The sequence below is a fragment of the Chenopodium quinoa genome, unplaced genomic scaffold (genome assembly GCF_001683475.1).
Source record: "Chenopodium quinoa cultivar QQ74 unplaced genomic scaffold, ASM168347v1, whole genome shotgun sequence".
Classification (NCBI taxonomy): Eukaryota; Viridiplantae; Streptophyta; class Magnoliopsida; order Caryophyllales; family Amaranthaceae; genus Chenopodium; species Chenopodium quinoa.
In genome coordinates, this window is record NW_018743197.1 from 4314481 (window position 1) to 4386569 (window position 72089).

Sequence of the window (72089 nt, forward strand, 5' to 3'; positions counted from 1 at the left end):
AAAACTACATCCAACTCATGAATTTCTCAATCAAAAAGTAGTTGCATGAACAACCTAATGTGAAATCAACATATTCAAGCAAATACATTGAAACCAAATAAAATCAAGGTATACATGCATAATCATCATAAAGCAAGTTCTACTATCAACAACCAATCAATTGCAACAAAGAAATCCCAAGAACCACAAACATCAAACAAGCCATTACTAACAATCTCAATATTACCACAATTCATACTTTAACATGTAAAACATGGTAAGCTAGAAAAACCATACCACTATTGATTGGAAGCAAGTAGAAACTTAAAAGTAGCAATTCACTCAAACCCTAGAAATTGGGAAAATTTTGAAAAGGTGGAGTTTTGTGAGGAATTTTGGGTGTAGATTATAGAAATTGAGTAAAGGATGAAAATTAAGTGAGAAATAGAGAAGATTAGAGTGATTTTGATGGAGATTTGAGGTTGAAATGGGGTGTGACAATGGAGTTTTAGAGTGAGAAGGAGAAGAGAAGAGAGAGAGAGTTGAATGAGGGTGAATGGAGATGAAGAGTTGTGCGGCTTTTCTTTGCCTTTAAAAAAAATTTGCCCGACAAAGGTTTAATCGAACCTTGGGTAGGTTCGACCGAACTCTGAACTTTACCAAGAGTTCGGTCGAACTACCTCAATGTTCTATCAAACCTACTCTCAAACTTTAAAATCAAAAATTGGGAAGAAAGTTTTCAGATTTTAGTTCCAAAATAGGAGCGGCCGAACTACAGATAGTTCGGTCACACCAAGGTTCAGTTGAACCACCCCTGGGTTCGGTCAAACCTACTCTGAATCTTTAATTTCTGCAATTCTGGCAGAGAGCTTTCAGATTACTCTTCTAGAGTAGGAGCGGCCGAACTCAAGAAAGTTCGGTCAAACTTTTTACAAGGTTCGACCGAACCTTCAGGGAGTTCGGTCGAACCACCTAATTTTTCAAAAATTCTCATTTTGCAGCAGTTTCACTTCTAGATTGAGAGTATTCGAACCGCAATAGAGCTCGCTTGGACTTCTATCAAAAAGAAAAGCTTCAAAATTTGCACAAAAACTTCTTTTCAAAACACACTAAAACACCATACAATCATGCTAAAGGCAAGGCATACCAACGATTACAACACATCCAAAACCTAAAACACATAAATCCATCAATCCAAAATTGTAGATAGAAAAATTAAAGCATGAAGGAAAAAAGAAGAGTAAAAAAGGGTTAGAAACTCGGGTTGCCTCCCGAGAAGCGCTTCTTTATGAGGTCACTAGCTTGACCATGAGAAAATATCATCAAGGGGGAGGCTTAGGATCCAAAGTATCAAGCATTAGACATTCAATTAGACCAACTTCTTCCTTGTTAAAGTAATGCTTCCAACGATGACCATTGACCATAAACTTGTTACAATTCGCATCTAACTCAAAAGAACCATAAGGAGTAGTCTTTGATACCACAAAAGGATCCGACCACTTGGACTTTAGTTTACCCAGAAACAAACAAAGCCTTGAGTTGAAAAGCAAAGCCTTATCTCCAACTTTAAAGATCTTGTTTCGTATATGTTGGTCATGCCACTTTTTGGTCTTCTCCTTATACAATCTTGAGCTCTCATAAGCATCATTTCTAAGCTCTTCAAGTTCATTGAGCTTAAGCAACTTCCTCACCGGCCAATGATAAATCCATATTGAGTTCCTTGATGGCCCACCAAGCCTTGTATTCTAACTCAACCGGCAAGCTACAAGCCTTTCCGTAGACCAACCTATCGGGGGTCATGCCGATTGGAGTCTTGTACGCCGTCCTAAGAGCCCATAGTGTGTTATTGAGCTTGAGAGACCAATATTTCCTTGATTTTTTCACCATCCTTTCAAGTAGATTCTTGATGTCACGATTCGAGACCTCTACTTGTCCTTGAGTTTGAGGGTGGTAAGGTAGTCCATCCTTGTGATGAACGCCATATTTTTTAAGAAGAGCTTCAAATTGCTTTTTGGCGAAATAGGAGCCTCCATCACTAATTAACACCCTTGGAACCCCAAATATAGGAAAAATGATCTTCTTTAGAAGCTTAAGCACAACCTTGTGATCATTGGTAGGAGAGGGTATGGCTTCAATCCATTTTGTCACATAGTAAACTGCTACCAAGATATATAGATTTCCACAAGAAGAAATGAAAGGCCCCATAAAGTCCACCCCCCAAACATCAAAGGGCTCAGCTTCTAAGACACTTTGTTGAGGCATTTCATCCCCTTTGGTTATGCCACCACTTCTTTGACACCTATCACATTGTGAAACAAACTTTTGGGCATCCTTATGCACCGTTGGTCACCACAATAAAGATTGAGAAAGTTTTTCCACCGTCTGATCAACACCCCCATGTCCTCCACATGGTAGTGAATGGCAATGCTCAAGAACTCCTTTGATTTCATGATCCGAAACACATTTTCGAAAAAGGCCATCTCCATATTGTTTGAACAAATATGGGTCATTCCAAAAGTACCTCCTCACTTCCTTGAAAAACCTCTTCTTTTGTTGAGAAGAAAACTCCCGGGGAATGACTCCACAAGCAAGATAGTTGGCGATGTCCGCATACCAAGGGCTAGATGTTGAAGCCATAGCCATGAGAGTTTCAAATCCTATCTCATCATTTATTGGTACATCACTTTTGCTCTCTAAAGGTAGCCTAGACAAATGATCCGCAACATAATTCTCCGCTCCCTTTTTGTCCCTTATTTCCATGTGAAAATCTTGAAGAGAGATAACCCAACGAATAAGGCAAGGCTTTTCTTCCTTCTTAGTCAGAGATATCGCACCACAATATGATCCGTATACACAATCACCTTAGAGAAAATAAGATAGGACCTAAACTTATCAAAGGCGAACACAACTGCTAGCATTTCCTTCTCTGTTGTTGTATAGTTCTTTTGAGCTTCATCAAGAGTCCTACTTGCATAGTAGATGACACATGATTTTCCTTCTTTCTTTTTCCCAAGCACGACACCCACTGCAAAATCACTCGCATCGCACATTAGCTCAAAAGGAAAGATCCAATCCGAAGCTTGCACAACGGGAGAGGAGATGAGAGCTTCCTTGAGCTTATGAAATGCCTCAAGGCAAGCCTCATTGAAGTTAAAAGCAACATCCTTTTTGAGTAATTCGGTCAAAGGTTTGGCGATTGACGAAAAATCTTTGATAAATCTCTAGTAGAAACTGGCATGCCCAAGAAAAGCTCGTACTCCCGTGATTGAATAGGAGGGGGGTAACTTCTCAATCACCGAAATTTTGGCCGGATCAACTTCAATGCCATTTTTTGAAACTTTATGGCCGGGGATAATACCCTCCTCGACCATGAAGTGGCACTTTTCCCAATTTATAACCAAACTCGTCTCTTGACACCTTTTCAAAACTTTTTCGAGGTTATAAAGACAAGTGTCAAAAGACAAGCCACCAACACTAAAATCATCCATGTAAACTTCAATTTCTTTTTCAAGCATCTCGGAGAAAATGGAGGTCATGCATCTTTGAAAGGTAGAAGGAGCATTGCATAAGTCGAATGGCATTCTTTGATATACAAATGTCCCATATGGACATGTGAAAGTAGTTTTCTCTTGATCGCTTGGATGGATAGGGATTTGGAAGAACCCGGAGTACCCATCCAAGAAATAAAAGAAAGCATAGTGAGAGAGTCTCTCAAGCATTTGGTCCATGAATGGGAGAGGCAAATGATCTTTCTTGGTATTTTTATTCAACCTCCTATAATCAATACACATTCTCCACCCGGTCACCTTCCGGGTGGAGATTTCCTCTCCTCCTTCACCCTTGATTATGGTCATCCCACCTTTTTTTGGAACCACATGAACCGGGCTAAACCACTTGCTATCGGAGATAGCATAGATGATGCCCGCCTCACATAGTTTCAAAATTTCTTTCTTGACAACCTCTTGGAGGTTGGGGTTCAACCTCCTTTGAGGTTCAATGGAGGTGGAATGATCATCTTCAAGATGAATACGATGCATGCATAAAGAAGGGCTAATACCTTTGTTATCATCAATGCTATACCCTATCACATCCTTGTATTTTCTCAAAACATCAAGTAGTTTTTCCAAATTAAGACCATCTAGGGTAGCATTGACTATAATAGGGTATTTTCCCTTTTTATCAAGATAAGCATATTTCAAAGAAGGGGGAAGGGACTTGAGCTCTACCTTGGGACTCTCCTCCAATTTCTCCTCCTTGGACTCAAGCTTGATCTCAACTTGTTATTCAACCTCCTCCTTTAAGATTCCTCTATTGCCATGACAAACTCTTTTGCCTCTTGAGGCTTCATCATGACCCTCCCCAAGCGATCTAACTTATCACTCACAACATCAACTCTATAGCATTTTTCAACCATGAGGGTCTTGAGCAACTTAGAAAACTCAAAGACAATCTTCTCATCGGCCACCTCACATGTGATGGTGTTGTTCTTGCAATTGATGACCGCCCCCAAAGTTTTAAGATCTTCACTTGACAAAACCAAAGGAGTGTTAACATCTTCCTCCATATCCATCACTACAAAGTTACAAGGCACGTAGATGTGTCCCACTTAAATTGGAACATCCTCAAGCTCTCCACAAGGTAATTTCACCGACCAATCGGCCAATTAAATTGTCTTCCTTGTAAAGATAATCTCTATATTGAGTTTTTGAGCAATGGATAGAGGGATTAAACTAACACTTGCTCCAAGATCGACTAAGGCGCCCCTAGCTTCCATGTTTCCGATTTTCAACGGCAAAGTGAAGCTTCCCGGGTCTTTTTCCTTCTTAGGAATCTTATGTTGGATAAGAGCACTCACTTGATGTGGAAGGGTGATAAGCTCATCATTGAGCTTCCTCTTGTTGGTGAGAATATCTTTGAGGAACTTGGAGTAAGATGGCATTTGTGTCACAACTTCAATGAAAGGGAGGTTGATGTGCAAATTCTTCGTCACACTAAGGAATTTTGCAAACTTGTCATTCAACTTCCTCTTTGCAAGTCGACCAGGAAAAGTAACCGGTCCATCAAGATTCCTAACCTCACTAGGAATTGAAGTTTTCTTCTCATTGTCAAGCTTCTTCTTCTCCGAACCTCCTTCTATCTCATCAACTTTTTCTTTCTCACCTCTGTTAACCTCATTCACACTCTCTTCTCCTCCCTTCCTTTCCTCATTACCCCCCTCATTTGGCCCTTCATAGGAAGTTCCCGACCTCAATGTAATTGCCTTGCATGTATCGGGTATTGAGTTATGAGAAGGGTTAGGTTGTGGTTGTCCGGGTAGAGTAGATGGTGAATTGAAAGGAGTTCTCTCGGCCAATTGAGCTAGTTGTGAGTCAACCATATTGTTTTGAGCTCTTATTTCTTGCATTTGTTGCCCAAAAGTTTGCATTTGTGCATGCATGGCTTGAAGGATTTGAGTTTGTGTTAGCTCCGCTTGAGGTGCTTGTTCTTGATTTCTTTGAGGTGCTTGGGTTTGCTTGTTGTATTGGTTGTTCCTTGGGTAGCTTCCTCTTGGGTTTTGGTGTTGAGATGGAGGTGGATTATGATATTGAGGGTTGGAATTGTAGGAAGGTTGAGCTTGTTGGTTCCATTGTTGAGGTTGAGATGCAAACCCGGGTGGTGGTTGTCTCCAAGCTACTCCACCGCCGCTTCCTCTAAATCCTTCTTGCCTTGTGTTGTATGCCGCAATAAGATGTATCATGGTTCGTTCCTCCACAATTTTGACAAGAGAAAGAGTTAACTTGAGAGGAGCTTGCTCCACCTCTTGCACTTGCACTCACACTCGTGTTCAACTTGGAAAGCCCTTTTGTTAGTTGATCAATTTGATATTGAAATTGATCAACTTTCTCCAATTCGTAAATCCCACCTCTTTGGAGCATTCCTTCTTCGCCCCCCCCCAAATAGTAGTTCTTTGCTACCTCTTTTATTGTTACTTCAACTTGATTTTGGGGGATTTTGATTAATTGACCACCCGCCCCTGCATCCAAGTTGGCTCTTAACATGGGCTCCAATCCGTCGTAGAAAAACCGCATGAGCAACCCTTGATTATACTCATGGTGAGGACACGCTTGCACCAACTCTTTGAATCTCTCCCAAGCTTCACCAAGACTTTCATCGGCTTCTTTCTCAAATGATACGATTTTCCTTCTCATTTCGGCGGTCTTCTCCTCGAAGATTAATCGCTTCAAGAACTCCTTTACCACCTCCCTCCATGTTGTGAGAGAGTTAGGCTTTATTTGCTTTAGCCATTTCTTTGCTTTTCCGATGAAAGATTACCGGAAGAGATGCATACGAATGTAGTCTTAGCTCACTTCATTGGTTTGCATCATCGCGCACAACTCAGGGAATCGGTCTAAATGTTCAATGAGGTCCTCACTTGCACTTCTGGAAAATTGCTCCGATTGGACCATTCTAGTATATTGGGGATGGATTAAGAAGTTGGTTTCCGTGACGGTTACCAAAATCCCTCCCGTGAGCTCATATTCTTCTAGATTTCAAAACTCACGAAACAAAACATCATCTTCTTGTCCCGCCATTGATCTGCTTTGCGAACTTGAAGAGTAGGAATCACTCTCACTATCAACTATGGCACCAAGACCTCTTCCCTCTTCTTGATAAAGCCTACGGACTTGTCTCAAAGTTCGGTCAATCTCGTGGTCAATTTAATGTGTGGGTGGTCCTTGAGATCTCCTAAGCATTCACCAAAGCTAAGCAAACAATTAGCAATGACAAGGATGATAAAACAAACAAAACAAAAATAAAAGCAAGTAAAATGACTCTAACAAAAGCAAAAGTAGATGCTAAACAAGCCGCTTCCCCAGCAACGGCGCCAAAATTTGATCGAGGGTTAGATATGTCGTTAATCTACTACCCTAATCAAATTAATCATTTATATTCCTAAACTACCCTAATTACAAGTATAGGGGCATGTAAAGGGTCGAACCACTAAGGAATCTCACTTATTCAACATCAATTTTAACTAATGCAAGAGTAAAAAGGGGAATGTTTTTGTGGATTTTTGAATAAAGAGCACTAAAACTATAAATAAGCAAAAAAAATAATGATTAAAATCAAGAGAGAACGACTCTAGGAATACGGGGGTGTCAAACATGATTAGAAAGAGGGGAGAAATAATGGTTATCATGAAGAACATGCCAAAGAACACAAGATTCTACCTAAACAATTCATTCTCATGCAATAGTATGTCTAGGCAAATTAATGAAAAAGGTCTATACTAATAAGGATTATTCTCATGCATCCTATTAGTTACAATCAAATCAAGAGAATAAAGAAGCACAATTCATAAAACTCCACCCTTTAATAACTCATTCTCATGCAATCATTAAAATAGAGATGATCTTAATCTAGTTCAAATCACTTTCATGCATTTAAACTAGAAAACATCAAATAAAGTGCCACAATAATCTCAAGTTGTCAAAAATCATGTCTTTCATCAATTTATGGCATGAGTTCAATCCAACCATTATCATTCATCCAATATCAAAACATATTTTCCACCCCCTTCCCCTAGCTAAGAAATTAGCCTAGAGAAGGGAGATTAAACATAATATCAAAACTATAAATAAACTCAAGAAACACAAAACAAAATATGATTCAGAATAGTGAAATCAATAATAACTAGATGAACTAATAAGATTAATGAAAATAAGCAACAATAAAGCAAATAAATAAAGCTAAAAGAAAGGATTAGAGATAACTAAAGAGAGGATTAATGAAATATGAAAAATTGAAGTGTTGCTTGATTGAAGATTAAACTTGACCAAAGTTGAATATAATAAAGGAAACTTGAGTAATAATCCACTTTTTCTCCTTAGATTAAGCTAAAATTCAGAAATTAGAACTAAGTTAATCTTCTTGCCTCAAAACGTTCTAAAACGGGACTTATATAGTCCGTACACAGCTGGCTAAAGTCGGGAAAAGGTTCGACCGAACATAGGGTAGGTTCGGTCGAACATTAGGGTGAGTTCGGCCGAACCATGGGTAGGTTCGGTCGAACCTCCCTGCTCCTGGCTCGGTCGAACTTCAGGGGTTCAACCGCTTCTACAAAATGCTGAAATCTGAAAAGTTCCTGCTTCCAAAGTTCGGTCGAACCTTGTGCAGGTTCGGTCACACCCAAGGTTTTGGGTGTGACCGAGCCTTTCAAAGAGTTCGACCACACCTCCTCTAGAACTTGCTTTCTTCAGCTCCAATTTGACTTAAGCCTTCTCCTCTTTGAAGACCCCGGTTCCTACAAAACACAAGCATGGGAATTAAAGTAAAGAGTAGGCAAAATCTAGGAAAAAGGAAGATAAAAGAGAAGGGAACTAAGTGCAAGGAAAATGATGCAAACAAGCCGCAATGTAAGAAAATAGCCATTAAAATGAACCTTAATCATGGCATAAATGCCACTCATCAGTAGCTAGGGCCGAGCATATGGGAGGCATGTAGGGTGAGGGACATGTGGCACAAGGAGAGTATGGAGTGGGGAGCAAGTATGGTCCCCTACTCTCCAAGTGGTCCTCACTTCCCTTTACATGTATAATGACACTTGTAGATTTATTATTATTTTGATATTTTATTTTAACTTTAAAATAAATTGTGGAATTTCATGATCCCACATTAATGGGATAGAAATTCCCACTTTCACTCTTCCCTATAAATACCCACCTTGGGTTTTTGGGAAGAGTGCTTGAGTAGGAGTTCAATAGAGCATTACATTTTGCAAAAACTCTTAAACTCATATAATACTCGGGTTTTGGTCGGACCTCGCTAACCTCGAGGTAACGGACCTAAAAGTCGGTAGTTGTTTTTGCGGTGGATCTCCATCGGAGGCTCTCGTGTTTTCGGTGCTAAGCTTTCAAGTAAGAGCCCAATTTGTCGGGCGAAGCACGCGACAAAGGTATATTTCCTTTTTGCCCTTTTGTGTTTATTTTATGCATTAGTGATATTATTTATTGCGAGTGTGATCCTTGGCTCCGGTTTTTTCCGCAGTGAGTGGGACTCACCAAACCCTAACAGATCAAGGTTATTATTATTATTATTATTATTTAAGTTGGCTAACGATATTATTGTTAAATTGCTTCCAATACTAATGTTAATCTTATTATATTTATATGATCACCATATTGCATGTTTAAAGGGAATATGTGGTTGAAAATCACGCCTAATAAGATAATTTGGACAATCGGTTTAGGATCCTTTTTAATCTTGTTATTCAATCAAAGTGATCACAGTATCTTAAAATAATATGTTTCATTAATATTTAACCAATTTAGCATAATTATTAATTTGGAGCAAATTGAATCTTTGTTTGCATGCCATTGAGATCACAGGAAATATTTTCCGCTATAAGAATCGAGTAGAGACTAATGTGACTCACTTCGTACCATCATCCCTGATCCTCCTTTCGTGAATCTAAACCATATAGAGTTAGTAATCTCATGGATTATGATGTATGGGGTGTAACCTTCATAGGTCAATCGTTGTTTCCTACCGTTGTCCCTTATCGTGGTTACTTTATAATGATCAGTGAACAGTTCACAAGTTCCTTAAAAACTTGTTGGCAACTCCCTACTTTCCTTGTCCCTTATCGTTGTCCATAATCATATATGTCAATTCCTACTTCCTATGAGTATCAAGCATACTCACAACATGCTTAACGTAGGCGCGCTGACGCTTATAGGGTTGTTTCGTTGGATTTTGGCGAGTTTTGGGGATCAAGGTGGCGGTTTCAGGGGTCGGTTCTAGGTTAGGTGGGTTGTGGAAGGCCAATTGGCCAGTTTTGGAGGTTTCGGTGGTTGGGGGTTTGCTGGGGAGGTGGTTTTGGTGGTTAGGGCTAAAGAGATGGTTTTGGTGGTCGAGGGTTGGCTGGGAGGTGGTTTCGGAGGTCGGAAGTTGGCTGAGATGTGGTTTCGGTGGTCGAGGGTTGGCTGAGAGGTTAATTGGTCGAGAAAAGGTGGCCGACTGGATTCCTAAGATGTTAGGGATTGACGGGGTGGCTGGGAATTGTATGGGATTTTATTGTTTTTTTAAATGTTTTTATTTTTTAAAATTTTTTAAAATGTTAGCTAGGGTTTTAAGTCTGGTGGGGTGGCCGTTTATGGGGTCTGGGTGACAGTTTATGGGGTCTGGTTGGTGGATTCTGGAGTCTAGGTGTTGGTGGTTTTGGTTCTGAGTCGGTCGGAAGTTTTGGGGTCTGTGTTTGGGTGGTGGTGAGGATTATTTGGCTGAAGTGGTGTGGTAGAGGTGCTGGTGTTTTTTTTAATTTGATTTAATTTTTTTTTTTAATTTGGAAACATCAAGTTGTGACACTTATAAACTAATCTTAATAAAAAAAATTAAAAAAAAAATTACCTCTTCAACCGGTTACTAGTCACTCGGGACCATTATGAGTGGATTGAGTATAAAGGTCGGATTATAAAAATACAGGTTTTTCACCATATGCCCCTAAATTTTTTGTTTATTCACCATATACCCATAAACTTTTAAAAATTCATCATATACCCCCGAGTTTTTACAAAAATACACCATTATACCCTTGTGACTAATGATTGTTAATTTCGTAAATCATTACGATTAATTATGAACCGAAACCACCCTAAATACATTCCCCTATCCCCAGAAACCACTCACATTCCTTTTTTCCCACTCCCAAAACCACCCTAAATTTTCTTTTCTCATCCTCAAAATCAATCATACAGATATTGTTATTGAGATTTGGAGTGGTTTCAAGGGCTGAGAAAGGAGAAGAGTGGTTTTATGGATGAGGGGGAGAAATCTAAGAAGGTTTCAATGTATAATTAACCAAATTCTACTCATCTTATTTTCATTAGGGGTATGTGGTGTATTTTTGTAACAACTTTAGGGTATATGGTGAATTTGAAAATTTTCATGGGTATATGGTAAATAAACAAAAACCTCAAGGGTGTATGGTGAAATTAAAAAAGTGTACGGGTATATTTGGGTGGACTCCCCAAAGGTGCGATTATTTTGTGCGGACGCCCCAAAAGTGAGATTATTTCGGACAATTTTTCTTAGTATATAAACCACTTACTTCCTATTTATTCTTTCCATGTGGGAAAATTCATCCACATATAACGTTAATGTTAGAAATATGTTCTAACAATAGGGGGTAACTTATTCCGGGGTTATTCGTTTGGTCAAGGGTTACTTATTTAAGGATTACTCGTTTGGTAAGAAGTAAATTATAGGGATTACTTATTCAAGGGTACTCGGTCAGTCAAGGGTTACTCTCACATAGAAAATGTGCTAACCGATTGAGTTAGTAACGCCTATAAGTACGAATGGCAAAGGGTCAGATCTAGACTAAATCTGACTAAATCAAAATCCAAATTTGTTTTTGCACCCTGGATCTAGATCTATCAGGTATGGTGGAAATTTAGAAGAGGATCCATATCCATATCTGTTGGATCCGTATCTAAAACAGGTCTAAAACGGACCCTTCACATTGTACCTACTCCGGAGTATTTTTTTAGCAAAAAAATCTAGTTCTTAATCATACACCTCTTTGATTTTAACATAAACTCATACTTTAAAAGTTTGTTCTCTTAATGCTCTTAGAAGAGCTAGATTTTCAACTTCTTTGCTAGTATCATTAGGGACCTCAACAAACCCGTCCTCAGAATCCCCTTCCTCCTCATTAGGTTTAGGCACCGCCACATATGGTACTTTAGTACTATCTTTAAAATTTGTATCCATAAGGCCGAAAGATTAAGAACAAGAATAATTTAAAATAAGTTTCATCAACAATTTACAATCAAATTCAATAACTTTTTAAAGCAAATTCATTTACACAACATAATTCATCATGACATGACCACAATTTTACAATTAACTAAAATGACAAAATGAAAATTAACAAAACTAAACGTAAAGTAAAATTTTAAAAATTAAAACATGTACGGAGTAGAATAATTACACATAAGTTAGTTACATCTAACAAAAAAGACGAATGAAAATGAATAAAGCTTAACATTAAGTAAAATTTTGAAAACTAAAAGATGCATCTAGTGTTGGACTCAGGGTTGCCAGAGAAGATGGGTTGGAGTTTTGGATTCACGCTCATCGGAAGTTTGGGCTACTAAAGTTACTTGCTGAGTTGCGATGGAGCTGCCGTTGGGAGAGATAGGGAGAGAGGAGAGATCAAAGAGGTGTGTGAGATTTTAGGGTTTGGGGGTTTGTTAGAGTTAGGCCCTATTCTTTTGAGCTTCTAGTAGAGCATAACAAATTTCAGCAATTAGAGCAGAACAGATTGAAGCAGAGTAGAGCCGAGCAGAGCAGATTTCATTATTATTATTATTATTATTATTATTATTATTATTATTATTATTATTATTATTATTTCTCAAAAACATATGACTTTTATGACTGAACAAGCACTAATGAGTGTCAATCTTTCTAAAATAATAAAGTTATGCACGTTCTAAGATGTCCAAGGTTGATTGAAATATAACATATGCTAAGCATAGAGAACTAACAGAAACACATTCTACCTTTTGTTCCAACCAATCAAAACACGTTCTCTCTACTAGTTTCAAATCCACTTTCAAGTTAGCTTCTCATGATTTCACGAAGGTACCGGAAAATAAATAAGAAGTTAAAAACATTGAGAAGGTTACCCGACATCTTGGCTATGCAAATTTAACTCGCTCTATAGGCTTGATTCCTATTTCCCGCCACCATTGAATGACTTAACCCTCTAGGATCAAAAGGACTTTCAAGGTTGTAACATATAGTCTAGGAGAGTAAAGGTGTGGAAAACTTTTAAAATTGGTGGAAAACCTATGTGAAGCCCGGGTAGAACTTCTTCCACAAGATCCAAACGATTCCAAAACAAAAGTACCAACTATGCTCATTAAATAACTTTCCCCTAAGCTTATTTAACACAAAATAACAAAAATAGGGAAAACAACAATAACAAAACTTTTTTTGTGCTTTTCATTCTTCTTTTAATTTTTTTAGATATTTTCTTTATTTTTCCAAGATTTTGCTTTTTTTCATTTAATGTCCTTGCCTCTTTTAACATTGGAGGGCTTTTTCTCAAAATGCATTTGCTTTTATGCACAAAATTATATAAAACACATACTTGCTTTGCAAAAGAACTCATAATTCTATACTTGCACCATAAACAATAAATCAACCTCCAAAACAAAATTGCTTCACAAAACTAAAGGTAGAAATTTAAGTGAAACCAAGGCTTGAAGGCTTGTATTGTGGCTAGAGATAAGAAAGTATATGGGTCAAAGGGGCTAGCAAGAGGGGAAAATGCAAACCAAATCCAAAGATTGAAAATTTATCCTATAAAAAGAGAAATGCCTTTTTCATCCCCTAAAGTGGCTCGATCGTGAGCTTGGGAGCTAAAAGTCAAGTTCTAGATATGAGAATGCAAATAGCCAAGGATCCAAAAATGCCGCTCAACAAAATATGATGAAGGCTTGAACAATTATACCTCACTAGGGATAACAATAACTAACTCTTGATTTCATATCCACTATAGAGAGCAACTCCATCTTACCACAAGCAAGTGGACTAGAGCTTCATGGTCACAAAGTTCTTAGCCAACTACCTTAGCATACCATATCCTAGAGTCAATCTAACACATTCTCAAATCTTGCACACTTCTAAAATTTAGGAAGCGGACATTAAAAAATACCAGTCCAAAATTATTATGCCCAAAGCAAGAACAAAATAAAACACATTGCAAATTTGCCTTGATAGAAACAAAATTCTTTTTGTGATTTTCAAGATATAGAAAATGGAAAAGCATATACAAATGTGCATGAAATATATATGAATCAAAATTCTACCAAATATGATAGAATACCCTCACTCGAGCTTGAATGAGACAACATGCTCAAATTTTAAACCAAAGAATCCATGGGAGGAGAAAAGAAAGACAGTCATCCAACCAACCAACATATGTCCAACAACCCACAAATCATTAAAGGAAGAGAAAGGAAGGATATTACCGGATATTAGATAGGTGTAAATACCCGCAAATAATCCAATTAAACCTTCTTGAAGTCGACTACCTCAAAATTGAATCTTTTTTCCATGTGCTAGCAAAACTGGAGTCAAACTTCCTTGATTATTGTTCCAAACCAATGCATATGAGTATATCAAATTATGTACCTAGCACAAAGCAAACAAACAATTTCCATGAGTAAAAAAAACTATTCTAAAAAGAAAAGAGGATGAAAGCTATAAAACAAGGGTTACTTCCCGATAAAGGCTTGCTTAAGGTCCAAGCTTGACCACTCTAGTAAATAATATTGCAACGAACGCAAGAGCTTGTTAAATGCACTACTACACATTTCGTAAGATAACAAGTATGCAAATGACGAAAAAAGAACATGCAATAAGAATAGTGCACGCAAATGAGGAGAAATATTCCAAGAAAAAAGAAGAAGAATCAAAAGAAAATTCAACAAAATAAAAAGAAGAAGAAAAAGAAAAAGAAAGCAAACTCTCCTCAAAATGTTTTTGGGTGGTAAAATCACCCTTTTCCTCAATAATCAATGAGTGGGGAGCTTGAATATCACAAATAGAAGGAGGATCCCCAATAGGCTTGTTGACGAAAGAAAGGAGGGACATAGGATAGTAGGGGATATGGTTAAATTTCCTTGAAAAAGGGACATGAGAAGAGGGTATAGGAGCAATGGTCTCACAAATGAACTCTTCTTCACCACCATTCCTCACATCACCAATAAGAACATGGAAATGAATCATTTAATCTTCAAAAGATAGACACTCATGAATTTCATATCCCTTAAAAATCCAATCCCCAAGAGAAACTATATCATCCTCCCGATCACAACAATGAACAACATTCCCCTTAGAAACCCCAAAGCCCAAACTCTCAAAACCATGCATGAATGGATGCAAATTCATTTCAAACTCATCTCTTTCCCATGAATCATTCTCAATGAACTCACTCAAAAGACTATGGTTTTTCATTTGAACCTCATAAAATATATGGGACATAAGCTCAAATAAGTCCAAATACTCATGGATAGAAGAATCACAAACATGCACTTGAGATTCATCAAAATAAGAAGGGGGGTTGTGAATAAAAAAAATCATCATTTAATTCATTCTCAACTCTCTTTCCTTCACTCAAAAGCTTACTAATGTCTTCCTCACACTCTTTTGATTGCACAAAAACATCATCATCATCATCCTCGACACACACATGGGATTTGAAAGATTCAAGATCACGCAACAAAGATGACAATTGACTTACTAGCTCTTTCTTTCTCCTTATTACCTCCTCAATACGCTCCTCACTCCTTTTCATCATCTCCAATTGACTTCTCATAGATTTTAAAAACAACTCCTTACTTGGCCCAAAATTAGAATCAAGCTCAGCACGCCTAATAAGGGATTCTAAATAATCAATAGTAGACTCACAAGATGAAGAAAATTGAGGGTTAACAAGGGGAGAAGGATCACAACCAAAATTGTAAGCGTCAACATTATTAGAAGGATAAGTATAATCATCACCATGGGGAGAGGGGGCATAATCAAGCATATAAGATTCATTATTGTGAGAAAAAGGTACATCACAAGAAAGCATGCTAAATAATGAAGAATATTGAAACACGCCATGCTCATTAACATTGGAATGCACCTCATCATCACGAACAATAGGGGAAATACAGTTGAAATCTTTTGTTCTAGGTTCAATAATGGTATCATGTGCCAAATCATGGGAATTCATGATAACATTAGAAAAATCCAAACATTCCACATCAATATAGAAACATGATTACCCTTATTATAAACATTCCTAGCAAACCAAACATAAAAATCCCAAGCATCATCTATTGATAATGCTCTAAATTCACCATAATACATGCTTTCAACAATATCCCTAGTTTTCTCATTCAAACAAAATAACAAATCTCACAAGCCTCCCAAAGACTACAACAATTATGATCAAGAAATCCCTCAAGTCTATTGAAGTAATCACAAAAAGGCTCATTGTTATATTGAGGAAATGACAAACATGCCATTTTTTATTTTTACAAAAACTAGCAAAAACAAAATAAAATATAATAAAACAAATCAAGCAAAAGTATACACAAAGACTTAGACTCAAGCAATCAATAACAATTAAGCATTGACACCATTCCCCGGTAACGGCGCCATTTTGAGCGCAGGGAAATTAGGTCGCTAACTAACCTACTCACGACCACTAGTACAAAACTAACCTTAGGTAACACACAAAAAGTGTTACGTAAAGTAGTAATAGTGTTATTATAGACAATAGGTAACACTTTATTAGGTTATACTTCCACCCATGTTACCTAAAGTCTTATGTATCACTTTGGGTAACTTATGGTAACACATTAACTAGTGATACTATAAACTATCTTATGTAACACTTTTTATATTATTAGTATCATTTTAAGTGTTACTTTACATTTCTTATGTAACACTTATTTATCTTTAGTAACATTTTAAAATCACATAGTATCACTTTATCCGACATTATGTATCACTATTTGAAATAATGTAACACTTTGTTAATTATTAGGTAACACTTTTCCATTCTCTTTTGACATATAGTAGCACTTTATTTGACATTATGTAGCACTTTTTGTACACTAATGTAACATCTTATTAATTAATATTAGTTAACATTTATTATTATTATTATTATTATCATTATTATTATTATTATTATTATTAATCTATTATTATTATTATAAATTTATTAATTTAAATTACATAAAACAAAAAAAATATTAATATATACAACAACTATGAATGAGAAATTAACATATATGACAAATAATAATTTGGATTAAAATAATTTCATAATTCTTTAAAAAAATCCATAAGCACCAATTCTAATGTTTGGCCAAACAAGATAATATTCCAAATAAAAAGAAAATCAACTTTAATCTCTAGCTTGGAAAAAGTGAGAAAAAAGAAAAAACTTCCAAATTAAAAAAAAATAAATAAAACAGACAACGCGGTAGCAGTAAAATAGCAGATAGCAGCAGTACGTTAGCAGAACAGCAGCAGCAACAGAAGCTACAAGTAGACATCAGTATGCAGCAGCAAACAACAGTTGCAGACAGCAGTGGCAGCAAATAACATTAGTAGACAGTAGTGGCAGTAAACCGCAGTAGCAAGAGTCATCAACATGTAGCAGTAGCAGCATAAAACAGCAATAACAACAGCAAAATACAGCAGTAAAACAGCAGTACAGCAGCAGCAAAACGACAGTTTTAGTAAGAGGAAGCAGCACACTTCTTGTGGCATCATCCCTTGCTATCCCAATCCATATATGCAAGCATGTTTCTTGTGGTCTTTCAACTAGTTAATGACTTTCAGGCACAGAGAATGAAAAGGATTGGCAGCAACCCAAGACTGATTATCCCATTAGAGGAGTTACCTCACCAATGCAGACTTGCAGATACCTTGACGATTATGGCTCTCAACACAAACTGCAATCACAAAAAAATAAGTATATGAAATTAATATGACAACAGAACAACAGGTGCATAAACCAATTTCTTGATTAAAAAGGCAAGTTTTCATTGACATCCCTTTTACTTCTACTATCACTACAAATTATCATAAGCTAACATCAAATGTAACACCCTAGAAATTCCTTTCTTTTAAAATACCTATCTTGCCCTGTTTAAAAATTTAAATAGGAATATCTAACATATTACCGCCACCGTGAAAACGGCTAAGGCAACCATCAAAGACACACAGCGGAAGACTAATTTCAAAACAAGTCAACTTGAAAAGTCAACCAACGAAAGTAAAGTCAAAACCAAAGTCAAACGAAGTAAAATAAAACCATCCTACAACTTGGAACCATTGTAGGCCCTTATTAAAACCAAACTAACTTTAAAACTTTTGCGTTAGTCATGCATGATAATAATATCATAAATAATTAAAGCATTAAACACATCATATACTTATAGAAAATAGCATGATTCGCTCTTCACTCATGCCCATTCATGAATATGCTTCATCACCTGAAAACCTCCTCTCTACTTGTCCCCAATACTCACCATTAGAAAATGGGTCGTCGTAGGGCCAAAGTAAAGACATGGCCAAACACACGAATACACACAATCAGCAAAGCTGAGTACATAAGCGTAATTAAACACACTAACATGCTTTCACCTATCAACACACACTTACCTCATTGCACCTGTTTAAAAGCACACACAACAATCAACAAGACACATTAACTAGACACTAAATAATTCATTTAGCGTTGATTACGCATCGAACGGGTTTCCAACTATACCTCCCCCAAATAAATTGAGGTTAACTGACACGGGAGCTAACCGTGCCAGCGACAAAACCACTCAAAGGTGGCGGAATTCCTGCGCATAATAATAAATAAAAAGGAATGTACAGCGTCCTATACTCCATTAGAAGTTATGGTTAAATATAAAACCCCATAACTCGCCCCATTGTTCATATTCAAGGTATATACGTTCCAAGAGTTTTGGTGCGTAATCTCTTTCACTTTACGTTATTTACATGTTATTAGACTTGGTGATGACTCTCAAAGTATAATAAATCAATTAACCATAATTATTCAATCAACCGAACATACCAATTTAATTCTTGAATAATTAGTGACCACATATTATTTAATGTTGAACCCTTTTTAATTCTACCTCAGTGTCAAACACACCTTAAACGCATAAAGCGCCAAAAATCCTATCCCTCGGTGTTAAAAACACCTTAAGTGCACAAAGGCACTAACATACAATTTATTCCTCGTGTACATAGACACTTATATAGCTCCTTCCTCATGCTTAAAGCATCAATAAAAATTATTTGAACCATAATAAAATTCCTTTTCAATATTCCTAACATAATTAAACATGTAGTTTAATTAATCATGCATTCTAACATGCCATAAATAAAAGTGTGGTTCAAACACAACATGCCCAAAATATAATTTTCCAATCCATAAACCATCACACATAATTCATGCTTCACAATTCAATCACCAACACCATTAATTCACAATTCCATACATAAACCTTAGCATGATACTACTTGTAATTGATTGAAATCAAGCCTAGCATGATTCTACATCATCAAAATATGCTAAGTACGCGAACGTACCTCAAATAAGCCCTTAAAGTAGCCGATTACACTACAACAATTCCCGAATTAAGTCTCCTACATAAAGGGACAATAATACTATATTAATTTTCCTTGTATACACAATTTTCAGCAACTTAAACTTACTTTAAATAACTTAGGGAAATTCTCTTTGGTAAACTCATACTTTTTAATTTTCTCAGTGGTAAACAATAAAAAAAAATTATTACCCTTGGTAAACCCTAATTATCTTTACTAAATCAATGGTAACATTAATGATGATTTTATATAATAACGTAACTATGGTTAACATTATTTAAAAAAAAATTAAATTAATTTCCTAAAATATCCCACTTAATACACTCAAATTACAAAAATACCCTCACCCAAACCCAATCTATCACCATCTTCATCCTCTTCTCTTTCTTCCACTTTACCTTTCTCACTTTCAAGATCCCCCCCAATCACCACCGGCCAGCCACCGTACCCCCACCCACGTCGGCGCCCCGCGCCCAGCCTTCACTCGCCGGTGCGCTGGACTCCCTCACCCTTGCGCGCGTCTCTCCTTCCCCTTGAACCACCACCCCCTCCCCAAACAATCCCTCACATCCTCAATCTCTCCTACCTAAACAATGTATTTCCCTTCAAAATCTCCTCAATTTCTGTAATTCCTCCTTCAATTAGGTTGATAATCAATTGAAATCAGAGATCCGACTACCACGCCATTGATGCTTTGAACTTTTGAAGGTCGGGATTTTTGTTTTTTTTTCTGATGATATATATTTCCGCGAAAAACACACCTAGCGGGGAGGGGGAGGGGGCTGGGACGGCCGGTGAGGGAGGGGAGGGTATGAGACGGTCGAGGAGGGAGGAGGAAGGGGAAGAGATGCGACGACCAGGGAGGGTAGGTTTTCGGTGGGGTGGATCTCATGGAGGATTGGCTTTTTTAGGTGGTTTAGGGCGAATTGGGTGGGCGGTGAAGTTGGGTCGGTTGTTGTGGTAATGTCAACGGTTGGAAGGTGGTTCTGGTGGTGATGGCGATGGCGGCTATGGTTGCGGTGGTTCTGGTTGATGGTTGTACCTTTTGGGTGGTTGAAGTTTTTTTTGGGGAAAGCTATAATTAAGGATAAGGGCTAAATTAGTCATTAAGTCTTTAGTTAACTAGGGTTAAGCTTATAATTTCATTTAGTTTACCATTTAATAATTATAACTAATTAAAGTTTACCAAGGATAATAAGTTTTTTTTTTATTGTTTACCACTGAGAAAATTAAAAAGTATGAGTTTACCAAAGAGAATTTCTCAATAACTTATAATAATCTGAAAATTATTTAAAAACCCCTAATTAAACTCCTTTTTAATGGATAATCACACCCTTTTATTAAAAATCACAATTATACAACTTTAAATAAAATTCCAACATTTTAAACTAATCAAAAATCCTTTAAAACTTCATCAAAATACATCTTTATACTTAAATTATCCATAGAAACATTAAATTATCTCTTACCCTTTAAACTCAAGGATAAAATTTAAAGCATAAAAAAAAACTTCGTTAAAAATCAAAAACTGCCCGAAAATCATATTTAGAGGCTGAATTTGGCCACGAGAGGGTGGTTCTCACTATCAAAGGTAGTGAGTCTTTCTTAAAACGTTGTTTCCACACGAAAAACATTACTTTTTTTATCAAAATTGGAGGAGTTCAGAACCTGATCGGGATTAAAACAAGATTAATATTAACGAACGGAAATCTAATAATTAAAACATGAATTTACATGTTCAAAATAATCTGGAATTAAGTTAAACTAATAAGTAATTATAATCACCAAAATTTCAAAACATCATTACTATAAAAGCCCTAAATCAATTATTCATAAAAACCCTAAAATCATGATTTTCAATAATTAAAAACCCTAGGTTATAAAATTTACAAAATCTAAAAATTATAAAGTTTAATCATCAAAATACATTTTGATACTAATTAATTAATTTCAAACAATAAAATCAAAACCCATAAATCAATATTATAATTACACAAATTAATAAAACAAAGGAGAGAGAAAATAAGACTAACCTTTTTATGTGGGAAATTTTTGGGGATTCATGGGGTATTTATAGAGTAGAGAGTGTAGGGTTAAATTTGGGCTTATAAAAAATGTGGGCTTGAGCTATGGGATAGGGCTTAAGTTATGGGTTTTGGAATGGGTTATTCCAATAAGAGTATGTAGGAATAATTTACATTGCCCAATAATTAATAAACGTTTGGCCCAAAATATATTTTACTTTTATAAAACTTTATATTTTAAATACTTTAACCCTTTAAAATATTTAATTAAAATACTTGAGACCTTGACAATACATTTTATTAATACTTAAATACTTTATAAAAATACATAAAAATACGGGGTATTACATCAAAGCCAAACACTACATGTCAGACCATAATCAGTATTTGAATAGTTTACCTGACATGGCCCTCTTCTCTAAAGGTGTTGATTCAAGGTGAAACTCAGATAACTACAAACTTTGAGTATCTCGTAATAATAGTAATGGAAAGTTCTTATATCTTCATCAAAGCTGAATAATAAATAATAAATAATAATAATAATAATAATAATAATAATAAAAGATTATTTTTCAAGACAGACTGTTAACATAATACTTATAAAATTTTTGAGGCAAATTAGTATAATGGTAAGACTCTATCTCAAGGGCCTTTTTAGGTATTCTTTTTTCAGAAGTCTAATTCAAGTGTCAAAGGAGTTTAGGTTAGAATCATATATGATAACAAAGTACAAATCAACTCCATAACATCCTTGAAAGAAATTCATTCAATCAAAGTTCATAGTTTACAAAGCCAATGTCACCAACCATTTATTAAAATTTACAACCTCGGTAACACAATGCCAGCATGCTAAACAAGTTCGCAAAGATCATAAACTAAAAGACCATGCCTACCTGCTCTCATCCTTAAAGAACAATTGCAGATTCCTCAATTTGTCGAAAGCTCACATAACTTCCTAAATAAGATTTTAAAAATCAGGATATTAATAAATAAATAAAAAAGAAAAAAAAGAAGAGAGAGAGATTTTAAAAATTTGCAGACTATCATACAAGTAAGAAATCACTCACAAAGTCCAGTGTTTTTTGTTTCATGCATTGATATTCTTCAAATTATTAAGATGAAATAAGTGTTTTTTGAGGAAAAAAATGTCATCACTGAAGCTAAGCAAAACACGACATAGTGAAATGTGGAGAATATGGCCCTTTGATAAAATTACATGTAAAAAACTACTCCATTATCTAGCCGTTTTGCTGCAGCAATGTACTCTTTGTCTTTTTCATCAAATCCTACTTGATATAATTTCTTGCTCCACCTTAACTTCTTCTAGATGTTGGTAAATCTGATTATTACAATAATTGTTTCACAAAATCACCAGAAAACTACGGCAAAAAAATCAATAAATAGAATACACTGAATTATGGATTAATATCAAACAAGATGAATCTAATGATGATAGGAGAAGGCCGACAATTCTCTTGTCTTCACCCTATATGTGTTAGAGTGTGTAGGCTGAAGTGATAACCAGCTACACGACGAGTTCCACTAAACCATTTGATGAGAAACACACAAAAATTATGTGACATTACTATATAATTACATTCATCAACAATAATAAGGCTTATCAACCAAAACAGATCATATAAATTTAATAATTCACAAGCAGCAATCTTTAAATGAGTAAATTCATTAGCTTGTATATGTTTAAATAAGAGGCTTAACAGACTCAACCGAGCATATATATACCTTCGGTTTAACCAAACAAAATTTATTATAATCCTAAACTAACCCCTAAACAAGTCTAGTAAGTTCGGAGTCGAACCACAAGGAACGGTAATGTTAGATTGTTCTCAATCTAATGCTTAAGCTACGCCGAATTCGGTTTATGGATATTGGAAACTACAACTACACTAACACACATATAAAGACCAAGATATTATAAAGACTACTAGGGGCAAAGATCCACTTTGAACAATTAACAAGTTAATGAGAATCCATTTGGTAATCAATCATGTAAAGAAAGAATTAAAATGGGAATTAATTACACTCAAGAGCAATCTCTCAAATTCCTAGCCTAGATCCCTCATTGACTAGGTACATAGAAGAAATTTACCCAAAATGCAATCAAATATATAAATTCTAATTCACAATCCCTTGTCAAACTAAAACTAATATGCAATCAAGTTTGCTATCATGGGAGATCAAACCAATCTTAAACAAACAACATGCCATCATCAATTCAATCAATTTAATCACACAATTATCATCAAATTTATCTCAAATAACTCAATTAACCATTAAAAAGTTTCACTCAATACCTAGTAGAAGGAAATCTACTCAAATATGATTAACAAAGCAATTAAAGAAAACATAAAGAAAAAAGAGAGTAAGAATGCTCATTGATATAAGATGGAGATCTTCAAATCATCAAATTCCTCCTTTGATTATCCAAAATCCATGAAAACCATTGTGTTTCTCACTTTCTCTCTCCAAAATTTGAGAGTTTCTCTCTATAAAAACCTAAAACTAACCTAAAAACTACTGAAAAAATGAATTCCCCCCTCTAAAATGAGCAAAAAAAAATCTATTTATACCCCTTACTAAATTGCCTAGGAAGCTCCACAAAAAGTCGAGCAGCGCGTAGAGGAGCGGGTGCTCCAATTGTGTGCACGGGCGCTCTTAGCTGAAGCAAAATATGGCAGAATCGTTCTAGAAAGTTTGGAGCAGGCGCTCCTCATAGGGTGCGCGCCCGCTCCTATCGAACTAGGCAAACCGCTCAGCTTCAAATGAGCATATCTCCCACGTTTTACACCGAAATTGGGCATATAACCTGTCGTTGGAAAGCTCTCAAGATAAGCTTTCATCTTCGATTAGAATCGCCCCAAAATGTTTTGTATATTAAAAGATATAGGCGTTTGAAGTATGATATTTGCAAATCAAGTGCACATTTCTTCATTACTTGTCATTTTATGTTTTATATTTCTTCAATCTTGAGCAAGAATTTATCCAAGTGTTCCTAAACTTAAGAGTAAACCAATAAATTTTAATCTAATGTCATAAGCCACCAAAATATGCAGGAAAAGCCAAAATTGAGCAATAACGACATTTCACACACAAACATGACAAATGTAGTAAAACGTTATTAAAACCAAGTAAAAAGATAGAAAAACTATGAAAAACTAACTAGAAAACTCCTAAAAATAGCGACATAAATGACACTTATCAGTAACCCTTACAAGTTACCTCTGTTTCACGTAAACCCTGAATGATTAACCCCATCCACACGATGTGGTCAGAAAAGTTGTTGTAATTTAATTATAGTTTTCCATAGGAAAAGTTGGCCTAAATTGTTAAAGTTGTTGTTTGTTCATGTTTAGGGTTTGTTTGTGTGTTAGGATTTATCAAAAAGGTAATCATCTTTTGCCCTATTGTTAATTCATAGCTAAAGACTTGATCGCAACGGTTGTCAAGTTTTCAAATGCATTCAAGCGATTCAAATGAAAATCAACCTTACAGCTACAATAAATCGTTACACCGTCTCTCCAAAAAAACTGTATATTCCTACGATGTGTGCGAGAGATGTACACATTGCAAGATATTTTCAACAATCGTAGCTTTGATGAAGGAAACCCAAATTTGATTCAATGTTATGTACTACGTATGTAAATTTCATTTGTAGATGACACATCACTTTTTATTAATGAACTAGTGTATGGCCCGGGCGATGCCCCGGGTTACTAGTTTGTACTTGTTTAATTTGCTAATCAAATTCGACTGTTTAGATAATAAAACTTGTTGGTTTCGAGTTTAAATCTTGCTATAAACATTTTTTAGTTGTCAAACTCAATCATTACATAATGGAAACAAATAGTATAAGATAGGACACAAATTAACTTATTAAAGTTAACTATAATTTTGTTGGATAAAAAAACACAATTAATAAATGGCTTAAATGGCAAGACTCTTAACTTAAGACTTGTTGATCTTGAGTTCAAGTCTTATTAGACCATCAACACTCATGTTATAAAAATTTATACCATCCCTCTCTCTCTACCACTTTCTCACTCATCCACATCATTTATACCACAATATAATATACTTTCTCCAAAAATCACCCCTTATTGGAAATAACTAATTAATGTTTCTAAAGTTAATTAAATAAAATAAGCAATTTATGTAGTAACAAGAGAATTAGAAAAAATATATAAAACTATATCAATATGGGTGTCTATTTGTAGGTCTTGAAAAATTATGAACAATGGTAATTTTTTCATGATTATTTACTTCATAATTTTTTCTTAAAATGCAATTGAAAAAAAATATAAAAGATACATGATAACCAGGCCACATGGCATGATCTGGTTGATTTATGTTACACGAGAACCAAAGCAAATGTTTACAAGTATATATCATTCCATGGTATACTTTTACACCACAATTGTAGAAGCCCATGCAATACACGATTTGTTTGATTTTTTTAAAATAATTTTTTTTTTTGTATTAATATGCTAAAATTTGTTACATATTTAGATAAAATTCTTAATATTAAAAGATAATATGTAATATTTAATTTATTTAAACTTTAAAATTTCATTCGCCAATTTTGCGTACGTGGAATTTTAATTATTTAATTCTAAAACAAATTAATAATATCTTATTTAATTGCCTACAACAAAAATTTATAATCCTACATGGCGCGCTAAGAAAATTAAATCCTACGTGACTCTCTAAAAACTTGGGAAAAAAACTCCCCTTTATATATGTATGTATGTATATATATATATATATAAAATGTTGTCTAAGACCATCCAATTTCAAAATTTTGTTGTGTAAGACCACCTGACTCAACTTTCCGGCCTTGACCTCAAACTCCGGCGTTGACTCAGGGCACGTGACATTCCCCCCCCCCCTTTTTTTTTCCAGAATTTTCTAGCTTCCCTTTCTCTCTCCTCTATCTTCTCTTTCATCTTCTTCTCAACGAAGTACTAGTCTTCTTCTCTATTGGTCTTGTCCTCCCTCATCTTTCTCAATCTTGTAGCTTTTCTTTGTCCCACCTCTTTTCTCTCAGTCCACCACCAACATCAACGACCATCAACAACAACAATGCTGCAACAACACATCCACCAACGTGAACCAACCACCACCACACATCAACCGCAGCAATAACAACGGTGCAACACCAACAACAACAAAGCCAACAAGCACCGTCGCGATTAAATATGTAGATCTAATTGTTTTGATTTTTTTGTGTGGTATTTTTTTTTTATTTTGTTGTGTTAATTTACATATCTATGGGCTTATTCGTTTCTTGGATTAATTTTCGATTTTTTTGGGGTTGATTTTCGATATTTTGGGGTTGATTTTCAATTTTTTTTGGGCTACTCTTCGTTGTAATGGGTTAATTTTGGTTTTAGGCGTTAATGGTGTTGCTGTGTGGTGGTGTCGGTGGTGGTGTGTGGTTGTGTGTGACAGTGGGGAAAGGGCTGGTGGGAGTGGTGGACTGGTGGTTGGGGTCATTGTGTTGGACTATGGTTGTGTAGTTGTGTGTGATAGTGAGGAAAGGGCTAGTGGGAGTCGTGGTGGGTAGGTTGGCGCGGTTGGCTGAGTAGGTGGTTATGGGGTGGGGGGCTGGTGGTGTGGGGTGTGGGCGGTGGTGGCCATTGATAGCCAGAAAATTCGAGGATAAAATAAGAAAGGGGGAGGGGGGGTCACGTGCTTGTCACATGGCCGGAGTCAACACCGGAAAGTTGGGCCAGGTGGTCTAACACAACAAAATTTTGTATTTGAGTGGTCTTACACAACATTTTTTTGGGTATGACAAAATACAATATTTGGCGGATGCTTTTTGACAAAATTTCCATAAAGTTATAAAAAAAACAAAATTATTGAGGTTGAATACTTGAATTAAATCTCTCTCTCCCGTTTCTCCCACCAAAAGTCAGAAACTAGGTTTCGCCAAAATTTCTTTTATTTTTTTCAACTATTTCTCCCAAATTTTCTCAACAATTTCTCCCAAATTTTCTCGTACTGATTTCTTCCTTCTCTGATTGCTAGAAATTTATCAACTTCACTTGCCATTATCATGTCGTTTCAAGGCAAGAAACTCATAAATGATCCCAATGGTCAGTTTTTCGCAACCATTCAATTTTCTCGAATTAATCATATACATTTTAATTCATTCTATTTTTTTATATTCTTACAATTAATTCGCGAATCGTGAAACTTCAACAATGTTAATACATTATGAACAAACCAGATATATTAGTGTTTGCATGTTACTTTGTGTTCAATTAGCTGCTAATATGTTTAAAAGTTACAGAAGCCTTATTTTTGATGATAGTTGTTATTTTGACATCAATTTTTTTTGTTTAAATTATTTTTAAATGGCTTGTTTATAATTCTGTTAGACTAGCACTTTGATTTATATAATAGTCAAATAATCGAGTACGGAGCTTCCTCTTTTGAAAGTGCTGGCAATGTCAAATGGGCGTATTTCGACTCCTATTCGAAACATGGTTTTGTTGTTTACCTATTCTGAATGAATGTCATACTTTGTAGTTAAAATAACCCGTGCCTTGTTGGGGCTGTGCTTTGTCATATCGTTATTAGGATATGATTTTGATTCCTATTCGATACATGGTTATGCTTTATATCTATTAATGAATGTCATACTTTGTAATTTAATAACCCGTGCCTTGTTGGGGCTGTGTTTTGTCGAGTTGTCGTTTCGTTATTAGGATATTATGGTGATTGGCAATGTAAGGACCTGTTCTCATACGTTGAAATTCAGTTCAATTTAGCTCCTAATTTCCTTCTCTTATAAATATTCATTTCAGTTCAGTTGAGCTGAGTTCAGTCAATGAGAACAGGCCCTAAGTGCTTCCAAATCCGTTAGTCCTCTAATGTCGGGCTTGTGTTTCATGCAATTTGTTTGGGATGGCTTACGTCAATCACGTTGGTTTAAAATTTAGCGGTTACTAAGGAGTCCCATGGTACATTGAAGAATTAATACTAATCTCCTCTATCCATTATTAGCTGTCACATTGTGTTAATTACACCCCTCTTCACTAAGGATTTGGCATGGTTTTACTATTCATCTTCTATGAAAGAGTTGAGTAGGTTCTTACTGAAACAGTGCTGACATTTTTTTTTTCTCACAGCTGTGGTGACAGAATTCATCGAGGGACTGGTGGAAACTTACCCTGGATTGCAGTATTTGGATGGTTTTCCAGAGGTCTTTATTCAAATTAATCCTTTATTCAATTACTTTTCCCTGGTTTTCGGCTTTTTTATCATAATATCATTTTGTTATTATGTTTGTATAGGTAAAGGTTGTTTTGCGCGCTGATGTGTCAAGCTCAACTTACAATTATGTGTCTGTTATATCAGGTGCGAATGATGTTTGTTTGCTAAAATTTTATGTAGTGATCCCAATTTCTCAAATAATAAGTCAATTTAAGCTTCATTTTATTAATAAAATGGGGGAAGTGGGGGTGGAGGGGAGCAATATAACACCGTGAAATTCTTGGTCATACTCTCCGCCATGCTTATTTTGATACGGAGAAGATGAGAGCAAATAAATTAGAGTCGGTCTTTGCTTTTATTTATGTTGAAGTTGAGTTTCCTCACCCAAACCTATTCAGTTTGATCCGGTCGTTGTGCATTTGATTCATCTCATGGAAAAATAAAAAATCAAAATGTTTTCAAGTTTTGTTTAGGTAAGGACAAATATATAATTTAATTTACCAAGTACTCTCTCCATGTCTTTTTGCTGTTATTATTGACACTTAAATAGAATTTTTTTTAATTCTTTTCAAAGTGTGACCTATTAGCATATCAAACTTTTTTAATTTTTACTAACATGTATTTGGATATTTTAACACTTATAAATGTTCATCGAAATATATGCCAAAAAGGAGATAAAAAGAACTTTTAGACAGAAGTCGCGAAGGAAGTAGAACCTAATCTAGTGGCTACTTGGTTATGGGATCAAACCCCAATAAGGGCACTTAATAGGTAGGGAATTCCTTACCCTTCACCTACTCCTAAGAGGCCTTTTTTGCTAAATGGCCAGGGATGAGCCATGTAGGCTTCCCCAAGAGGGTGCTTTTTCTTGCCTAAATTATGGAGTACATTGGTAATTAGTTGCATGGTGATAAAGTGGTTGAAAACAAGGTAGTTAAATGTTAGAAGTTTCTCTAAAAAAGTAGTTGACTGTAGTTACTGTACAAATTTTTAGAAGATGCAAGCAAATCAAATTGTGGTGTACAGTCTCTTGGAAGAAGGAAATGAATGAAGTAATAAAAGATTTCTCTACTTATGTTTTCTGACTCATGTTCTTTATTCCTTGAATTTATTCTCTTTAATTTGAAGCATTCATTTCCAACACATAATTAGGTTTGGCAATAGCAGGTGCCTACACCATGGCATGTTTGAGAGATTCGATTGACTTTGTGGCTGCAGTGCTCCAACCAAATCAGGCCCTTTTCAAATGCTCAGTCAATGAAAGAGCAATTCGTGTATAATTGGGCACAACCTTCTGATAGTAACCTGTTATGCCTATAAATCTCTGCCATTCTTTCTTAGATAGTGACTGGCCTGACTGCGGTCTAGTTTTCATGGCTTTAAGATGTCGTCAATATATACTTATATACGAGCACAAAACTCCTGAGATAAGGCTTGAACACATTGCAAAAACTAAAAAGTTGCCCTAGCATTTTTCAACCTTATCTTATTTTTCTCTTTGTGCAAAGCATTGTAGTCCACACAAAACTGCATTAGCCCATTTTTTTTTTTTTCACGTAACAGTAGAAGGGGGTAGTAAAAGGTTGTATTATCCCAACAGTCATCATCAATTTTGTAAGACTTTCAATTTCATCCTTCTGGAATAATGGTGGTGATGTAGCGGTACGGTCATTGGATTGTCACTTGTCTTAAGAGTTAAGAGTGATTTTTGTAGGAGCTTAATAGCTGCGATAGCAGAATTTGAGGATCGCTTTCTAAACATCTAAAAAGTATCTCATGGATATTATTAATACAAATCACATAATAGGAGTTAGATATACCTTTGCTGCATGTAATCACTTCTAGCCTTTGATAACCTGCAACAAGCTTGATATTCACATCACTTATGCTCGAAGGAAGGCCAAACCTGTAGCAGTAACTTGCTAGCTGATGTGGAATAATTCTGTTACTGAAGTTTGTTAAGAAAAAGGCAATTAAGTACTCTGAGAGGAGTTTGGTATTCTAAACTGATAGTTTGTTACAGGGGAATAATGTATGAAATAGAGGAGATGGAAAGGGAGTAGCATCATTCAGAAAAGTTGAGAGCAGTAGCTTTGGGAGAGAATCTTCTCCTCTCAAAAGAAGGGAGTAGTATTGAGGATTTCACTGATCATCAATACAATCTATCTTGGTTAACCGATTCTCTATTATTTGCCTTTGATTGTCTGATTTGATTCTAATTCCTAGCATAACCCTCCTTCGGAAATCAAGAACCTCAATTGTGATTCCTCTACTTAGTCCACAAACACAAGATAGATCCCCACGTAGGCTAGTACGGAAGGAGGAAGAAAATTGTCATTTTCTTTCTTTGTATGGGTGGCCGTGTTCGTGTATAGTAGTAGTATTAGGGTTGTCGTGCTTACTCAAATGTTATGTAACATTATCATATACATAAAACCAATCCTTATATTTTACGTAAATTAGGTTATAGGAAGTCAATCCCTAATCTTTTGCCTGCCACTTAGCCCTATTAGGCTTAGCGTGATTTTGATCCAACCCATGTTTATATGTGTGACCTTTTAGGATCCGGCTATAGTTAGGACTAAGCCCATTTACAATAAACTTACATGCTGTTGTTGGTTTCTAGCAAAACACTACGACCCCTAAATAAACAAATTATTATTTCTTAATTAATCCTATTATACTTGATTAAGGACACTTCCTTCAATTGCGTGCTTCTTACCAGGTTGAGGAACAAGGCTTCAAAGTCTATTGAATACCTCTTCAAACTGCCTGAGTAAATCTTATCTCATCTGGCATCTTACTGGCAGGGAATTGGTTTGGCTGATATGAAGTTTATTTATTTATTTATTATATTGATATAGATGCAATTCTTTTTTATTTTTTTATTTTTTTTTAAACAAAAAACTTTGGTCTTGTTGCACAACTTATTATCTTATAGTCTTGTGGGGGGTGTTTTTTCCTATTAATTTTAAAATGTATTTTTCCTTTAGGAGGTGGCAGCGGTCATGAGCCTGCTCATGCTGGATTTGTGGGTCAAGGAATGCTTACTGCTGCTATATGTGGGGATATTTTTGCCTCTCCTCCAGTGGATTCAATTCTGGCAGTATAACCTTCGTTCACTTCTGTTTTGTAGTTCACCAGCTAAATATTTTCTCTCTTCTGCAATCATAGAGAAATATAGATTTATAGAAGTTTGTTACTTATTTCTCAATATCCACCATGTTGAATACCTTAATTTTCTGCAGGGCATACGAGCTGTAACTGGGCCCAAGGGATGCCTTCTAATTGTCAAGGTATTTAAACTTCTTGTCATTATTCCAGCTTGCTGAATTATTATCGTGGGACGTATAGGTAGCCTAAGATTTTGATTTTGAATGTGAGATTGATAATATCCCATTCATCCACTTCCCTTGAATAGAAAGCTGGTGGGTAGGGGCGTTACTGAAGATTTGGCCCGTTCAAGTGGGCACTTACTAAGGTGTCACCTGACATCATAAGCAGGCTGCTGGGAATTCAATTGTTCATTTGGTATCACTGATGATTATATTTTGAACAATTATTTGAATTACCATTAATTATATTGTCATTTGAAACTTTTTCTAAAATCAGGTCCATTATGCTATTTCTTTGTCTTGAGACTCTTGACTTTCTTCTACCCCACTTTTGCGTGCATGTGTGTTGGGGTGGGGTTGGCTGACTGAATCTCTTTCATTTCCCATGAACTTGGTTCATGCATGATCAAGAGTATGATACCGTCTCTCTTGCAGTGTTTGAAACAGCGCGCATAAGGCGCTGAGGCGCAAGGCAATAGGGGGTAAGCACTTTTTTTTGGCCTGGGCTAGGTGTTTTTAATAAGGCGCACCAAACGCGCCCGAGGTGCACCTGAGGTGCACATGAGGCCCACCTGAAGCAATTTTCTGCCAAAATTTTTAACTGTTTTTATAGTGCACCTCACTTCAAAGAGGCGCACGGAGGCGCTGCATAGCACTACTCACAGTATACTTACTGTTACTAGATATTTGGAGTGGGCTTTTATGTTATTTGCCCATTCTCTCTTACAATTTTAGAATGTGACCTGTGGTATTTTAAAGGGGGAAGAGTATTGTAGTACGACTGATTGACTGGTATCAGCTCTCTATCCTGTATGTAGCAGGTTTAATTGGGCAGGAATGATAGAAATTATAAACTGTAAGTTCTTTATGTGCAAGTGTATAAGGTAAAACATAAGACAGATTTATAGGGCTCAACCTAGAGCTGGAAATCGTGCCGGGCTGTGCCGCCGCAGAGGATGGGCGGGCTGTGCCTGGCTGGGTAGTGGCGGGCCATGCATAGATTTGAAACATTTACGAGTACTACTTACAAGGATCTAAGTATAGTATAGTAATTAAAAATATGGAATACATATTTCATATTATTATTACTTAAAAGATTGTTTAATTAAACTGAATTCCAAACCCTAGAGTAACGCTTAAATATATCATCATTCCAATCTAATGGAAGAATAATGATAAAATTCGTACAATAATTAATAAATAACTTATTTTATTATATTGGGTACGTTCTTCTTCTTCTTCACGTTCTATCATCAGTGTCGTCTTATTGTGCATAAGTACGATCTTGCAAGCGATTTTTGGCAACCAACCAATCCTTGAACGCATACATTTCAAGTTTTTCGGGATTTAAACTTGTTCTTCAATTGTCTAAAACCCTTTGACACAGTAAAATCTTTTTGGAGGTAAAAGAGGAGGCTTGGATAGCGAAATTATCATGTGCCATTACAACCAAAATTGGATGTTTCGTGCTTTGTGCTTTCCACCAATTGAGGATGTCGAGGCCGTGTTTCTCTTCTTCGTCCATGCCTTTCATGAAGTCGTAACTTAAGTACAGTTGCAACTCCAAAACATTGCTTTGTGTTTTCCTAGACGATGATTCACTACTTGAAAACTTAGACATTATGTTAGACATTATGTTAGCAGCTTGTGCACATAAACCAAATGCGGTCGTGTTGTTAATAAGTATTACACTTTTTTTTTCATAAAAAATTACATAATAATATTCCTTCTCTTTTATCTCATGGTCTCCACCCAAACTCACTACTATTTTTTTTTTAAATTTTTTTCCTCACATTCATTACTTTTCAATAAATTATAAACCCTACTATATTTCTTTTTCAATTTTTTAATACTCCAAATACCCAATGTACCTCTTATTTATTTATTTTTTGACGGGACCTCTTATTTTATTTAAGCCAATTAAATTATCTAAAAACTATGTGCCGGTCAGAGAGTAACACTTATTAAAACATGGAGGGATTAATGATAAAAAGAACATAAATAATAAAAATAACCATAATAATATAATGAACTTTAAATACTAAATATAAAAACAATACAAATAATAAAGTTATTTAACCAACATATCGATTTTTTTTAAAAAATTGAAGGGCTGGCCCGCCATGCTGTGGGCTGGGGTGTGCAATTTGATGGCCCTGCCAGCCCGTCCCTCTACCACCCAGGCCGGGCACGGCCGTCCCATCCTATCCCGAGCAGGCATAGCCTGGCACGATTCCCACCTCTAATGCTAATGTATGTAGAAAAGGTCAATGCTGTATGCCTGTAATTGATTGTTATATATTATGGTAGAGTACTAGACCTCTATCTCTGCGACGTCTAAGTGGTATAAATTTTCTCATTCTGGAAAAAAAAATTATTGGAAGAGTTGCTTGCATCTTGAACATTGTATCACAACAAGTTAAGCAAGATTTCTAACTTTGATTATTCCCTACCTTGTTGTAGTAATGACGCTTGCTAGGTCTGCCAGAAACTGACTGCTGATCTGACAATAACGAGAGGGCTCAATGTTTTTGTTTTGGCTGTAAAATAGTTTATTATGGAGAAGAAGAAGAAAGAAAAACTGAGAATGGTGGAGGATCTTGAGGTTGAGTGGATAAGTAACATATTGCTAACCTGCATTGATTTAGTTGCCGAATAGTATGATGTTATGTACCAAATTCTTGCAATGTAATTAATATTAAATCAACACAATTAAGTGGTAAGCTTGAGTATTTTGATTAATTAGCAAACTGAATTACAAACTAACGAGGATAAGCATAACTTTAGGCTATGAGTCTCTCAGTGACTTTAGGCCACAAATCTCACAAGGAATTTCACTCAATTTCTGGATCTATTGCTGCTAAACTACAATACTTATACTCAAGACTTAGATAATACACGTGACACTAATTAACTAAAATAGAAACCCACAATGACCATGATTAAAGGAAGCTGCTTTCTTTCCTTAATTTCCCTTTAATGGCCTTTGTCTTGTTGCTCCTTGTTTCCTGCCTCCTCTGACCTTGGCTGCCCCAACTCCTTGGACCTGTAATAGATGGGCTTTGGGAGGGGTAATTTGGGAAGTCTAGTATTATTATTAGGTTTTGGACAGTACTCAGTAGCTTTAGTATAAATAGAGGGAGGGTAGAAAGAAGAAGGTAGGCAGAATTTTGAAGTAGTTTCTTAGGAGAGTTGTGACCTAAAGCCACTATTGGAGCTTTGTAGGCTAAACCTACTACTATCGTTGTAAAACCATTAATTTGTTTAATCAAATTTCTGAGTTTTCTCTTTCGTTGTACTTTTATTACATAGAGTAATTTCAGTTTATTACAGTTGGTATCAGAGCGGTGTTCCTGGCTGTCTGGTGCCGGAAACCACCACTACGAATTAAAAAAAAAATGACAGACTTTGAGGAGTCAATTAAAAGGATTGTGGAGGAAGCGATCGCCCAGACAACGGAGGCTATCAAGAAGAATTTTGAAGAGGCTTTCAAAGGCTTGCGTAAGCAGCGGAACAGGGAAGGCATATCGAGATCCCTAGAGGAGCCTACCATCCCGCAACTCAAGGGGTCGCAGCAGCCCAGAAGGTAGAGAATTGCTCCGTCACATTAGAAGTTGAGAAGAAGAGTGAGGAAGACGCCGAGGACGACCCACTCATCTTAGCGGCCGAGAAGAGGGCAGATTTGTGACGGCCAGAAAACAAGATGGCTCCAAAATACTTGACGGCGAGTTAGATTGCGGAGTTGTAGGTGTCACAAGAAAGTTTAAATTTGGTGGAAGGCTTGGGGATTATGGAGCGGGATTTACTGGTGGGGGTCGAGGCGGCTTCGCCGGCAAATCTGGTGGACGTGCTGGCAGGTTGACAGGTGGATTAATCGGTGTTAGTGGTCTTGGTGGTGGGGGGAGTGTTTTTGAAGGTGGCTCAGGTGGCGATTTTGGTGGTGGAACTCGTGAAATTGGGGGTGCTCTCGATATTGTAAGAGGGAACAGGGCGGGTATTTTTTGTGGTGGTTGTTTAGGAAGAATTTTTTGAGAAGGGCGGTGCTGGTTGCTGTGGATCTGACGGTGGTCCAGGAGTTTTAGCCAGGGAGAGTTGAGAGGGGTGGTAAGACCGCCGCTAGTGGTGGCCTGAACGGAAAGGGCGGTGGCTTTGCGAAGGGTGGATCAGGAACAAGTCTGGCGGTGGACCAGGGGTATGTTGCTATAGACTCGGGGCTTAAAGGATTAATTGAACAGTAACACACCAGCTTGAAGATTTTCTGATTGAAGTTGATGATAACGGCTACAAAGCTACTGCTAATGCTATTACACTAAAGGTGGAGACTTGGAGGCTACACTACTACTACAACTACACTAGATTAACATCAAAACTCACATGAATCTTTTTCATTCATTCCTTCCCCTTAAATACTAAGCATTCCCCTTTCCCTCATGTAACCTAGCAATTAAAACAAGTTGTACTATTCTGCCAGACTGGCTCTACACAATTACATTCCCTTGCCACTCTTCATAGTGGAATAATAATTAGTTTTGTCCTCTTTTGCCGGTCTTTTTTGTTGCTTCCCAAATTGCTGTTACTGCTGTCCTGCCCTGCGGTGGAGTTGTGTTGTGCTGATCCATTGCATTACTCCCCCCGGAATATCCACCTTGTCCTCAAGGTGGAAGGATGGAATCGCATGGTTAATAAACTCAAGGTCCTCCCACATTGCCTCGAACTCCGGTGCCTTTCCCTTCCTCCAAATTTTTTGTCCCCAGGGCGCCCAGCTCCTTCTTGCATAAGGTGTGAACCATAGCCCTTAGAGAAATCTGAGTTGTCTCCGGCGATGGATCGCCTTTGAGAGTCACCTACATGCCTTTCCACCGAAACTTCATTATGTGAGTCTTCCAGTTCGTCGATACGGACCCCAATTTCTCTAACCATTGCACACCCAGTATTAAATCTGCATTTCCCAATTTTAGAGGTAGAAATCCTCTTTGATTGAAATTGCACCATTTAAATTCAACTCAACTCCCCTGCATCTCCCTTTCCCCTTCACCATATCCCCAGTTCCCAACACCACAGAAAAGTCACCTCCTTTTGACTCCGGCATCGCCAGCTTCGCCACTAGTGGAGCCGCAATAAAATTGTGTGTGGCCCCGGAATCAATCATTACCGCCACCGGGTTTCCTCTTAACTCCCCTTTCAATCTCATAGTTTTTGGATTAGAAATTCCGGTAATTAAGCACAGTGACGCCTCGACCTCCACCTCACCCCTTGCGTTTTCTTCTATTTCGGCCGACTCCTCCCCGTCCGCCACTACAAGAACACTCAATTCCTTCCTTTTGCACCTATGGCCCACCCCCACTTCTCATCACATCGGAAGCAAAGGTTTTTGGCTCTCCTCTCCTATAGCTCCGCCTTGGTAAGGCGCCGTGTGAAGGTGGCACTCTTGCCTTGCGAGTTTCCAACTTCCAAGTGAATTCACCATGTTCACTAAGGCTTGAGACTACTCTGGTCTAATTCCAGATCCAGTGTGACTAGGAGTACCATACGTTTGAACAAGCCCAGACCGTTCCCCTTTTGAATCATAGAAGTATTACTCGGCAGAGGAATGAATAGAAATCTTGCTGCCCCATACTTGTAACTCTCTTGACCCACCTTCTTGCCTTGACTAACCCGATTCTTATCCTCTATCCGACCCGCGAATTCCATAGCCCCCTCCAAATTAAACGGGTTTAGCATTCGGAGCTCCGTTTTAACATCCTCTTTCAACCCATTTATAAACTGGGCTAGCATAATACTTTCTGGAATCCATTCCAATGGAGCAGCCAACTCAATATACCTCCTTCTATACTCCACCACCGATACCTGTTGCACAGCCAACCATTGTTCGTACAGCGACCCGGAGTGAGAGGGTCAAAATTCGCACAACCTTTGCTTGAGATCCAACCACCCCGTAACTGGTCGCCGCTTCTTCTCCCAATGATACCATTTAAGGGCGGCTCCATCCATAGCTACCACCGTAGCTTCGAGCTTCTCTCTCTCTTGCAACTGGTAAAAATCAAAGAACATTTCAGCCCTCAATATCCAGTTGTCGGGATCAGTTCCCTCGAAAATCAACATGTCAAGCTTACGGTGTTTCCAATGGCCTCTGTTATCGACGTCGCCGTCGCCACCACCGCCGCCCGGCCAGTGACGGAACTCGAATTGCTCCTCGCCATGGCCGCCTCCTCTGCAGCCTCTCCTCAACGGAGAGCGCACTTCATTCTCTCCATGGCCTTGGTTATGGCTTCCTTCAGCATCAAGGTTAATGGGTTGGATGATAGGCTGTGGTTGTAGAGGTGGTCTGAGTCCCTAACTTCCAGCGGCGGTCCTCTTCATCTCTTCCCGAAATTTCTGATTATTCTCCCTCTCAATCGCCGCCAACCTATCGTGATCGATCCGGAAGTGGTCGAGCCTTTCTTCCAGACGCGTGGTGGTTTTGGTTAAGGCTTCCTCCGTCCGCTTCCTCTCTGCCTCCAATATTCCAGCCACTGCTGCTTGCACCGCTCTCTCTATGGTGGTCTCTTGGGTTCCGAGCTTGTCAGCAATGCTCTTAAGGTGAGCTTCCTGCAAATCGCATTTCCCTTCAATGGTTGCGAGTTGAGTCTCCACTGCTTCCTGCTCACCATGATCGGAACTGCTATGATATCACTTGCTATAGACTCGGAAAGGATTAATTGAACAGTAACACACTAACACACCAGAAAACAGAGGAAGCTTGAAGATTTTTTGATTGAAGTTTATGATAACGGCTACAAAGCTACTGCTAACGCTATTCCACTAAAGGTGGAGACTTGGAGGCTACACTACTACTACAACTACACTAGATTAACATCAAACTCACATGAATCTTTTTCATTCTCTCCTTCCCCTTAAATACTAAGCATTCCCCTTTCCCTCATGTAACCTAGCAATTAAAACAAGCTGTACTATTCTGCCAGAGTGGCTCTACACAATCACATTCCCTTGCCACTCTTCATAGTGGAATAATAATTAGTTTTGTCCTCTTTTGCTGCTGTCTTTTTTGTTGCTTCCCAAATTGCTGTTACTGCTGTCCTGCCCCTGCATTTTTGCGCCTCCTTGAGTAACTTGAATCGGTGGAGTTGTGTTGTGCTGATCCATTGCATATGTACCGCTTCACCCATCTATGCCGGTGAAAAGTCTCGTGGTGGTCTGGGTTGCTACTGCAGATTTCAGAAATGGCAGTTGCAGATTTCAGAAATGGAGTGTCTGGGAAACTTTGTGGAAACTGAGTTTGGCTTGGAGGACAAGGAATTTCTAGAAAGTAAAGGGGTAAGTAATAGTAAGGGTATTATGGTCAAAGGGGTAAGACATGACCTGGATGGCAATCCAGTTATGCCTAATGTAGTAGCTGCACAAAGTTTTGGGCTAACCCATTTTAAAGTCAGTGGGCTTACTCACTTTAGGCCTAACCTATCACAACCACCCCACAACCATGATATGTCTGCTAGCCAAATCAAAGTTTTCAAACAAAATTGTTCTTTTTTCTCCTACTTGCACCCCTCTAATCTCAACGCAGACACCACACACACCGCCCAAAAGCTAATTGTCCCCAATGACAAGTTGCTAAGCTATTCTGCCATGTCAATGCTAATGAAGAGAGCACTAATACTCGCCAATGTGCAGCCTTTCTCACTGCAATTCGCTCTCAGTTATAGCCCATTCAAGAGCTAGAATAGTGATCATTGTTGCCATGGCCGGATTTCGAGTGAAGACTATTATCCACCTTGAGGACAAGGTGGAAGTTTACGGGGCCGGTATTGTAATAGATGGGCTTTGGGAGGGGTAATTTGGGAAGTCTAGTATTATTATTAGGTTTTGGTCAGTACTCAGTAGCTTTAGTATAAATAGTGGGAGGGTAGGAAGAAGAAGGTAGGCAGAATTTTGGAGTAGTTTCTTAGGAGAGTTGTGACCTAAAGTCACTATTGGAGCTTTGTAGGCTAAACCTACTACTATCGTTGTAAAACCATTAATTTGTTTGATCAAATTTCTGAGTTTTCTCTTTCGTTGTACTGTTATTACATCGAGTAATTTCAGTCTATTACAGGACCCTTGTTGCCCTCTCTTTGTGCGCCTCGTATACACCAACATTGGTGGTTGACTTGCGGTGTTGACCCAGTCCATAACATATGAGCACCACATTTAATGTTTCCTCATTCACTCCGTTATATGGTTGTCTCTTAGATGGACACATCTTCACCTTAAAGGTCTGATTGTGAGTATCTAACAATATATTCTTATAACAGAATTACACAGGGGATCGCCTTAATTTTGGTTTGGCAGCTGAACAAGCAAAATCTGAAGGTTACAAAGTCGAGGTATATGACTAATTTTTCTTGTCTATGTATTATTTTAACAAGAATTATCTGATGGATTATACTTTTTCTTTGTAGATGGTCATTGTAGGAGATGATTGTGCTTTACCTCCTAGAGGGATAGCTGGACGTCGAGGTTTGGCGGGAACTATTTTCGTCCATAAGGTTGTTTCTGAGTTTCTCCTGATTGTGCACTTGTTGGGAGTCTCTTTTACACCCATAAGGGTTCTGTTGTATTCTCTAGTAGTACCTTCTTTACCACTTTTATAAGGCTCATAGTAGCTATTCCCTTTCATGGACAAAAATGAGAATGAAGTGCACTGCATTTGGTTTTGGTGTAGTCTACACCAAGTGTCTTGTTTTTTAGGCAAACAGGTTTATGTAAGATGGTAGTCATGAGACTTACACATTTGTACTTATGGAGTGATGGGTAATGGATTGACGTAAGATAAAATGTTTTGAAAATTTCCCTTCTGGCTAGAGCTAAGTGAAATTGTTTTGTATCTCTATTTATCTCTGAGAACTTTTGAAATTATAAGAACATAATGCTGTATAACCGTCAAATTGACCTTAAACATGAATGCAGCATTGAATCTGACAAGAATGGAACTTATATGCAATGATGTGTAGGAATTTTTGAACATAGAGTAATTATGTCGCATAGACTGGATGTAACAGGGATAGGAAATGTATGATCCAATAGTCAAGATATTGCCAGAGTGGCACACCTGAAAATAGCAAGACTTAGGAGTAACTAGACCAGGGAGCAGTGTTGGGTCTTGGCCTAAAATAAGAGGGGATGAGAGTTGAATCTCTTAACACTTGGTCAAAATTAATAATTATGCAGCAACATTTTATAAGTAAAATAGGGTTATTTAAATTTAATAACTAGTAGATCAAAATCATTTGCAGGGGGCTGGGCCCAACTAGCCCTGGGAGAAGGACCCCCTCTACCAGGGAGAGATTGTTTGTTTTTCAGCCTTGTAATTAGCAAATTCTATGTTAAATTTAGAAAATTTGGCAGGCTTCTGATTCCAGTACTGTCGTTCTTTCTGTAGCCACACACATATTGTCCTGATTTGCAGCCTTGTCCTGTCTCCAACTTTATTGAAGGCTAAGATTTAGAAGCCAGTCAAAGTTTCTGCTTAGGTTGTTAGTTTGGAGAATTTTATGTGTGAGAATTTGCAGGATTGTTGGCCATTTATTGCATTAAAGAAAGATTGTGAAATTATTTATTTTTACTTTGGATGATGCTTTTTATAAGGTAGAATTAGTTGGCTTTTCCCTCTTTCTTTTTATCTTTGTCAAGAGAAGTATTGAGGACTTGGAAAAGGTGTGAAGTACACAAACTATGTGGCAATGTGCATGTTTTGCTATTTTAAAGGTGCTGTGTTTAGAAAGGAATGATAAGATACTTGAGATTGGATGTCTTCTTTGATATCTTTACGTGATTAGGTGTTTGCAGAATGGATGCATTTTTGATCAAATGGCTTGTGAAGAAATAATAAAACGGACCGCGGCAAACGCGGTGTGAATCTTTTCAAAAAATTCACAGCATTGGGTTAAGTTATGTTTTTACATATATAAGTTTACAAAGCATTCTTTGAACATATTATAACCTTATTTATCAATATAAAAGTGTAACATATTTGGCAAACAAAAAATTACAAAATATTATGTAAAGACTATATAAATAATTACTAAAATGCTTTTTTGTCAATTTAAACAAAGGAATGGATGTAACGGATTAAAAAAACGTTCTAATGCACGACGAGTCACCATTACATAATGGATAACACGGAGAGAAAGGTGTGGTTTCTGTCGTGGCGTCATATAGCCAGGTTTCGCTGATTGGAAAACCCAAAATTTATGTATTTTTGCCACGGCGTTATATATAGCCGGGTTTCGCTGAACGGCAAATCCATACTTTGCTGCAGAATGGTTGTTATATGGCAGAATGACTGAGTTTTTATTCCATGGGTGGTTTATCTTGCTGTACTTATTTAAAAAGTGCTTTGTAATGGGCCTTTCATTAACTTTTATTTTATTTTATTTGTTTTGATACCTACCTGGTGTAGGTTGCTGGAGCGGCAGCTGCTGATGGTTGCTCCCTAACTGAAGTTACAGCTGAAGCTAGAAGAGCATCTGAAATGGTTGGAACTATGGGTGTTGCATTATCTGTGTGCACCCTTCCTGGCCAAGTCACATCAGACCGTTTGGGCCCAGGAAAAATGGAGCTTGGTCTAGGAATAGTAAGCCAATACTTGTAATTGTGTAGTGCTGCTGTTATGTGGCTATGTGTGCTTTGTTTTGGCTTAATTATGGTGTGCACCTTACTTCTTTGATATTCTTATTTGAAAAGTAGAGCTGTCAAATCGGGTCTGTGGGCCGATCTCGGGTTGGGTCTACTATGAAATAGTTATGCAAGGTATAGTGTGTCCATGCAGATTGAAGGCGAGATCTAGTTTATTTGAGTCTTTCGTGTTTCTTTCCCTGGCAAAAGCCTAAAACAGCAAAAAGCTTAACATTTATCTATTCCAACCACCTCCTTTTTTCCCTACTTCATTTCTTCGAAATCATACAAAAAAATTTAGGTTTGATATACAAGGACAAAATTCTTAAATCCAAGGATGCTACATTCCTCAAGCTTTGAAAAGACATATCTGAAATCCCAATTTCATTCTTCTAGCAGCTCTGATAGCTCTTGTCAGACTCTTCAGTTGGCTCTGAAACCACATCATCTGCTTTCACACTTTCGGGAAATTGAAATTATAATCCCACCTTTGTCTGGTCTTCTCAAAACAATCCCAGCTTTGAATAAATCCCACCTTTGACATCAATTTTCTATAAACAGAACATGACCGGTTTTGATGGGTTGGTAACCTGTTGGAGAGGGTAACATGTCACGTGTCGATTTTTTTATTGGTAAAATTATTTAAAAAAAAACTCCTTTTTCCCTCTCAGCATTCCCTTTCCCCGCCTCCTTCTATGGCTTCCCAGCTACCATCCTCTTCCAAAGAAACACTATACCAACGCTGCCCCACAAATTGACAATCACCATCAATCTATCTCGTCTCATGCCAACAACAAACCAACAGCACCAAAATCCCAAAACACCCCCCATAACACGAGCAAGTTAACCCCAATTATGAAAAAAAAGAAAAAAAAAAACTATACTCCGTATATATTTTTGGAGCTTTTTCCTTCAATTATTCTAAATTATCTTCTCAACAACTAAAAAGTTTATTTTGGATGAATTGTATGATAAATAAAATTTTGAGTAATTTGATAGTGGATGAGTAGAGAGCAGCAACTTAGGGCTGCTTGGTATTTATGCATCCAGGAAGGAGTAGTGGATTTCACAAGGGAGCATTGTTGTTGGTGGTGGTCACAGCGAAGGGGTGACGAATATTAGTGAGGAGATGAGTTGGTGTGTGATGCAGATTGGATGCGTGGGGTTGTTGTGGTTGACTAGGTGTGGGTTTTTTTGGGGGTGGGAATGGTGGGCAATGATAGGAAGAAGAGGGTGGGGAGGTGTTCTAAGGTGTCGATAGTGGAGGTGGTGGTGTTAGTGAGGTTGGAGATGAGAGAGATTAAAGAAAAAAGAGCAAACAAAATTTTTTAAAAAATAAAAGTAACCTGTAAAACAGGTTGTAGGTTAAAAGGACCGTTAAAAGAAGACGGTGGTCAAAGGTCGGATTATTTCTAAATTAAATGAAAGTGGGATTGTTTTCGAAAGACAAGGCAAGGGTGGGATGATTGTTTTCCATTTTTCCTTTTTTTAAAATAGTGCTCATGGTTTTCCTCACTATCCTCACATAATAGGCAACTCCCATCATTATCAGCCCCAAATTTTAAGTACTCTACCCTTGTTTTGAGTCTGCTCTGAACAGCAAGCCAAGCTATAAACATATGCTTATGAGCTGCCTCTTTCTCCCAAACAAGATTGTCCCAGCTGCAGTACCAGTGGCGCAAGGCGTTAGAGGTCACGCGCTTTTTATGGTCTAGGCGAGGCGACTTCAATGAGGCGCACAGAGGCGCGCCTAGCCGCAGCCTGAGGCGCACAAAGAGTTTTTTTTATCAGAATTTTTGTATTGCTTATTATATGCGCCTCACTTCAATGAGGCGCACGGAGGCGCACTGAGGTGCACCTTAGGTGCAAGGTACTTCGAAACGCCTTGGTGTGCCTTGAGCCTTTTTATACAGCTGCACCTTGGGAGATGAGGCCTGAAAACTTCATATATATTGCTGATCTTTTATGGCAGTTCATTACAGTCTTCATTTTTCTCCTTGATTGCACATATTTGCTTCCAATACCAGCTTGTATCTTTACTAGGCTGATAATCCAACCAATTTTGAGTCCTCAGGTAGAATTAACCCATTTCCCCCATAAATTCTCTTGCTGTTGAGCTATAGCCCAAACATGCTTTTTCCACTTCGGTTTTTATTGGGTTGTTCTTGGGTTGGGTAAGTTATTGACATCTCTATGGGAAATACTTACTTGGCTATTAATGATGTTGCCTATTCCTATTAAAGAAATATACAGCAGAAAGCTTAGGTTTATTAGTTGTTACTGTTATGTGCTTATGTCTTGGCAGGTTCCTTTGGCTGAAAATATTTTGTACTGAATTGCTGATATTATCAATATGCTGGTTTATCATTCTTTTTGTCTCATACATATTTAATATTTACTAAAAAGTAAGGCAATACGAAATCTTGTCTATTTTGAATACTCACTAAGCTAGTTTTATGGTTTTTACAGCATGGAGAACCTGGTGCTGCTGTGGCTGATTTGCAACCTGTCGATGTGGTTGTTGCTCATGTTCTTATGCAAATATTATCACCGGTACGTCTCTGCAAAAGGAAATGTTTAAGCTTCAATTCTCTCTTTCTTGTGGCCATGGCCCCATGGGTGACCAACTTCCTTTTTATTTATTTATTAATTTTTTTTTATTTTTTTTGTTGAATTGTTGTGACACATGATGCAATTATTGCTCCTGACCTCTAATTTCTGACTACTTTGTCAATGCCAGATTAAGTACGGAACTACAGGGAGAAAAAAAATATGAAATTTCAAGAACCTTTTCTTTCTCTTGTTGTTGAATCTTTATAGGATTAGCTAAACTTGGCTTTTTGTAATTTCATGGGTGAAATTTTGCATCATAACGTGAGAGCTTATTTGGCTATAACCCTCTGTTTTTAAATGGGCACCACCAGGGTTACTCAGACTTGGGTACATGTGTCAGAGTGGATCCCGACAAACTGAAATTTCAATACACGGGGACCCTATCCTAACCCTCACGGTTACGGGGATGGGAATGGGGGATGGGAAAATAGGAAATAGAAGTCAACTAACATTTGCTGACGTACATGTTTTCCCAAACAAAAAAAAAAAAAAAAAAAAGGAAAGAAATCTTAATATGAGAGAAGATTGTTTCAAAAAAGGGGAAAAAACATAACAGAGACTAATAGAAGACCAGCGTGGCTTCCTTGATTGGCGCCAAAAATGTATTTTTATGTTCGGTATTGTACATTTAACAAAAGTACCAATTTTGAAATCCTAAATTATTGCTCCTCCCTGATATAATTCATCTATGAATAAGTAAGCATTGGTAAGCCAATTGGCGTCTTTAGTTTTCCTTCTCTCCGCGGATCCGGTACGGAATCCTGGATCCTTGTCGCGTCTGGTTGACTCGAGTACGAGCCAAAAATGGTTGTCAAAGTAACATAATAAGACCTCTGTTTTTTTTTTTTAATTTTTTTTAATTTTTTTTAGTTCATTTGTATCTTCGAGATTCCAATGCAAGTGGAATGTAATATTTAATTGAGTTTTTAGTATTTCAAAATATAAATATGTGTGATCTTGTTAGATTAATTTTTGTTTTTGGCTTTTAATCTTGTATTTTTTATGATTTTTAAAAATGATGTATTTTTATATTAAAGTATAATATTGCTTTGAAAACTATGTTTAAAACAAAAGGACAAATTAAAAAATAAAAAAAGAGAGTACTTATAGATGGTATTGAGATGTAGTATACAGGATTTTAAAATGCGGCCGCATTGTGACGTACCGGCCGTTTTGTAACGGATTTGAATTTTACAGAACCGGATTTTTCCGATTCAGCACGCTGCATTTAATGCTCCGCAATTTCGGCTGTTATGACCGTTATGAATTGAAAATCGGCCACATCAAGCGTTCCCGACGGAGAATTTAAGGAAAAAGAACCCAAAGTATAAGTAATCCGGTGAGGGATCCGTTTCTCCATGAAAGTCGATGAAAACTATCACATCTCTTTTGTCTTTTAAATAAAAAGTGGGTCGTGGAATGAATAGTGACAACTGTATTTTACCTCTTTTTATTGTTTTTACTTCTCACCTGACCCCATCAGCCATCACTCTTCCTCTTCCCTCTTTTATTCTTCCTTCTCCCCCACGTGACTTCCTTTTCTAATTACTACTTTACTCTTTTATACTTTTTTTTAATTACATTTATATGTAGTAAGTTTACTACGTATATTATATACTTGTGCGCCACACTATTGTAGTACTGTACAAGATATAAAAAGGGGATATATATTGAAAAATAAGATTTTCAAAAATAATGAGAGAATTTATTATAAAACCTATAAAACTACCATAATATAAATTAGGGTGACAATCGCGACACGTTCCGTGATCAACGCATCAATTCCGTTACCAAATTATTGCGACCGTTTCCGCGATCCCGACCGAAACCGCATTTTCGAACCATGGTAGTATAGGAACATAAAATTCATAAACATGGTTAATATTGGGGTATCAAATAGATTATAAACACATTTCACAATAATTCCATGGGAGTTAAATGGAGTCATTGTGTGAGTGTAATTTGGGAATTACATACTAGCTCTTTTTTTTAGTTGACATGTATTCTTTTTTGGAAATTTTTGTTTAGTTGACACGTTTTCTTTTTGGGTAAGTTTTGTATTGTAAGATGACAATTAGAACATCTCCTTTGAGTATTGTAAGATGACAATTAGAACATCTCCTTTTTGGGTAAGTTTTGTATTGGTGAGACTCAACTTTGAGTATTGAAATACAAAATGAGTTGTTTTTTGCCTTTAATTGTGATACCGAACCCACTTCTCAAATTAGCAACTCATGTGAAGTCTAATTTTCCAATGGCGAGACTATCTAAAGTATACTAATGTCACTTTCAATTTATGACCCACCAAATCCATATTATAAGTTTTTCAAAAAAAAAAAAAAAAAACTTAAATAAATTACAAATTATTATAATATTGATAAAGGGCCCACACTTTTTGTCAAATGAGACTCAAAGTGGAGTATCTAAACTTAGCAACTTTTTATTGGAGTTGCTAAGTTTAGATATCAACTTATTGGTATCCTTTGCAAAAAAATACTCTCTCCTAAAAAAACTTCCTGCAAGTCTCACCATTAGAGATGGTCTTATACCCTTCTTTCTCATCCCTGATAATATACACTTCTCTATCCTCTCTCCTCCGTACACGATTTGTGCCCATCTGTCTCCTTTGTCCCAAATGAAATAAACATACTCACTTTTTCTCTTCTATGCTTCTTTCATCAATTCATTAGTTCATTACTCCCTATGATTTTCTCTCTCCAAAATCATCAAACAAATATGATTGAAATTTACTCCGTATAAATTATAAAACATCATCGCCCTCAATTATATGCAAATTAATGGAAAGAATTTCTCTTTTTTTTTTACATATCCATCTCATCTGCTCCTTCGCCACTCATTATAAATAAGCCAAAAATCATTCACGAAAAAGGTTTCCAATTTTATACAATTATTAATAATTGAAGCATTATGGAAATATTTGAGAAAAAAAATCAAAGGATTTGCTTGAATAATAGTGGTAGCCATTGTTAAGTCTTGAGCTTCATTATATTTTTTGACTCTCTCCTCTGTAAATGGATTTTCATATTAACAATTATAATCAATGTTTTATTGATGTTATAACTGTGAACTTTATAGTTTAATTTAGTTGATTGGGATTTTTTATTTATTTTGAATATTTAATCTATACGACTTCTGGAATTTAGTGCAGTGAGTGTTCTTGTTAAAGAAGAAGAGACTCCAGTAATCAATGAAGATGATAACCACATTTGGTCCAGGAGTAAAAAAAGCGGTGGGGTAATAATAATGTGAGGGAGTAAAGTGGAGGGCAAATATATCTTACTTCCTTCCTTAAGATACTCGCCAAAATGAAACGGGTCAACTAATGAAGAACGGAAGAAATTAATTAGGGTACATGGTGAATTTTTCTAAGTTTTGGAGTGCATAGCTTGTTTCAAGGTTCTGTCCCATCTTTTTGTTGGAAGGTGAGCGGGTGATTCATGATGAAGCTTTGTTTTAAGATTATTCTTGCATTGCTAAAATATGCCCTGGATTTCCCCCTTTTCACAATTTGCATTTTTACTTGGAAGGCTAAAGTTACTCTTATGGTGAGAGCTTTGTTTGACTTTGGCATTAGCTAGATATGCTTAGGTGGAATGTAATGTCTGGTGAAGGCTTGTTGATGTGTATGGGGAGTGCTGGGTTTTCACTTTCACTGTTTTGGTGCTGCTGCATATTTGTTTTGTAACCTTTGGCATTGGGGGTTCAAGTGTTCAACGAGTTTGGTTTTGAAAAGCTTGCCTTGGTTGCTTATAAGGCTGAGGTAATGGACGGGGATAAGGTCTGGGGAATAACTTAAGAATGAGCAAAAAAGTTCAGATCAAGTCCTACCAGGCTTAGTGGTGAATCTGTAATATCTGGCTGGGATACACAGATGCATTTGGGAAGAGTAGGGTAAAATTACTTATTGTGTCTCTGTTTGCTAAGGCTGATGGGGATTTTTAAAAATGACTTGACTGGAAAAATTCACCTTAAATTGTTTATTATCAATTTTTTTTTTCTTAATTAGTTGGATCAAAATTAGAAATCTAAGTTTGTTGTTTCTCGTTGGACATTGGAATAAGATTTGCATATCTTTTCTGATCCTCTCAATCATGTACTAAGTACATTATTGGGCTATGAGAGACTGAGAGTTACTTAATTTCAGAGATTTAGAGAAACTGGGTCTTTGTAACTTTTGCTGTTTACTGAGGACAGCTCATTCTTCTGACAATTATATAATCACAATTTTCATTCATCACATATAAAAAAAATGCTTAAAAAAAGAAAAGAAAAATCCTGAGTATGTGCAACTTTCATCAAATGGGTTGTGGGAGAGCTGACTAGTGACTAGAATCTTGTAGGGTGTGATGTGTTTTTGCCTATGTGTGTGGTCCATTTGATTTTGAGAAAAATGTTATCATTCTCTTTTATTTGTCTCTGCTTGGTTATCTAAAATTCTTATGCCTCTAAGTGGGTTTTTTTAAGTGATTCTTCCTTACGGAGCTTCAAAAAACGGGGAACACGTAATTCATTATTTTTCACCCTTTTTTTACCACTTATCCTAGTGACACTTTGCTTCTGATTTTTTTCTAAGGTGATGCATAGTCTTTTGTTAGTAGTTTTAAGATATTGTTTGATAAATTTGTGTAGAACATGTTCATTGGTCTGGAATTCAGTTATTATCATTTTATTTCACTTGACCTATGACTTTGGGGAAGCCCTGTAGAAGCTCAATGAAATGATTACCTTCATATGGTATTTGGCTTCAAACTTGTGGTGGGCCTGTTTATTGTATCTTTTCCTGCATATCATATCTTGCCTCATCATAGACTTTTCATTGCAGGAAACTAATTACGTGCCTATTGAACGCGGAAATAATGTAGTCCTCATGATTAATGGGTAGGTTCATGGGCCTTTGGTGGTTTGAAGTGTTTTGACTGTTTGTGCTGTATATGTCATCTACAATCTCAATAAAAATTTGGGTATTGATAGATTTGATATGCTATGTATAAGTCTTTGTTCTTTCTCCTTAATGAACGAATTTTCACGAAAATACTAGTTAAGAGGAGCGTAGGAGTCTCCACCTTTCGGACAATGTTACTGATCTACTGGGGCCATGTGTGGATTTTATTTTATTTGTTAAAAAGTTATAATGATTTGATATATTTCTCGTTAAGACAATTTTAGCGTGACTTATTCTGCTTTTATTGATCTGTGAATAAATGAATACTATCCTGATTAACTCTATTATAGAGATATCTGCTGAGAGGTTTGTTTAATGTGGAACCTCAATGTGCTTGTCACATTTATGATAGCTAGTCCTTTGCATATTGCTTTCTAGATTTGGTCTACTTCACGGAGACAGGAACACTCGTTTAATGTTTTGAAAGCATTGATGATGTTATCATATTATTTTTTGTTGCTGTTGCATTACATTTTGTGACACTGTTCTTTATGTCACAGGTTGGGTGCCACTCCTGTGATGGAATTGATGGTCGCTGCAGGAAAAGCTGTTCCTAGGTTGCAGTTGGAGCATGGACTTGCTGTTGATCGAGTGTATACTGGTTCTTTTATGACTTCCCTTGATATGGCAGGTAGGGCCCTATTGAAGCAAAGGAGTATTTTATTTGGATGATTCTTTTGTGTTTGATTTTTTCAATGCTGTCAGGATTGTCAATTACTGTCATGAAGGTTGATGAAGGAATTCTGCAACGACTAGATGCTCCAACAAAGGCTCTAGCTTGGCCTGTTGGTGTGGATGGTAAGTGGTTTGAACTTTAAGATAAAGACAGATATATCTTTTGTTAATTTTCTTCTACTTGATTAGAAATCATTGTCAAAACCCACTAGCTGATTTGGCAAAATCAATAAATCAGGTCCTTTCCATGTAGTTCATTACATGTGGTTATTTTTCAGGTAACCGTCCACCTGCAAAGATTCCTGTCCCAGTTCCGCAATCTCCATTATTAAAGTGCAATGAGGTATGTCATGCTTTTTAAGAAATTGAGTAGTGCCTGAGGTTATAGGCCCCTCCTTGACGCTCCTGTCAGTGTTGGTTTGAATATATTCCATTTTCTGGCAAATTACAATTGTCATGTTCTAGGAAGGAATTCATAGAAGCTGTTTAAAATATACGAGCTTTTGGAACTGTATCTTAAGTCCTTCCATATTTTATTTGATTTGTAGCAAGGGAGATGTTTAAACATTGTCATATTTGAATGGTCTTTTTGGAGTCTATAATTATATTATGGTCACTGTCTTCACATTTTCCTGTCAGGGATCCATTTTATTTTAGTATTATTTTTCCAATTTCTTAAACTAACCTCCAGGTTTGGTGGCCTGAGGCTCATTTATATGCAGCTTTATCCATGTTTTAAAGATTTCTAGGAGGCTCTGATGGCTATACCGTTAATCATAAGTTGCATTTATAGACCTGGAAGTTTTATAATTCTATTGTAATCCAAAGTTGATACGTCACCTGGTAGAAATTTTTACAGCTTTAAAAGTGGATTGTGTTCTTTTCTCTCTATACAAGCTGTACACTGGCTCTTATACTGTTGCGTAACCTAGCAAAACCAATCTCTTTGAGCCTCTGACAGTTCCATTCTTGACCACCATGGACTTGTGTTATAAACTAACTGCAGTCGTCTGTTCATCACTAGTGCGCACTAGTTCATGCAATGCTATCAACTGAAAGTATTTTAGCAAGCTATGTACCATGATTTTCAAATACCCATTTTAATTTATCTATTAATGAAGCTGACTGTGGTATTGATTCACCAGCTCTCTACTCGGCCACAAGAATTAAGTGAACATTGTCATACTCTTGAGGTGGCTATTGAAGCTGCAGCCAGTGAATTGATCAACATGAGGGATGCTCTTAATGAATGGGATAGTAAAGTTGGTGATGGTGATTGTGGATCTACTGTATGTATTTCCTTCTAAATTTCTATGTATCTTACATGCTTGCAAGTATGAGATGTACACCACACAGTTCTAATAACTTGAGTGTTCTAGATGTTTCGTGGAGCTTCTGCAATTTTAGAAGACATGAAAAAATAGTAAGTTACTTTTGACTTGCTTGAAATATCTTTTTTGTGTTACGAAGCTATAAGTGATTCATATTTGATTTTCCTGCTGCTATTTTTCGCATTTCTTTTTTCTGTTTTATGCATTCATGATGCCCTTTATCATGGAAGATTTAATCTGCTGCAGTATGATAGTTGGTATTTGTACTTCTATGCTTGGTGTTGTTACACTACGATTTATTGTTGAGGAAGCCAACTATGCATGGGGATACGAAGAGGGGGTGGGTGGGTTGGGGGGGGGGAGGGGAATTTTTCAGGTGAAGCTTGCTTAGTATTGCAGTGATCCTTATAAGAATAAAAGATAAAGGAAGTCCATATATTCTCATCTTGATTTCAAAAGAATGTAAGTTTTTGAAACAACAAGAATGAGCTTAGCATTTGATTGTCAATGTTTTGGTACTTAGCTTAGACGTATCAGTGAGAAAAGTCATTTACTTGTGAGGGTTATTATAGCTGTCACTTTAATTGTTTGTCTTAAGCTGATTGTGGGAAAAGTGATACGACAAACTTGTGTTGTATTATTTGTGGGAAAAGTGATACGACAAACTTGTGTTAGATAGCAGAAAGCTCAGGCAAACAATGGATTACATGAAGCCTTGGAGAGTGTTGTATTATATTTGTTTACCATCAAATCTTTTGTTTCTCTCTTTTCTTTTCATATACCAGTAGACTAGGGTAGGATTTATGTTTAAAAGAATTTATGAGGGGAAAGTTGGCCTCAGATTGGAAGTGAAATCCATCAGTCAATGCATTTAATGTAATAATAGGTTTTGAGAACAATAGAACAGGTCTATTTTTTTATTTGGTAAAGTGGCCGTTTTAGTTCAAATTTTCTCTCTAAATGCATCAATATTTAGATGGTTATATTGATTTGATTAATTTAATAATTCATCTATATTTTATTTTGATTGAGAATTTGATCAAAGTGTACATGTATAAAATAAGCTAAGAAACATATTATAAAAAAGGACATAAATACCTGGAAGAAATTTTTAGATTCTCTGAATCTTGACTAATAGATCAATTTTAACTAGTTATTAAAATAAATAAATAAATCTTTGATGATGTCCTATGATGTTCCTGCATAATTCTAGATCCTAATTTGGTTCATGCTGCCTTATCCCCAGTATATTAAATTACAGATTCTTGCTATATTATTGATTCTTACACTTTTCTTAGCCTGAGTTTCATAGCTGGTAGGAGTTCTATGTGCTAGCAGAGTAGCAACAGTATAAGATAGTGCCTTGTGATTTTTTATTGACTTCTCTCTTTTTTTTTTTTTTTTTTTTTTTTTTTTTTTTGGTAACTGTGTCAACTCTTTATTACTAGTAGTTCTTTAATCCAATGCATATCATTTACGTACTTCCTCCAAAAATTCAGTGGGCCTTTGGTCCTTTCTCTTTTGAATGTAACATGTTATTTATAAAAACTCTTATCATGAATAGTTTATAAGAATTTTTCGCAAATTCTAACTTTTTATATATTTTGTACTTTTATCTAGTTATCCTTTGAATGATGTAACAGAGACTGTAAAGGAGATTGGATCTTCTATCAGAAGGGTCATGGGAGGGACAAGTGGTATAATGTATGGTAGTTTTCCCTTCTGCTTATCTTAGCTTCCCCTTATCACATGCGGCAAGTTCGTGTTTGTTTTTTGTTTTCTTGGTCTTTCTAAGCACTGAGACTTGAGCTTTATTCTTGAAACAGATATGACATCCTCTTCAAGGCAGCATATGCTGAATTGAAGTCTACCAACCAGGGCACAGTTACATCTAAAGAATGTAAGATTGAAATCTGTTTAAATATGTCAATCATAGATATGAGTTCATTAACAACTGCTATTTATTAGGGGCGTCGGCACTTCAGGCTGCTATCGCTGCTGTGAGTAAGTATGGAGGGGCGAGTGCTGGCTACCGCACACTGTTAGATGCTCTTATTCCAGCTTCAGAATTACTTCAAGAGGTTGGGTTTCTATTGAATGTGTTCTCTTTGAACCATTAAAGTTAGATCCTTCCCTGCTGAATTAATGTTCTGTCATTACATGCAGAGACTAAATGCTGGGGATGATCCTGTCGATGCTTTTGTTCTCTCATCTGAAGCTGCTATTAGTGGTGCAATGTCTACTAAGGACATGCCTGCACAGGTTGTTTTCTCAAATGGCTTGATTTTTTAAACCTTAATCACACCAGAGTTGTTTAAAAATTCTAGAGGTTTTGTACTTATAGTCTTTTAAATGCCAGAAAAAAAAGAAGAGATATTTTGTTATAAATCTTTCAATTTTTATTTCCTTTGTCTCACATTATTTTAAACTCTTATCACTACAAATAGTTGATCATAGTTGCTGTTAGGTTATCAAGTATTATTTTAACTGAAAAATCTATTTGATGAAATTTAGTGGGGTATTTCTATGGTTAATCTAACGGAAAAAGTGGGCGTGAAAAGGAGTTAGTGAACTTTAAAGAAACGTGAGAAATAATAGATAATTGCTATGATCATCCCAAAAGAACGTGTTCAAAATATTGTGGGGCAAATTATAGCTGAAATTGTTCAACCAATTTTTGAACGGACGGAGTAATATTTATGGAATTGAATTTAATAACTTGATCCTTGACTTTTTATATTGTAAAAAGTCTATCTATTGTTTTATTTTATTTAAGTAGCATTGGTCAGGAATTAAAGTCAACATCATTTTTGAGATAATTGTGATATATGTAGATATGAGAGTGGTAAGATAGCTAAAGATGTTTGGTGTGTAAAAAAGCTATTGGGCTTGAATACAACTTCATTAAGATAAGTCATGTATAGATGTTGTATTAGGAATCTGACTATTAACCCCTTAAATGTTGCAATAGAATTGGAGTTTACTTGCAGAAAAAATAAGATGTATTTAATTATTGCTAGGTTCCTAATCTAATTAAGTTTTTGACTATTTATATTCTACATGATTTAGAATTTTTTGTTAGATTATTCTAGAATTATATTGCTTATAAAAAGAGACTTATATGTTAATTTGTTTGTGAGTGATTGAGATTTATAGCTTTAAAGTTCTGTGATATAATTCTTGAGAGTTTGTGAGATTCATACACAACCTAGTGATTATTTGGTTCTATGTTTGGTCTATTTGATCATTTGGTTTTAGTTTATAGGTCCGTTTGACTCTACATTAACATCTAGTTCTGTTTAGTCCATTTGACTTTGCAAATTATATAATCTACTAATTTCATAGATAATATGGGGTCTTTAAAAGAAATGAAATAAAAAGTTTGCGGTGCATGGTTTAGGTTCTGTAAGATAGAGGACTAAATTGCTCATTATGATGTTAAGAACAGTACCAATGTACCATTGATTTAGAGATATCTGATTTCAAAATAATTCTGTATGCAAGCTTGTATATGATCATGTATGAATATTTTTTAAATATTATTTTTTAATGAAAACCATTGTCTAATATCATGGGCACCCAATTGTCAGGGCATTGTGCGGTTGTGTAGACCACACATGTTGAAAGTCGGCCATCATCAGACCTTGTATTTGGGTTTACTTGAGATAAAATTCATCAAATACCTTGTTTGCCTTTTATAGTTATGTAAAAACAATTTTACTTTTTTGGGTAATATGAATGTGCAAAAGTGGTACATGGCTCAATGTGACTAAATGTATTCCCATAAATAATAGTTAATAAAACTGAGTGAAACCATTTTACTGCAGTGTTTTGGGCATCTTTGTAGTACTCTTGCCTTTTTTTCTTGGTTAGTTGAGGGGCTTGTTTTGTTTACTTTCAGGAGGATTCTATATTACTTATGTTACACGAATGCATTAAAACTGGGTTTATCATTTGTTGATTGATCTGATTTGGGATAAAAGCTAAGTGGTGCAAGTACAGTTCTTACACTTGAAAGAGTCATACGGGTACTGGTCAATGTGGTCATCTTCTTTTGTCTAGCCAAGTAGCCAACCAATGGGAACTTTCTTCTTACAGATCAGATCTAGGGTTTATACTTGCATGAAAAGCATTATTCACAAATTGAGTGTGGGTGCTTTTTCTATACTTGAGTGGATTTGTTGTTCCCACTGATGGCCAATTTTCGGTAGCTGTAATAAAGGATGAGACCGAAGTGCATATTTAGGGAAGAGGTGAGATTTTAAGTCATGAATCTTTATGAAGAGGATGAGGACTTAGTTGGTTACCATTGCCTTGCCAATAGGATAGTGGCAGTGAGGCTCTTGCTTGAGATAGACGGGGAAAGAAAGGATAGAGGAGAAAAGGCAAATAAATACAGTTTTTAAGCATGGTTATTTATGTTGAAGAGGTACTGTATCCTGTCCAAGAATTGGAACTAGTCAAGATTGATTCTTCTACAATAAAAGGACAACTAAAAATTGATGGGTAAAAGCCGAGATAGTGAAGTGATTTACTTGTTTCAGAAAAAGGAACACACATTTTTTTTTAACCCCTGTTTAGCTCTCCCTTTTTTCTCCTCTTTTCACATGATAAACGGTTGTAAATTAGAAGGTAAGAAGGATAGGGTCATCAATTTGAGCTGCTGGTTAGTGATTTTTCTTTTGGTTCATTATATGTGCTGCATATGGACATGTGAGAAGTGTTTACACTAGAGAAACTTAATTTTTAAATTTGAAACCTTGTAATGTTCAAGCCTTCCAGATTGATGAGTTTAATATATGTTTAAAAAGGGACACTGGTAACTTGAGGCAAATTATCGTACAACCAGAATCTATTCTGCTAATCATATTCTTGACAAAACACTGTGGTGAGGATGTAAGTACATAACTAACATGTGAGAAGGTGAGAGTTGACCATATTTATGGGCTTAAACCTCCAAAAGAGCCACTTGCTATGTATTGTGCAACTATGTCAAGAAAGAATCTGTTTAGGTAGCAAGAAAGGCACCAAATTGATTGATGGATTATGTTAGCTGAGGGAAGATACCTCCCAATTACATAGATAACAGAAAAGAGACGATCCTTATAATCTAAAAGTTGTCTTTGTGAATGAACTATCTTACTAAATTTCTGTTTACTGATGGAGGTTGAACATGTTGGATTCCCTATTCCTACTAATACTGTATTTTGTGCAACAAAATCATGATCTAGTAGTCACTCTTTCGACTTTTAGAGGGATTTTTCACTTTAATAAATATCAGAGTATATGGCAGTAATCTTTTAAAAATAGGGTGCAACATTGGAAAAGGTCATTCTAAATTATTTGTTCTCATCATATTCTTGTTTGCTTACAATGTGTCTGATGATTCTGTGGAACTTTTCTGCAGGCTGGCCGCTCAACATATATCTCCAGTGATATTCTAGCTTCTGTTCCAGATCCTGGTGCTATGGCTGCTGCTTCATGGTATAAAGCATCAGCTTTGGCTGTCAAGAAGCTTCAACAGACTACATAGTATACTCCATCTGTTGCGAAGTTTTCTTTCTTCCCCTTTTTCGGCCACTCAACCTATACTTCCTGGGATATTATATCTTCTGTTCCAGATCCTGGTGCTATGGCTGCTACCTCCTGGTATAGGACAGCAGAATTAGCTGTCAAGATGTTTTACCAAACTTGACAGTGGTTTATTTGTTGCCAAGATTTTTCTTTACCCCCCTTTTTTGGCCGCAGAGCTAAATTGATGTATAATCTTGTGCATATTACAACTGCAGTTGACATCAGTTCATCTGCTTACCTCTATGTATCCTTGAATCAATCAGATTTTACTCTTACAATCCATGGACTTCCTTGGAGAATGTGTTTCACTCTTGATTGGATTTAATTTTATACTAGTATATGCCCGTGTTGCTACACAAAATTATTAGTTTTATATCAAATTATTTAATTAAAGAAAAATTGTCAAGAATAACATGATCTTTTATCGGGCTTTTAATAATAACACGACCTTTAAATTATTCTAAAATAAAACGACTTTTACGTTACATCTGCTCAAAAACTAAATAGTCACCAATCGGTTTAACAAGTTATCATGACACTTGTCATGTTGTGATTTCTAGTTTTGTAGGGGCATTTGTGACGGTAACCTTAATAACCACTCTTCCTTGCTGCCCTCAAAGATCACTGCCGAAACTTCAACATAACGCGGTCCCCACATTTCCTCCAACCTCGGCCCAATACCCAAACGATGGAAAGGATCTTGTGAAGTCAACGGAATGGGCAGTGGGGATAGGAGGGGTCCGAATCCTCTATCCCACTCATATGTCCCACTTCATGTCCCATTCGTTTTGATTGGTCCACGTCACTTTAAATATCAATATTAATATTAAAAAAATTTAATGGCAAATTAAATTAAATAAATTTTACATAATTTATATTTTAGTCCTTATTTTTTTTTGTTTCTCCTTTACACAATTACGTTTAATTCAATCGCATCATTTTTTTTCCTGTATACTACCTCTATAACTCTAGAAGAATCCTTGATAGACATGATAAAACAATCTGAGCATATCAATCATTATTATAAAAATTCATAATTGAGTAAAGATACAACTTCATTGTAAATTCAAAACCTTTAGGAAATTGAAAATGTAGAAAACACACACACAAAAATAAAACTTATTTACTTAACCGGATTCCGAATCCAATAGCTCTAGAATATCTGTTGTAGAAATCATAAGCTATATTCTCTGATGCAAACTCCATCCCTATCATTGGAATGGCTTCATTGGGCAGCTTTGAGTGAATTTCATTCATATTTGGCAGAAAATTATCTTCTTCAACTTTATTATCTTCAAAGTTATTTTTAGAGTTATTGACCACATTATCATTATCATTCAATTGCTCATGCTCCTCAAAAGATAATCTACGACTAGTTTGTAATGACCCAATTTCTTTATCAAAATGACAATTCTGTACCACCAGAAATCGCATATAAAAATCAATAAAAATACAATCATCCATAACCTAAACAACTATATACGCAGTATAATTTTGACAATGCTATGGCTTATACTAATAGTAATTATCAATATGCGCTCTAATAGCTACCCTAATGACCAAAAACAAACAAAACATATGCATATAGTATTTTAGATACGTAATTCAATAAGAATCATACCTCGTATGGTAAATTGTCGAAATCGCTTGTCAATACTTCTCGTGGAGTATCCATTAAAGTGAATTGTAGTGCTTTAGTATTTATGGATGCAATTAGAGAAAGTATAAATTGAGGTAACTTTTAAAAAAAATTAGGGTTCTTCTAGAGTTATAGAGGTAGTATACAGGAAAAAAATGATGCAATTGAATTAAACGTAATTGTGTAAAGGAGAAAAAAAAAAAGATAAGGACTAAAATATAAATTATGTAAAATTTATTTAATTTAATTTGCTATTAAATTTTTTTAATATTAATGTTGATATTTAAAGTGACGTGGACCAATCAAAACGAATGAGACATGGAATGGGAAATGTGAGTGGGATAGAGGATTCGGACCCGGATAGGAGGGGGTGGCATAACAGGTTTAGGGATGGGAGGGGGTGGTAGAACGGGAACGCGAAAGGGAGCAGGGAAGTCAGGGAGGGGATTTTAGGAAGTGTTTTATTTATTTATTTATTTATTATTATTATTATTATTATTATTATTATTATTATTATTATTATTTTTAAAGTTAAAAATCAAATTACAAAAATAAGAAATTTATATATAAATAAAAGTAAAAAAATTCTAACCAATGATAATGCAACACGTGGCTAATGTTAACCTATTAAACAAGTTACCGGTTTTTTGTTTCATTTTGAGTAGATGTTGTAATACCTCGTATTTTAATGATTTTATATATTATTTATTATAATTATAAATTATATTTTGGGTTTAATTATTAGATGATAAATAAATCAAGTATTAATATTTGGGCCAATAAGTATTTAATCCAAATGTAGCCCATTTTCATTATAAACCAAATCATCCTATTTTTATAGTTGGACCAACTTTTTCATCATCTAAGCTTATAATTCTAATAAACCCAAAATTTACCCTAACCTACTATACACTATAAATACTCCTCTAATACCCAAAATTTCCCACACAAAAAGTCAATTGGTCAAGGTAATTATTTTCTCCCTTATTTCTCCTTTTCTTTTCTTTCTTTTCTTTTTCTCTCTTTTTCCCTTTTCCTTATTCTTTTTCCTGATGTAGTGCGTGACTCATGGGAACACTGACCATGTGGCGCCACCACAGCACCTATTGCCGCCGACCGGCGGCCAATCGACCTCTGGCGACCCAGTCGGCTGACCGCCGACCACCATCCGTCTCTCTCTCTCTCTCTCTCCCCTTTATTTTATAATTTAATTTATTAGTTTGGATTTTTTATTTTAATTGTCTAAAACACGATTATTTTGGTATCAAATATGTTTTAATTAATGTTGTCAAATTATAATTTCAGATTATTAGTTTGGAGTTTATGTTTTAGATTATAAGAAATAAAGTTGGGGTTTTAAAATTATTAAAGATGTGATTTTTAGGGTTCTTACACAAATTAATTTGAGGCTTTTGTATACCTAATGATTCTATTGATTAATTGGCCATAAAAGTATGTTTTGATAAAATTTTGGGAAATTTGCCAAGAATAATACCACCTTTCAGCCATCTTCCAATAATGGAACCACCTTCGATTTATCTCAAAATAACACGACCTTTGACACCAATCTTCAAAGAATGGAACAAAAAACCGGCAACCTGATTTGTAAGTTACATTGGACACGTGTCACATTGTGATTAGTTATGTTTTCTTTTTTCTTTTTTCATTTTAACATTTTCTTTAATAATAATGATTTTAATCTTTGTTTTTTTTTTAAAAAAAAGAACTAAAATTAATAATAAAAAAAATCCTCTCCCCTTGCCGTTTAGGCCTCCTACCGGCGAAATTCAAGATTGGTGATCCTTTAGACATTGCCCCACCTTAGGACTAACAAACCGTCGGCGAGCCTCAAGATCCTGCCCCAAAAACCGTCGAACCTCAAGGCAAACCCAGAACCCATACCTCAGATTGCGGGTGGTTTGTAGGTGTTAGGGAATAGGTTAGGTGGGTTTTAGTTGGTTGTGAGTTATTTTCGAGGGACGCTAAGTGGTTTGCAGGGGCTACTGGTGTGGTTTCGGTAGTGTTGGGGGAGTTTTGGGGCTTATATTGATGGTTTCAGGCATGATCGAGGTGGGAGGCTGCCAGAATTTCGGGGGCATGTTAGGGAAGTGGGGACAGAATTGAGGGTGGGGAGGTGGTCGGTCGACCGAAAATGGGAATAGGCGTTTGGCCACTAGTGGGTTCCTGTGGAGGGTAGGTGGTTTGGTGGGGAGGGGCTGGATTTGAGTTTTTTGTTTAAGGATTTTATTTTATTTTTTAAATTTTAAGTTTTTGTTTAAAAAAAATTATTAAATTTTTTTTTTACTAATAACAGTGTGACACATGTCACAAAAAAACCGTTGGAATAGGTTACCAACCGGTTATGTTCCATTTTTGGCAGATCTATGTCAAAGGTCGTATTATTTTGAGATAAATCAAAGGTGGTTCCATTTTTAGAAGATGGCTGAAAGGTGGTATTATTCTTGGCAAATTTTCCTAAAATTTTTAAGGGAGTTTTAATCAAATAATTTTGCTGGAATTTTATTTAAAGTAATAAAATTTTGATTTTAATAAAAGGGTTTAATTACCCATTGAAAGAGAGACTAATTAAGGGTTTTAAAATAATTTTCAGATTATTTTAAGTAGTTTAAAGTGAGTTTAAGTTGCTGAAAATTGTGTATGCAAGTGTAATTAATATTGTATTATTGACTTATTGTCCCTTTATGTAGGATACTTGGTTCGGGAATTGTTGTAGTGTACTCGGCAATTTTAAGAGCTTATTTGAGGTACGTAGGCGTACTCGGAAATTTATTAAGCGTGTAGAAACATGTTTGGATTTATTTAATTGATTCCAAGTTAGTGTCATGCTAGAAATTGGTTGGAATGGTTGAATTGAAATGAGATTGGTGATTTGAATTGGATTGATTGAATTGAGAATGGTTTTGGTGAAATATTTGTGAAGCATGATTGGTTGAAATAAATTATTTATTGGAATTGGTGATATTGGAATATTGTAATTGAACCATATTTTTATTATTGACATGTTTGAAGGTTTGTTTAATTAAACTAAATGTTTAATTTGGTTTGGAATATTGAAAAAGAATTTTATTATGGTTCATATAATTTTTATTGATGCCATAAGCATGAGGAAAGAGCTATTTAAGTGTCCATGTACACGAGGATTAAATTATGTATTGGTGCCTTAGTGCACTTAAGGTGTTTTTAACACCGAGGGATAGGAATTATGACGTGTTATGCGTTTAAGGTGTCTTTGACACCGAGGTAGATTTAAAAAGGGTTCAACATTAAATATTACGTGGTCACTAATTTTTCAAGAATTAAATTTGAATGTTTAATTGTTTGAATAATTATAATGTTTGATTGTGTTATGGTTTGTGAGTCATCACCATGTTTAATAAAATGTAAATAACGTAAAGTAGTGAAAGAGAACACACCAAAATTTTTGGAAAGTATATACCTTGAGTATGAACATATGGAGGGAGTTATGCGACTTATATTTGACCATAACTTCTACAGGGAGTGCAGGACACTATATATTCTTTTTTATTATTATGCGTAGGAATTCCTCCACTTACGAGTGATTCTTTTATACTGGCATTGTTAGCTCCTGTGTTATTACCCCTTTTTTGGGGTAGGTTAGGGGGAAACCCGTTCGATGCATAATCAAGCTATATAAATTATAGTTATTTATTTATAGAGTCATGCTGAATGTTGTATGCTTGTAAACAGGTACATTAAGGTAAGTTGTGTGATGATAGGATGAAAGCATGTTAGTGTGTTTTATTTACACTTATGTACTCAGCATTGCTGATTATGTATTTGTGTGTTTGTTTGGCCTTATATTTAATTTGGCCTTACGATGACCCATTTCTAATGGTGAGTAGTGAGGACAAGTAGAGAGGAGCTTTTCAGGTGATGAAGCATATTCATGATGGGCATGAGTGAAAAGCGAATCATGCTTAGTTTCCATAAGATTATGATGAGGTTTACTGCTTTGATTATTGTATGTTATGCTTGTGAGACTAACGCAAAGATTCTTAAGTTTTTTTTTTGGTTTTGATAAGGGCCTACAATGGTTTCAAGTTGTAGTTTGACTTCGTTTAGCTTTGATTTGACTTTACTTTCGTTTGGTTGACTTTTAAGTTGACTTATTTTGAATGGTTTTAAAGATAGTCTTCCATTGTGTGTCTTTGATAATTGCCTTATCCGTTTTCACGGTGGCGGTAATGTGTTAGATTTTCCTATTTTGTGTTTCAAAAAGAGCAAAATAGGTATTTTGAAAGAAAGGAATTTCTAGGGTGTTACAGATGCATGTCAAAAGTCGTTTTATTTTGGAATAATCAAAAGGTCATTTTATTATTGGAAGACTGTGAAAGGTTATATTATTCTTGACAATTTTTAGAAAGAATAAAAAACCTCATGACACACAGATCAATACTCAACATTTTAATTTCTCAACCTCCCAACTAACATATAACCCCAATTCTAAAAGACAACTATATCTAAGGTTAATCATTATAATTGAAGGAGGCCTACTCACATCACAGGAAGAAGTGCAGCTTTGGAATAGAAGATAAAATAAAAACAATGCATGCATGCAAAAACTGAGTTTAAGAGGAAATGAATTTCAAGATTTTGAAACACCATTATATGGATATGTGTTGGGAGAATAGAGCCCTAAGAGAAGATGGAAAGCCAAAAAATTATTGTTTTGAATTACTGAGTTTAATTCTTTCAATATATTTTAATAATTACTGTATCATAATATTAAAAAATATACCTTGCAAAGAAATTTTTATAGGGTTATATAAACATGTTTTGAATTACTTCTTTCAATATATTTTAATAATTATTGTATTAACATTAAAAAATATACCTTGCAAAGAAATTTTTCTCAGACAAATTTAAAGTTTCAATAAAGCTATAAGGAGAAACGTATGCAAAACAAGATCAAGCAAGGTATGGAAGGATAATGCGAAAATTCATCCTTATACAAAGGAGAAACAAGGCTGAAAATAATAAACCATCTAATTGAAATGCTATATTTGCAAAACCACTATGTATGCCAATTGTTTGGCCAAAATATACATTTACCTTAATGATGAATGCAGTACAAAGAGCACACCAACCACAAACGACAAGAGGTTGGTAACACCTTTTTTTTTTGTAAAAAAAAAAGGAAATTTTAGATTTTAACAACTCACAAAAACGCGAAAATTGATTTATAACATCCCCATAAGAAAAAAAGATTTTAACAATAGATAAATTTCCAATAATTTGGTATTACCACCACTTAAGGATTTCCATCCAAAAATTCCGTTAAGTGTGGCCCACAGTAACACGTGTCAACATTTTATTTGTTTTAAAAAAAAGAAATTAAAAAATAATAAAAAAAACCTAAAACTACCCTAGCCACCACCACAACGCCACCCCCGCCACCACCGCCTTCCCCCCAACTCACCACTGCCCTCCCCAAAACCATCACCTGCGTCGCTCCACCATCCCCAACCCACTTGAATCCTCCCCCTCCCTTTCCCGCAACCATGTTGCCCCCAAAAACCACCAAACCCAAAACCCTCGTACCCCCTAAACAACCACGAATCCGGCCTTAAAAGGCCGAAATGGGCCGGTTAAGGCCACTGAGCCCCAAAACCGGCCGATTTTGGCCATTTGTGGCCTGATTCGTGGTCGTTTTGGGGAATGAGGGTTTTGGGTTTCGATTTTTTCGGGGGCGACAAGGTTGCGGTAAAGGGAGGGGGAGGGTTCAGGTGGGTTGGGGCCGGTGGTGCGACGCTGATGGTGGGTTCGGGGAGGCAGTGTTGGGTTGGGGAGAGGGCGGTGGTGGCGCGGTGGTGGCGCGGTGGTGGTGGCTGGGTAGTTTTAGGTTTTTCTTTTTTTGGCCAATAATAACACGACACGTGGCTTATGGGCCCACTTAACGGATTCCTACACACAATCAGTTAAGTGGTGGTAATACCAAATTTTTGGAAATTTATCTGGTGTTAAAATCCATTTTTTTATGGGGGTGGTAAAAACAATTTTCGTGTTTTTGTGTGGTGTTAAAATCTAAAATAACAAAAAAAAAAAGATTTTTAAATGACTTATGCATGTTGCATAGCTTAATAAAAAACAATTAAAGGACAAACAATTGCACCAACCAATACACATATATCTGGTAGTGTTTTAAGATGACGTAAAAGAACTGAAGACATTAAACTAACTACATCTAGGCGCCGAATGAATTCACTATCACCATTGAGGCCTACCACAAAAAGTGGAGAGTCTAACTCCATACCTCCCCAACCTAACTTAATAAGAGGTAATTTGATTTTATATACTCTAATTTTACAAAATTTAAAACCAATAATTGCTACATATGTATATTGGACATTGTTTTCTATCACAGGAGTCAGCAATAACTCAACAAATGCCGACCAAATTAAAGAGCACTTTCAACACCACTTACACTTCATTAACGTAAGTTTACAAATACCTCAATTTTACAAAAACCTACAATAAAACCTAACTTTGTCACTCCTATATGACTTCTTAAAAGGAAAAAATTCACAAAATAGGAACTTTAGTGGCCCAAAAAACACGTGTCGAGATTGAGGTGCAAAGGTTTTGATAGAGGAAAGCATTAAAAGAGAAAAGAAACATGACTACCCGAATTACAACATATGCTGTCAAAAATGGATGGTTATACTCCCACTGCTTACTGAACCACAAGACTACTTAAAGTCGCTTCCCGATCCTAATATTGGGTCACGCTCAACAAAGTTCAAGGAATGCATTAAGAACTTACAATTCTATATTTGCATTCACGTCAATTGGAGACAAAGTGGACAACACTATTAATATAAGAATGGGTCATTATGTATACATAATCCATGGTAAAAACTATTACCACAATATTGGATCTTTGTTACCACACAATGAGAAGCAACCTAGCTTCACCCAACTCTATGTGCATGACACCAATGATAATGAAATTCAGAATATAATTAACTCACTAGCAGCAACCGACCTTGACCCTGAAATAGTTAATGGACATTCAAAAATGTTATATGGGAACAATTAACTTGCAAAAGTGTTCGAAATGGCCAGGGAACGATTATCTAATGTTGAAATGCAACCTATTTAAGTTGGCCTGATTGGAACATGTTCAAAGGATGGTAGACTGTACAATATAATGTCTAGTAATGAACTAATTGTAGCTTTGATTGTGGGAAATGGAGAAAGTGAAGGAGGTCAATGATATGTCATAGTTGAAGAAAAGCGTCGCGGACTTCGAAGGATATCAGAAAACTACCCCAGTTTCATGGCTTTACCATAGCCACTTTTATTTCCATGTGGAGAAGATGGCTATAGAATTGTAAAAATTCTAATGTGGTCATTCTTCTTTATGACCATCACTATTCTTAAATTTGATTGGCTAATATTATCTCTCCTAAAATAGTTGGTCAAACCTCCTTTTTTATTTTTCCTATTTTAAATTCTTTTGTGTTGTTTGAAAATTACTTTTCTTTTTTTGAAAATCTATTTTAAAATTGAAAATTATTTTACAAAAAACAACTTTTAATTAAATCCAAAAATAAAATTATATTTAAAAAAAAAATCAAAAATTGTTCTTTATTGTTCTTCGTGTTCTTCATGCTTATTCAATGTCTTTCATCTATGGTTCAATCTAATATGTAATTAATCATCTGTTTCCTTTAGCCGTGATTGCGCAACGACTGACATCAAAGACAAGGTCGGATTCAAACAATAAATTCGAAATCTAAATTTTCTTGAATTTTGATATTGAGCGCAAATGGGGTTGATTTTTAATTCATGAATAATATATTTTTATTGTACAAAGTCCAACAATTGATGCAAAATCACTGGTTTTATGCAATCTAAATCAAAATTTAAGTTTTCCATAATCTGGGTTCTACAATAAGTTCTAAGAAAAAATCGATGCAATTTGTTTGCGCAACCAGTTTGATCTAAAAAACGCATTTGTTAATTTAAATCTGTTTGTGTATATGTAATTACCAGAACTTCATGTTGGACATTACCTATAAGTAAACATCTCCATAAGTTATTGGTTACGACCACACGTTATTTTGGACATTATCAAACACTACTTTTTAATTCATTAGTATTTTGTAATATTATGAATTGATAGTAAATATGACTTTGGTCTTAACCACACAAATAACATTTTATATGCTACTATACCTAGCTAGGGTTTGATATGAATGATTACTGATACACTTACTTTAGCAGTTTTAATTCTGTAAACATATACTTCAATATAAGTAATTAAAACATCCACTTATCTTCAACTATAAGTAATCAAAAGATTAACCTTTAGAAGATTCCATGGGCATAATTTATGCGATTTAGTCATACTTTATGACTAAATAATTAAAATATTAAACTTAAGAATTGTAAATAAGAATTAAGTCATACTTTATGCGATTTAACATTATGGGTTACATTGATATATTTTCCATATATGAGTTATACCTATTGATAATGTTATGTTGTTTAAGGCCTAATGTCTAAGTATTAAATTGTTATTCAAATGAACCTTAGGTGTAGAAAAAGAGACATATAAAACACGGCTAATAACACAAGAAAATTTAAGGTAAATCATATTATATGTTTATTAAAAGACAGCAACGACGCGGTATCCTTTTTAAATAATTTATTCGGTGAAATTTTCAAATTAAATTCATATTTCAAATTTCTCAACTGTCCGCCCTTTGTTTTCGAAGGATAGTTTCCAATATATTTGTCATAAATGTAATGCCCAGAACTATATATTGGACATTACCTTTAAGGAACATTTCTAAAAGTTATTGGGTACGACCATTTGTTACTTTGGACATTACCAAATACTGTTTGTTCATTTATTAATATTTTTTTATATTATTAATTGATGGTGAATATGTCTTTGGTCTTCCCCAGGCAAATTACATTTTATATGTTACTAAGATAAAGTTTGATATCAAAGGTGAATTATACATCTACTTTAGCTGTTTTAATTATGTAAGCATATACTTCAATACAAGTAATTAAAACATCCACCATTCCTCAACATATATAAGTAATTAAACATCAACCTTTAGAAAATTCCATGGGCATAATCATTTAAGAACCGTAACTAAGAATTTAATTATACTTTATGTGATTTAACATTATATGTTACATTTATAAATTTTCCACATATGATTTTTACCCAATGATAATGTTATGTTGTTTAAGGCACAATGTCTAAGTACTAAATTGTTATTCAAATGAACCTTAGCTGTAGAAAAAGAGACATATAAAACACGGGTAATAACAAAAAAAAGGTTAGGATAAATCATATTATATTTTTATTAAAAATCAGTAGTGACGCAGTATCCTTTTTAATTAATTTATTCGTTGAAATTTTCAAATTAAATTCAAAATTTTTTATTAACCGTCCTTGTTTTTCGTAGGTTAGTTTTTAAAAGCTCAATTATATCCTTGACGTACTCTCAAACTTTTAATTAACACAAAAAACCACGCACACACCCTAAAAAAAAATGGGGGATTCACAAAATTCCATTTCTCGTGGTTCATCTTCTAGTTTTGGAGGGGGCATGGTGAAATGTTGATGTGGCGTTCCCTCTAAGATTCGAACTGTGAACAAGCCTAACCATAATAAAGGAAGGAAATTTCGTTGTTGTGGTAAATATCCGGTACTTTATTTTAAACCCATTTATAATTTACTGTTCAATTTTAATGTATATGAGTAAATATAATAATCTGTCATTAGAGTTCCAAGTAACAATTAGGGTTTATTTAATTTTTATAAATTGCAGGAGGCGGACTGTAGATTTTTCAAATGGTTGTATGATGGTGTTGGTGGACGCGTCGAGTGCGAAATGATGTCAAAGAGATTGGATGCAATTGAGAAAGAAGTTGAATCTCTGACTATGAAGCTAAACAAATTGAAGATAAAAAAAATAACAGTTTTAGGAACAAACATATGAATTGAAAAGCCAATTATGTCAATAAACCATGGAGAAGAACATATACATTTCATACATATCAATGACTTTGTTTGCACGGGTTATTTCATGGGCAATGTTTGTGGTGAAGATAATTGAATAAAATGCATTGTAGAATTACTATTTGAGGATTTGGTTAATTCTTAATATCATTCTCCGTATTTTTTTTATTTATGTTATAATATTAAAAAAAATTCTCCGTATCATTTGATACATTAATTAAAATTTATTTAAAAAATAAAAAATACATCAATTCAAATCATGACAATTTTTAAAAAGTAAGCCTTGATTGCCTTGAATACATTGAGTTATCAAAGGAAAAATGGCTTATTATGTATCAGTACTTGTATTATTACTAACCTAATATACTTTGTAGATATAATAGAATATTTACATATCCTAATTGAGCTCATATAAAATGGGGATATCAATTGATATGTTTCCAATTGTAACATATGTTAATTAAATTTAATTGGTAACTAACTTTTCAAAATTAACTATTTAAAACAATTTACAAAGAATACTATTTTCATGTACAGATAGAGACCCTTTAACATTAAGAATAATCCCCTAATATAGACCCTTTAATATTGTAAAGGTTGTGAAAATAGGGAGCTTTCTAATTCAAAATTCAAAGTATGAACATAAAGTGCTTTAACATAAATGAAATTAGTTACGTAGAAATTAGTTACCATACATTAAAATGTCTACATGCCACCATAACAGTTTCGCCACATTGGGCCAAAATACATGCTAGTACCCACATAATAATTTACTACTTAAAATGTTTTAGGATCATAGTTGAGAAAACAGAAATACAACAATAATAGTATATAGCTGCTTGGCATACATAGTTACATAGACGAAGCCTAAGTATCATAGAATTTTTCATTTTCAGAATCATCATCTTCCTCAACAGGTGTTGAAGGAGCCTTTTGTACTCTCTTAAGTGGTCTCCCTCACCCTCACCTACATCTTCATCGTCACCAACATCTTCATCTTCCCACCAAAGAACAAATGTAATTCGGTTAAATGTCAGTAATTGATACTGTAAACTAAAATGGTAATAAAACGAAACACATAGGGTTATTACCCATTAATATACAAAACAAACTTGTTATGTAGAATTCAGCAATACAAGTACATTACAAACTGCGCTTATTCAATTATATAAATGACAAAATAGGTGTACTCTTCAACTATTTTTTATTTTTGAAGGGTACAATATACAACTATGTATAAGGTCATTACGTGAGATTGAATAAGTGCATTAGATTAAAAATAAAAAATACCAGTATGTCACTGAACTGAAATTAACATAAAAAAATTTCAGGTAATGACCCGAAACATTATTAGTAATTACCCGTTTAATATTAAAACATAGAATTTTTATCAGGCATTCATCAATATAGTTAATTTCCAAAATCAGGTAATCACTAGTGATAAAACATAGAATTACCAGATCACAAACTAATAGGCAATGTAATATAACATATAAGGTCATTACATATAGGATCATATATGATTTTAAGGCCGACATTACCAGAATGTCCATAGAAAATTAAGCATAAGGACAATATAAAAAGGCTATAACTTGAAATATAGTTAGTGATTACCCATGGTTTTACAAAATAGAAATGGAACATGCATTCATCAATTTAGGTTATATCCTAACATTACAAAATATATTACAAATGAAAAAACAGAGAAAACCTTAACATCACAATACATAATTGGCAACGTACAACAGCATAAAATGTAATTACATATGTAATTAGACATGAAATTAAGGTTAACAATGCCATAAATTCAACAGAAAATGAAACTTGAGGATAGTAGATACCTGAGTTCTCATTAAGGGCATATATTCGAGACTGTACAGTCTCTTGGACCTCAAGTATAACAACATTAGTGAAGATATCTGACCTAATGCGCTTAAGCATTTCTTGCACAGTCATGCTTTCACGCATGAAAGCTTCAAAGGATGTCGCATAACGGTTTCCTTTACCATTTTTCTCAGATAAATCTTTACCCTCTTCTTCCTTAACATGCTGCCACTTTTGAACTGGAACACGCGACACCTCTTTATTTACCCATCATTCATTGTCTCCATCATATACATAACCCAAAACATTATGAATTGTATTTGAGTTGAATGGTTATTTTGGTCCACTTTCATTCACATCATCGGATAAATCGACCTCAAATCTCTCAAACACCTTGGTCAACCACATACCATAAGGAAGGAACAACCCTACCTTTGTTCCCTGTTGAATGGTAATCATGTAATCAATCATCATCCTCGGCATATTCATCTTCACATCGGCGAGGACAAAGTACATGACCAACATGTCTAGGTATGTTAAGGAATATAATCTCCCCTTTCGCATAAGGAAAGACGTGAAGAGAATTAAATGCAAAAGACGAGTTTGCAGCCGCAGTTCATACACTTATGGCTTTTTATCTCTTCCAGATTCATCTTCCATAAGCACAAGATTGAGGCATTTCTCAACATCAAATTCCGTTTGTGTACTCCATTTTTTCCTCGGGTGCTTAGCTTGCACCCCTTGTCTGGGAATCTTCAAGATGCTACTCAAGGTAGCTTCATCCAACTTTATCTCCTTCCCCTTCACCTAAGTGTATATTACTCCATCTTGTTTGTTTGTATGATCGAAGAGGGTGTAGAATTGTCTAACAAGGTCGGGGTATATGGGGTAATTTTTTGTAAGCAACTTCTCCCGGCCCATCCTTGGTGTTTAAACCACTTTCGTAAAAAATCAGCATGGGCTAAGTGAAGGGAGTCAAAGTCTACATGTTTCCCTTCACATATTTTTCATTTCGCGAATGT

General features: G+C 35.7%; 2 protein-coding genes across 4 annotated transcripts; one reads left to right on the plus strand and one right to left on the minus strand.

Moving 5' to 3' along the window:
* Positions 1–4276: 4276 nt before the first annotated feature.
* LOC110733164 lies at positions 4277–5404 on the minus strand. The gene is made up of 2 exons (XM_021913177.1): positions 4831–5404; positions 4277–4551 (listed from the first exon to the last, which is right to left on the minus strand). The coding sequence occupies exons 1-2, from the start codon at positions 5402–5404 to the stop codon at positions 4277–4279; spliced, it is 849 nt and encodes a 282-aa protein (XP_021768869.1).
* Positions 5405–26347: 20943 nt separating this feature from the next.
* Positions 26348–57912, plus strand: LOC110733215 (putative 3,4-dihydroxy-2-butanone kinase). Of its 3 annotated transcripts, XM_021913227.1 has the most exons (21): positions 26350–27137; positions 27243–27310; positions 28349–28422; positions 28514–28577; positions 31427–31539; positions 31682–31729; positions 40057–40128; positions 40204–40290; positions 42204–42377; positions 44888–44971; positions 49875–49930; positions 50495–50625; positions 50700–50792; positions 50948–51012; positions 51815–51958; positions 52049–52092; positions 53621–53704; positions 53827–53900; positions 53969–54081; positions 54167–54262; positions 57408–57912. In XM_021913227.1, exons 2-21 carry the CDS (start codon positions 27271–27273, stop codon positions 57531–57533), a joined length of 1782 nt encoding a protein of 593 aa, XP_021768919.1. In that variant the 5' UTR covers positions 26350–27137; positions 27243–27270; the 3' UTR covers positions 57534–57912. The 3 variants fall into 3 exon arrangements, with proteins under 3 accessions (XP_021768920.1, XP_021768919.1, XP_021768921.1); XM_021913228.1 differs by lacking the exon at positions 40204–40290 and having other exon boundaries at positions 26348–27310; XM_021913229.1 differs by lacking the exons at positions 26350–27137; positions 27243–27310 and having other exon boundaries at positions 28370–28422; positions 31159–31539.
* Positions 57913–72089: the final 14177 nt, after the last annotated feature.

What these genes read in the sequence shown, in the direction of transcription:
- LOC110733164 (XM_021913177.1), bottom strand. Translation starts at nt 5,404, where the DNA reads ATGCAAACTTTTGGGCAACAAATGCAAGAAATAAGAGCTCAAAACAAT. An exon ending in CACCCTTCCACATCAAGTGA is followed by an intron (nt 4,552 to 4,830) that starts GTGCTCTTATCC and finishes GTAACTTTGTAG; the next exon opens with TGATGGATATGGAGGAAGAT.
- LOC110733215 (XM_021913227.1), top strand. Translation starts at nt 27,271, where the DNA reads ATGTCGTTTCAAGGCAAGAAACTCATAAATGATCCCAATG. An exon ending in CAGTGGATTCAATTCTGGCA is followed by an intron (nt 31,540 to 31,681) that starts GTATAACCTTCG and finishes AATTTTCTGCAG; the next exon opens with GGCATACGAGCTGTAACTGG. An exon ending in CATTATTAAAGTGCAATGAG is followed by an intron (nt 51,013 to 51,814) that starts GTATGTCATGCT and finishes TTGATTCACCAG; the next exon opens with CTCTCTACTCGGCCACAAGA.